This window comes from Hordeum vulgare, chromosome 5H, assembly GCF_904849725.1.
Source record: "Hordeum vulgare subsp. vulgare chromosome 5H, MorexV3_pseudomolecules_assembly, whole genome shotgun sequence".
NCBI lineage: Eukaryota > Viridiplantae > Streptophyta > Magnoliopsida > Poales > Poaceae > Hordeum > Hordeum vulgare.
In genome coordinates this window covers 527,312,283-527,384,371 of record NC_058522.1, presented here as the reverse complement: position 1 = coordinate 527,384,371, position 72,089 = coordinate 527,312,283, and the positions used below count along the sequence as shown (strand labels likewise).

The 72,089-nt window shown below is 45.7% G+C and overlaps 3 protein-coding genes across 4 annotated transcripts; 1 reads left to right on the top strand and 2 right to left on the bottom strand.

Moving 5' to 3' along the window:
* The first annotated feature begins 42,268 nt into the window (after window positions 1-42,268).
* On the top strand, window positions 42,269-52,566 carry LOC123452253 (protein STRICTOSIDINE SYNTHASE-LIKE 3-like). 2 transcript variants are annotated; one of them, XM_045128881.1, is made up of 4 exons: window positions 42,269-43,138; window positions 45,004-45,171; window positions 45,259-45,677; window positions 52,263-52,566. In XM_045128881.1, the coding sequence occupies exons 1-3, from the start codon at window positions 42,522-42,524 to the stop codon at window positions 45,671-45,673; spliced, it is 1,200 nt and encodes a 399-aa protein (XP_044984816.1). In that variant the 5' UTR covers window positions 42,269-42,521; the 3' UTR covers window positions 45,674-45,677; window positions 52,263-52,566. The 2 variants fall into 2 exon arrangements, with proteins under 2 accessions (XP_044984816.1, XP_044984815.1); XM_045128880.1 differs by lacking the exon at window positions 52,263-52,566 and having other exon boundaries at window positions 45,259-45,877.
* LOC123452254 lies at window positions 46,447-48,093 on the bottom strand. Its single transcript, XM_045128883.1, has one exon. The coding sequence runs from the start codon at window positions 47,530-47,532 to the stop codon at window positions 47,059-47,061; it is 474 nt and encodes a 157-aa protein (XP_044984818.1). The 5' UTR covers window positions 47,533-48,093; the 3' UTR covers window positions 46,447-47,058.
* On the bottom strand, window positions 48,982-56,865 carry LOC123452252 (kinesin-like protein KIN-12G). The gene is made up of 21 exons (XM_045128879.1): window positions 56,718-56,865; window positions 56,376-56,531; window positions 56,195-56,278; window positions 55,992-56,111; window positions 55,793-55,906; window positions 55,552-55,644; window positions 54,906-54,995; window positions 54,691-54,761; window positions 54,484-54,558; window positions 54,290-54,377; window positions 54,139-54,197; window positions 53,986-54,049; window positions 53,850-53,915; window positions 53,501-53,635; window positions 53,290-53,394; window positions 52,932-53,167; window positions 52,731-52,800; window positions 52,542-52,595; window positions 52,329-52,388; window positions 52,065-52,144; window positions 48,982-51,206 (listed from the first exon to the last, which is right to left on the bottom strand). The coding sequence occupies exons 1-21, from the start codon at window positions 56,808-56,810 to the stop codon at window positions 49,322-49,324; spliced, it is 3,798 nt and encodes a 1,265-aa protein (XP_044984814.1). The 5' UTR covers window positions 56,811-56,865; the 3' UTR covers window positions 48,982-49,321.
* Window positions 56,866-72,089: the final 15,224 nt, after the last annotated feature.

Below are 72,089 nucleotides of genomic sequence, written 5' to 3'. Positions count from 1 at the left end.
GATATTGATGATGTTGGTCTCAACATTTATGGGAGTACCAGAGATATAATGCTTGATTCTTTGCCCATTTACCATTCTAGGAAAATTACCTTCCGTGTTATTGATTTTGATGGCACCGGAACGATATACTTCCTCGACAACGTAGGGACCTTCCCATTTAGAGAGAAGCTTGCCTGCGAAGAATCTTAAACGAGAATTGTATAGCAGCACATAATCACCTACATTGAACTCTCATTTTTGTATTCTTTTATCGTGCCATCTCTTAACCTTTTCCTTGAACAACTTGGCATTCTCATATGCCTGGGCCCTCCATTCTTCTAATGAGCTGACATCAAACAACCGCTTCTCACCGACAAGTTTGAAATCGAAGTTGAGCTCTTTGATTGCCCAATAAGCTTTGTGTTCCAGCTCAAGAGGTAAATGACAGGCCTTACCGTAAACCATTTTATACGGCAACATGACCATGGGATTCTTATAAGCAGTCCTATAAGCCCACAGTGCATCGTCAAGTTTGCTAGACCAATTCTTTCGAGATTTATTGACGGTCTTTTGTAAGATCAATTTGATCTCCCTATTACTCAACTCCACTTGACCACTAGACTGAGGATGATAAGGAGATGCAACTCTATGGTTGACATTGTACTTAGCGAGCATCTTCCGGAAAACACCATGAATGAAGTGTGAACCGCCATCAGTCATCAGATATCTAGGGACTCCAAATCTTGGGAAAATGACTTCTTTAAGCATCTTAATAGAGGTGTGGTGATCAGCATTTCTAGTGGGGATAGCTTCTACCCACTTAGTGACGTAATCCACAGCAACTAAGATGTGAGTATACCCATTGGAACTCAGGAAAGGTCCCATATAATCAAAGCCCCGGACATCAAATGGTTCAATGACAAGTGAATAGTTCATAGGCATTTCCTGACGCTTACTGAAGTTCCCTATTCTTTGGCATTCGTCACAAGACAAGACAAACTTACGGGCATCCTTGAAGAGAGTGGGCCAATGGAAACCTGATTGCAATACCTTATGAGCAGCTTTGTCTCCAGCATGGTGTCCTCCGTAGGCTTCGGAATGACACTTCTGCAGGATCTGTCCCTGTTCATGTTTAGGCACACAACGTCTAATAACACCATCTACTCCTTCCTTATAAAGGTGAGGATCATCCCAAAAGTAGTGTCTCAAATCAAAGAAGAATTTCTTCTTTTGCTGGTAGGTGAAACTGGGTGGTATGTATTTGCCTACGATATAGTTTGCGTAATCAGCATACCACGGTGCACTATGTGAAGTGCGGATGACATTCAATTGCTCATCAGGAAAGTTGTCATCAATAGGTTGTGGGTCATCAAGGACATTCTCTAGCCTAGACAAGTTATCTGCTAAAGGGTTATCAGCACCCTTTCGGTCAACAACGTGCAAATCAAATTCCTGTAGGAGGAGAACCCATTTGATTAGCCTAGACTTAGCGTCCTTCTTCTCCATAAGGTACTTAATAGCAGCATGATCAGAGTGAATAGTGACTTTGGAGTCAACTATATAAGATCTGAACTTTTCACATCCAAACACGACTGCTAAAAACTCCTTCTCCGTAGTGGCATAGTTTCTTTGGGCACTGTCTAGAGTTTTACTAGCGTAGTGAATAACATTCAACTTCTTGTCAACTCTTTGTCCTAGAACAGCACCAATAGCATAATCACTAGCATCGCACATGATTTCAAAGGGCAAGTTCCAATCAGGTGGTTGAACAATAGGTGCGGTTATCAAGGCCTTCTTAAGTATTTCGAAAGCTTCCTCACAATCCTCATCGAAAACAAAAGGAACATCCTTCTGCAAGAGGTTGGTAAGAGGCCTGGAAATCTTAGAGAAGTCTTTAATGAACCTTCTATAGAAACCAGCATGACCTAGGAAACTTCGTATACCTCTGATATCTGTGGGGCAAGGCATTTTCTCAATTGCATCAACCTTAGCTTTATCAACTTCAATGCCTTTCTCACAGATTTTGTGTCCTAATATGATGCCTTCATTAACCATGAAGTGGCACTTCTCCCAGTTCAAGACAAGGTTGGTATCTTTGCATCTCTGTAAGACTCGATCAAGGTTGCTGAGGCAATCGTCAAAGGAAGAACCGTAAACGGAGAAATCATCCATGAAAACCTCAACAATCTTTTCACAAAAGTCAGAGAATATAGCCATCATACATCTTTGAAAGGTGGCAGGTGCATTGCACAAGACAAAAGGCATACGTCTATAAGCAAAGGTACCGAATGGGCAGGTGAAAGTGGTTTTCTCCTGATCAGATTGTGCAACAGGTATTTGCGAGAAACCGGACTAACCGTCTAGAAAGAAGAAGTGTGTGTGTTTAGATAGCCTTTCTAGCATTTGGTCGATAAACGGCAAAGGATAATGGTCTTTCCTGGTTGCCTTGTTCAGTTTCCGGAAGTCTATCACCATCCTATAGCCAGTAATAATCCTTTGTGGGATTAGTTCATTCTTATCATTAGGAACGACGGTGATACCTCCCTTCTTAGGTACGCAATGTACTGGACTTACCCGATCACTATGAGCAACACGATAAATGATTCCTGCTTCCAGAAGCTTTAATATTTCTTTTCTCACGACCTCTTTCATCCTCGGATTTAATCTCCGTTGATGATCAGCAACTGGCTTAGAATCAGGATCGGTTTTAATCTTGTGCTGACATAGAGTGGGACTAATACCCTTAAGATCATCAAGAGTATACCCAATAGCAGCACGGTGCTTCCTCAAAGTTTTTAAGAACTTCTTCTCTTCGTGATTTGAGAGGTGAGCACTAATAATAACAGGATACATCTCCTTCTCATCAAGATAGGCATACTTAAGAGTATCTGGTAACTGTTTTAGCTCGAACACAGGATCACCCTTAGGTGGGGGGGATCCCCAAGTAGTTCAACAGGAAGATTATTCTTGAGAATAGGATATTTATTCTAAAACAATTTTATCTATCTCATCTCTTTCATCCATATGCATATCATTTTCATGCTCAAGCAGATATTGCTCTAAAGGATCCGTAGGAGGTACGGCAATAGAGACAAGAGCAATGATTTCATCCCTACCAGACGACTCTTTTTCATGGGGTTGTCTTCCAAACTTGGAGAAGTTAAATTCATGAGACAGACCCTCGAAACTAACAGTGACAGTCTGTTGAATGCAATCAATGTGAGCATTGACAGTGTTGAGAAAGGGTCTACCAAATATGATGGGACAAAAGCTACCTTGTGTAGTAGCAAGGACGAGGAAATCAGTAGGATACTTCGCCTTACCACACAGGACTTCTACGTCTCTCATAATTCCCAAATGGCAGATAGTGTCTCTATTAGCTAGCGTAATAGTGACATCAATGGGTTCTAACTCAGCATGTGCAATCTCATCTTTGATTTCATCATATAGGGACCGGGGTATTGCACTAACACTAGCACCCATATCACATAAACCATGATAACAGTGATCTCCTATCTTGACAGAAACAACGGGCAGGCCAACTGCAGGTCCGTATTTGTCTTTCGCGTGAGGTTTAGCAATTCTAGCGGAATCCTCACAGAATTTGATAACATGCCCGTCTATGTCTTCGGCTAAGAGATATTTGATAATAGAAACACTAGATTCAACTCTAATTTCCTCAAGGGGTGCAAGTGGTCTAATGTAACCCCTACGTATCACAGTTGGAGCTTTAGAATAATCCTTTTTCCTAGCAGGTAAGGTGGTTTCTCAGCGTAGGCACAAGGAACAATAGGATCACTAAAGGCAATGACTTTCTCTTCAACTAGATTGGGTTGAACTATGTTGACTTCTAAAGGCGGATGATACTTAAACCACTTCTCTTTGGGAAGATCAACATGAGCAGCAAAAGATTCACATACAGAAGCTACTATCTCAGAGTCAAGTCCATACTTAGCGCTAAAATCACTAGAAGTGTTTGTCTCAACAAAAGATTTAACGCAATCAAACTGGAAATTCATACCTGACTCCTTACCTTATTCAAGCTCCCAATCTTCAGAGTTACGTTTGATTCTTTCCAATAAATTCCACTTGTGGTCAATATCCTTTTGTATAAAAGAACCGGTACAAGAAGTGTCAAGCATGGTACGATCTTCATGAGAAAGCCGAGCATAAAAGTTTTAAGTGATAATTTCTCTCGAGAGCTCATGATTGGGGCATGAATATAGCATTGATTTAAGCCTCCCCCAAGCTTGAGCTATGCTTTCCCTGTCACGAGGCCAAAAGTTACAAATATAATTCCGATCATGATGTACTAAATGCATAGGATAAAACTTTTGATGAAATTCCAATTTCAACCGATTGTAGTCCCATGATCCAGTATCATCACATAGCCTATACCATGTCAACGCATTATCCTTCAAAGATAAAGGAAAGACTTTCTTCTATACCTCATCCTCAGGCAAACCTGCAAGCTTAAATAAACCACAAACTTCATCTACATAGATTAGATGCAAGTCTGGATGTGAAGATCCATCTCCTGTAAAAGGATTAGCCAGCAGTTTCTCAAGCATACCCGAAGGAATTTCATAAAAGATATTTTTAGTAGGTACCTCAGGTTGAGGAACAACCCCTCATGCTTCCATTTGTGGTGAAGATACCCGAACAAATTCCTCAAAGGAACAGTTTCCATAGTGACAAGTGACAATAAACTTCACCACAGTATATAAATGTTTCCTTACCAAATTCCACTTACCAAAGGCGCTTCCCTCCCTGGCAACGGCGCCACAAAAGAGTCTTGATGACCCACAAGTGTAGGGGATCAATCGTAGTCCTTTTGATAAGTAAGAGTGTCGAACCCAATGAGGAGGAGAAGGCTCTGATAAACAGTTTTCAGCAAAGTAATAACTGCAAGCACTGAAAGTAGCGGTAACAAGTGATGGTGTAGTGAGGTGAAACGTAGCAAGCGAAAAGTAACAAGTGACAAGTAGTAGCAACGGTGCAGGAAAGTGGCCCAATCCCTTTTGTAGCAAGGGACAAGCCTGAACAAAGTCTTATAAGAGGAAAAACGCTCCCGAGGACACACGGGAATTTCTGTCATGCTAGTTTCATCATGTTCATATGATTCGCGTTCGTTACTTTGATAGTTTGATATGTGGGTGGACCGGCGCTTGGGTACTTCCCTTACTTGGACAAGCATCCCACTTATGATTAACCCCTCTCGCAAGCATCTGCAACTATGAAAGAAGAATTAAGACAACGTCTAACCATAGCATTAAACTAGTGGATCCAAATCAACCCCTTACGAAGCAACGCATAGACTGGGGTTTAAGCTTCTGTCACTCTAGCAACCCATCATGTACTTACTACTCCCCAATGCCTTCCTCTAGGCCCAAAGATGGTGAAGTGTTATGTAGTCGACGTTCACATAACACCACTAGAGGAAAAGACAACATACGGCATATCAAAATACTGAACGAATATCAAATTCACATGACTATTATCAGCATGACTTATCCCATGTCCTCAGGAACAAAAGTAACTACTCACAAAGCATAATCATAATCATGATCAAAGGTATAATGAATAGCATCAAGGATCTGAACATAAACTCTTCCACCAAGTAATCCAACTAGCATCAACTACAAAGAGTAATCAACACTACTAGCAACCTTACAAGTACCAATCGAAGTCGTGAGACGGAGATTGGTTACAAGAGATGAACTAGGATTTGGAGAGGAGATGGTGCTGATGAAGATGTTGATGGAGATGACTCCCCTCCGACGAGAGGAGTGTTGGTGATGACGATGGCGATGATTTCCCCCTCCAGGAGGGAAGTTTCCCCGGCAGGATCGTCCTGCCGGAGCTCTAGATTTGTTCTGCTCAAGTTCCGCCTCATGGCGGCGGCGAATCCACGAAAAACCTCCACCCTGATTTTTTCTCGGACAAAACCCTTCATATAGTATAAGAGGGGGGCCAGTGGGCCACCAGGGTGCCCACAAAGCCTGTTGCCGCGGCCATGGGGGTAGGCCGCGGCAACCAGGCTTGTGGGCCCCTGGCTGCTCCCCTCTGACACTTCTTTCGCCCAGTATTTTTTATATATTCCCAAAAAAATCCACGTTGATTTTCAGGGTATTTGGAGTTGCGTAGAATAGAGGACTCAGACTTGCTCCTTTTCTAGTCCAGAAGTTCAGCTGCCGGTATTCTCCCTCTTCAAATAAACCTTGCAAAATAAGAGAGAAAAGGCATAAGTATGGTACCACAAAGTATAATAACAGTCCATAAAGCGATAAATATCAACATGAAAGCATGATGCAAAATGGACGTATCAAGCGCTAAAATCACTAAAGGTATTTGTCTCAACAAAGGATTTAACGCAATCAAACGTGAAATTCATACCTGACTCCTTACCTTCTTCAAGCTCCCAATCTTCAGAGTTGCATTTAATTCTCTCCAATAAATTCCATTTGAAGTCAATATCTCTCTTCATAAAAGAGCCGGTACAAGAAGTGTCAAGCATGGTGTGATCATCATGAGAAAGCCGAGCATAGAAGTTCTGAATGATAATTTCTCTTGAAATCTCATGATTGGGGCATGAATATAGCATTGATTTAAGCCTCCCCCAAGCTTGAGCGATGCTTTCTCTGTTACGAGGCCAAAAATTGTAAATATAATTTCGATCACGATGTACTAAATGCATAGGATAAAACTTTTGATGAAAATCCAATTTCAACCAATTGTAGTCCCATGATCTAGTATCATCACATAGCCTATACCATGTCTACGCCTTATCCTTCAAAGATAAAGGAAAGACCTTCTTCTTGACCTCATCCTCGGGCACACCTGCAATCTTAAATAAACCACAAACTTCATCTACATAGGTTAGATGCAAGTCTAGATGTGATGTTCCATCTCGTATAAAAGGATTAGCCATCAGTTTCTCGAGCATACCCGAAGGAAATTCAAAGCAAATATTTTCAGTAGGTGCAGCAGGTTGAGGAGCAACTCTTTGTGCTTCCGTCCGAGGTGAAGATACCCCGAACAAGCCCCTCAAAGGATTAGTATCCATAGTGACAAGTGACAATAAATTTCAGCACACTATATGAATATCTCCTTACCAAGTTCCACTTACCAAAGGCGCTTCACTCCCCGGCAACGGCGCCAGAAAAGAGTCTTGATGACCCACAAGTATAGGGGATCAATCGTAGTCCTTTCGATAAGTAAGAGTGTCGAACCCAACGAGGAGTAGAAGGATCTGACAAGTGGTTTTCAGCAAGGTAAAATCTGCACTCACTGAAATTGTCGATAACAAGTGATTGTGTGGTGAGATGATTCGTAGCAAGCAACAACTAACAAATGTAGCAACGATGCAGCAAAGTGGCCCAATCCCTTTTGTAGCAAGGGACAAGCCTAGACAAAGTCTTATAGGAGGAAAAATGCTCCCGAGGACACACGGGAATTTCTGTCATGCTAGTTTCATCATGTTCATATGATTTGTGTTCGTTACTTTGATAGTTTGATATGTGGGTGGACCGGCGCTTGGGTACTGCCCTTACTTGGACAAGCATCCCACTTATGATTAACCCCTCTCGCAAGCATGCGCAACTACGAAAGAAGAATTAAGACAAAGTCTAACCATAGCATTAAACTAGTGGATCCAAATCAGCCCCTTACGAAGCAACACATAAACTAGGGTTTAAGCTTCTGTCACTCTAGCAACCCATCATCTACTTACTACTTCCCAATGCCTTCCTCTAGGCCCAAATAATGGTGAAGTTTTATGTAGTCGACATTCACATAACACCACTAGAGGAAAAACAACATACACCATATCAAATTACCGAACGAATACCAAATTCACATGACTACTATTAGCATGACTTACCCCATATCCTCAGGAACAAAAGTAACTACTCACAAAGCCTAATCATATTCATGACCAGAGAGGTAATGAGTAGCATCAAGGATATGAACATAAACTCTTCCACCAAATAATCCAACTAGCATCAACTACAAAGAGTAATCAACACTACTAGCAACCTTACAAGTACCAATCGGAGTCGCGAGACGAAGATTGGTTACAAGTGATGAACTAGGGTTGGGAGATGAGATGGTGCTGATGAAGATGTTGATGGTGACGAGTCCCCTGCGATGAGAGGAGTTTTGGTGATGACGATGGCGATGATTTCCCCCTCCGGGAGGGAAGTTTCCCCGGCAGGATCGTCCTGCCGGAGCTCTAGATTGGTTCCGCTCAAGTTCCGCCTCGTGGCGGCGGCGAAACCACGAAAAAGCTCCTCCTTGATTTTTTTCCTGGACGAAACCCTCCATATAGCAAAAGAGGGGAGCAAGTGGGCGAGTTGGCTGCCCACAAGCCCCCATGGCGCGGCCTAGGGGGTGGCCGCGCCGTGCAGGCTTGTGGGCACCCCCTCGTGCCCATCTGGCACTTCTTCGGCCCAGTATTTTTGATAAATCGGAAAAAAATCCTCGTTGATTTTTACGGCGTTTGGAGTTGCGCAGAATAGGTATCTCAACTTTGCTCCACTTTCAGGCGAGAATTCCAGTTGCCGGTATTCTCCCTCTTCATGTAAACCTTGCAAAATAAGAGAGAAAAGGCATAAGAATTGTACCGTGAAGTGAAATAACAACCAAAGAAGCGATAAATGTCAACATGAAAACATGATGCAAAATGGACGTATCACGGTCCAATGAGTGTGGAGGCGCGCGGCGGATATCGTTATTTTCTCACCTTCAATGATGATTTGAGTAGGTATGGATATATCTACTTGATGAAGCACAAGTCTGAAACGTTTGAAAAGTTCAAGCAATTTCAGAGTGAAGTTGAAAATCATCGTAACAAGAAGATCAAGTTCCTACGATCTGATCGAGGGGGCGAATATGTGAGTTTCGAGTTTGGTGCTCACTTAAGACAATGTGGAATTGTTTCAGAGTTAACACCGCCTGGAATACAACAGTGTAATGGTGTGTCCAAACGTGGTAATCGTACTTTGTTAGATATGGTGCGATCTATGATGTCTCTTACCGATTTGCCATTATCGTTTTGGGGTTATGCATTAAAGACATCTGCATTCACTTTAAATAAGGCACCATAAAAATCCGTTGAGATGACACCATATGAGCTACAGCATGGCAAGAGGCCAAAGTTGTCGTTTCTTAAAGTTTGGGGATGCGATGCTTATATCAAAAAGCTTCAGCCTGAAAAGCTGGAACCCACAATGGAAAAGTGCGTCTTCATAGGTTACCCAAAGGAGACATTTGGGTACACCTTCTATCTCAGATCCGAGGGCAAAGTGTTTGTTGCTAAGAATGGAGCTTTTCTTGAGAAGGATTTTCTCTCGAAAGAATTGAGTGGGAGGAAGATAGAACTTGATGAGGTTGTGGAACCTTTGCTCCCTCTAGATGGTGGCGCAGGGCAGAGGGAAATCTCTGTCAAGGCAACACCGGTTGAGGAGGAAGCTAATGATGATGATCATGAAGCTTCAGATCAAGTTACTATCGGAAATCACGGGTCAACAAGATCACGTACTGCTTCTGAGTGCTACGGGAATCCTATCTTATCTATCATGTTATTAGACAATAATAAGCCTGCGAATTATGAAGAAGCAATGGTGGGCCCGGATTCCAACAAATGGCTAGAGGCCATGAAGTCCGAGATAGGATCTATGTATGAAAACAAAATGTGGACTTTGGAAGTATTACCTGAAGGTCGTAAGGCTATTAAGAACAAATGGATCTTTAAGAAGAAGACGGACGCAGACGGTAATGTGACCGTTTATAAAGCTCGACTTGTGGCAAAGGGTTTTTCACAAGTTCAAGGAGTTGACTACGATGAGATATTCTCACCGGTAGCGATGCTTAAGTCCGTCTAAATCGTGTTAGGAATAGCTGCATTTTTCGATTATGAAATCTCGCAGATGGATGTCAAAACGGCGTTCCTTAATGGTTTTCTTAAGGAAGAGTTGTATATGATGCAACCCGAAGGTTTTGTCGATCCAAAGAATGCTAACAAAGTATGCAAGCAACAGCGATCCATTTATGGACTGGTGCAAGCATCTCGGAGTTGGAATAAGCACTTTGATGAGGTGATCAAGGCATTTGGGTTTATACAGGTTGTTGGAGAATCTTGTATTTACAAGAAAGTGAGTGGGAGCTCTGTAGCGTTTCTAATATTATATGTGGATGGCATATTGCCGATTGGAAACAATGTGGAGTTTTTAGAGAGCGTAAAGGATTACTTGAACAAATGTTTTTCAATGAAAGACCTAGGAGAAGCTGCTTACATATTAGGCATTAAGGTCTATAGGGATAGATCGAGGCGCCTAATAGGACTTCCACAAAGCACATACCTTGATAAAGTTTTGAAGAAGTTCAAAATGGAACAATCCAAGAAGGGGTTCTTGCCAGTGTTACAATGTCACGCCCAAGATGCGACCCTATCCTCAATTTGGCACGAAGGCCTCGTCAGGGATAGAAGCGCATCTCATCGTGTCGCAAGAATGGATATCGTTACAAGTACATGTACTGAAAAGAAGAGATATACATAAAGAGTTGGCTTACACTCGCCACAAGCTACATCAGAGTCACAACAGTACATTACATAAACATCAAGAGTAAGAGCAGGGTCCGTCTATGGACGACAACAAACGAGAAAATAAGAACGGCGTCCATCCTTGCTATCCCAGGCTGCCGGCCCGGAACCCATCCTAGATCGATGAAGAAGAAGAAGAAGAAGAAGCAACTCCAAATGAACAATCAATGCGCTCGCGTCAAGTAACCTTTACCTGTACCTGCAACTGGTGTTGTAGTAATCTGTGAGCCACAGGGGACTCAACAATCTCATTTCCAAAGGTATCAAGACTAGCAAAGCTTAATGGGTGAGGCATGGTTAAGTGGTGAGGTTGCAGCAGCGGGTAAGCATATATTTGGTGGCTAAAATTACGAGTAAAAGAAATAAGAGGGGGAAGATCTACGCATAACGGACGTGAACTACTCATGATCAAATGAATGATCCTGTACACCTACCTACGTCAGACATAACCCCACCGTGTCCTCGATCGGAGAAACAACTCATGAAAGAGACAGTCACGGTTACGCACACAGTTGGCATATTTTAATTAAGTTAACTTCAAGTTATCTAGAACCAGTGTTAAACAAATTTCCACGTTGCCACATAACCGCGGGCGCGGCTTTCCGAAAAGATTTAACCCTGCAGGGGTGCTCCAACTAGTCCATCACAAATTACCACAAGCCGCATAGAAATCCTCAATCACGAAGCTCACGATCTCGTCGGATTCCCTAGTGGAAAACCTCAACTCTGAGATCACCGAAAGCATCACCGGAATCCCGATGCACAAGATATTTCGTCAAAGGTAAAACTAATCCAGCAAGGCCACCCGACGTGTCGACGATCCCGATAGGAGCCGCGTATCTCGTTCTCAGGACACGGCGGATGGGTCACACTAGGAGAACCAAACCTCGGGTTGCCCTGCGGTGGCCCCATAGTCTGCCAGTTTGGACCAACACTCATGAGGAGCACTCGCCCGGGGGTTGATTAAATTTCCTCGGGTGTCGGCGGGTCCCTATGCATTATTATTAGGTTATTAGGCAAATGTAGTACCAAAGTTAGGCCTTGCCAGACCAGTCTTAATCTAAAACGAATTATCACGGGGGTCCCCATAACAACCCCGATCGTGTTAGGAGCGCTCAATTATGGAACATAACACCGGTAGCCGAAAACTAAGGGGGCAAAGGTGAAACAAAACACCATGCTAGAAAGGCCGAGCCTTCCACCTTTTACCAAGTATATAGGTACATTAAATTAAATAGCATTTAAATATGGTGATATAACAAGGAACCCATGCCTTCACATGGAAGCAACTGCACCTGCAACTAGCAACGCTAACACAGGGTTAAGCAAGCAGTAACATAGCCAATCAGTGGTTTACTAGGTTGAACAGGTTGAGGGTTTCATGGCATTGTTGAGAGGCTGGTATTTAACATGTGGTAGGCAACGAGACATAAATGATAGCATCGAAATAACTAGCATGGCAATGATAGTAATGGTATCTGGGCAAATGATCATCTTTCCTGAGATCCCGCTTGGAAGAAGAATGCCTCCGTGAAGCAGACGAACCGATGTAGTCGAACGGGTCCTCACAATCCGAAACGCTGTGGAACTCTATCGAGACGAAGCAAACCGGAAACACAAATCAACACACGATATACACCACACGATGCACAACACATATGATGCATGAGCAGCTGAAAACATGCAAGTCACGGCCTGACAATTCACACAATCAAACACTACACATTAAGTGAAGTTCAATATGCAACGAGTTGCATATTGACGAAACTCCACGTTCATTTATTTAGTTCTATCCCGATTAGATACACGGCAATATTAAATGTGATTAAACATGGCAAAAGGTCAAGCGCAATTAAACTACCTATTATTGGCATTTTAAATTAGGTCGGAAATAACATATAGCATCTCCGAGATGACCTCACATGATAATTTACAATTCTGTCCATATCTGAACTAACGCATTCAATTAGTTGTTAAACAGCAAAAAAAATAGGTTCACGTGATTCTACGCGTCATTTCAAGCAATTTAAGCATAGAGAACATCTCCAACGGAGCTACGGTTCAAAAGATACGGACACCGCAAGATATGATGGTATGAATGCAATATGTGTGCAACGACGGTCACGAGCACTTCAAAACATACAACCAGCAAGAGAAAATGAAACTACACGAGATTCTAAGCAAGTTTCATGTAGGACACGATCAAATCGGAGCTACGGTTCAACAACTACGAGCAATACAAGATATCACTACAATCTGCCAAAATCAGCCACATAGCTCTTTCTACACCCCACAACTATGTGCTACGCAACTCCGATAAACTCAAGCAAGGCATGACACGAAAGAGGACAAGAAGCACTACTACAAACAACTAACAGCAACTAGCATGGCATCATGGATCACTAGGGAAAGAAGTCACAAAATGGCATCTCACACACTATTTCAGACTTGGTGAAAATTACGCCTCATGAAAGTGCAGTTTTCGATCTGAAGCTATATTGACAGCAGCAAAAACAATAGCTACAGGACTCCAAATAGCATGAAAATTCACAGCATGCTAGAGAAACACAAGGGCTACAACTAACTCCATTGGACCAACCTCAAAAGAGCTACAGATCAAAAGATAGGAGCAAAACAAAACAGCAACAAAGTATAACAGATTCCAGACTTAGAAATATTTCAGCTCCTCAAAATCAGCACTATTTCTAGCAACTTGAGAGCAAGCAAACCACACCTAAACATGCATTTCTATTGCAACCAAAAATACCAGGTGCTAGTCTAAACACCCAAGAACAACTTCCTAGTTGACAACTCCGTCAAACGAAGCACGGATTAAATCCTACGAAATAAAAAAAAGGGCATCACAGCAAAATATCGCGCGAACTAACTTGCTCTAATGCTAAAACTAATTGCACAGAAAAATCCAATGGATTTTTCTACCCCGAAGACATATAAATATGTGGGGTTGCAACACGAAAATATTGCCACACGTAAATGCGAGAATAATATCCTAAGCACGGAAAATAATCTAGCGGCAAACCCTACACACAAAAATACAAATGACCGCTCTAAAATGCATGGAAAATTAGTTCCTAAAACATGGGCATTTATACTACGGCATACGGGCAATCCGGACACGCACGAGAAAATAACACGGGACCAAGACAATATAAACAGCACACATATCTAGGCATTCGGCACGCAAAACTACATCAAAAAAATATGCAAGTTGTAAATTCGTGATCTACGTGAAAAGTTACACAAGATACATATGCTACACGTCGCGATCCGACACACGAGTTGAAAACTACGAACGTTTTAATATCGTCATTTTTCTGGAATTTATTAATTCCGAAAAATTATCCTAATTATTCTAATGGGCCGAACACGTGGGTGCAGCTTAGCTAACATGTCGCCTAGGTGAAAGATTAGAGGGTCGGGGATCTCACCTTGGGCCAAAGGCCTGCTGGAGGGGGAGGCAGGCCGGCTTGGGGGCGGTTGGAGCGGGCCGACTGGAGTCGGTGGCCGACTGGGCCAGCGAGCGGGGCCGGGAGGCGGCCCACGGGGAGGCACTGGCGAGCGGGAGGGCCGACGTTTGGATCTGACCCCGTCGACCTCCTTCGCAGGAGCCCCCGGTGGCGGCGGCAGGGACCCGACGAAGGCTCCGGCTACGCGGCGGTCCACCAACGACGACGGGAGGCCGGAGGGCGGCGGCGCCTCGCGGATCTGGCCGCCGGCGGGGCTGCGACGAGGCAAAAACACGGCGGCGGGGCGAGGCGATGGCAGGCAGCGGCGCCCCTTGCAGCTCGGCCATGGCTGGCGGTACTGAGGCGGGCGAGGGCGGACGACGCGGGCAGGGAACTCCGGCAGGCGGTGCGGCGCTCCGGCGGGGCTGTGGCGGCAGGGTGACCTGCTCCGGCAGCGCCAACTTCGGCGGGGCGCTCTCGGCTGCTTGGTGCCGGGGGAGAGGCGCTGCGGCCTCGGGCAAGGAAGGCTCGGGCACGGGGCTGGCTCGCGGCGGTTGCCGATCCGGGCCCGGGAGGGCCGGGTCTGGGCCTCGGGCAGGCCGCAACAGCTGAGGGGAGAGAGGGCGCTGGAGTGGCTGCGGGAGAGAGGTGGGAGGCGGCTAGGGTTTGAGGGGTGGCATGGATTTCGAGGAGGAGAGAGGAGTGGCTGCCTATTTATAGACGTAGGGGCTAGGTTTATCCGAATCCGGCACCGTTTTCGCCCACGCGATCATAAACGAACGAACTCGAACGCGGGGTCGGCTAAATGACCGCGTAGAGAAGGAAACGGTGCGGCGCGGCAACGAGTTTTAAAACACCGACAAACATCCGACGGTAGACCAAATACGGTGCCGCTACGGTCGACCGTTCGGGTACCAGACGGTCTCCAATCGCGACGAAATTCGACAGGTGGCCTAGCTATAACTAATCACGACCGCGTGCCAAGTTTCACCCCGATCAGAGAAAGTTGAACGCACACTTTTGAAAACAGGGCTACGACGATGCCGCGGGCGCGTGCATGTGCGGTCGGGCTCAGAAATGACAACGATGAGAACCGGCAACTACTAACGGATGCAAGTTTCGAAAACTGGCGGCAACTGGATGCCGATGCAATGCTGATGATGCACATGATGCGATGATGATGCGACAAATGATAATACCCACACGACGAAAACGGAAAGAAAGGGGAATCTTCTGGAACGTCGGCATCGGGCTGTCACAACTCTCCTACACTACAATAGGATCTCGCCTCGAGATCCAAGAATGAAAGGGGGAGAGGATGAGAAAGAACAAGACGTAAAACTTTAGTCGCTTCTTTGACAAACGAGTGAAAGCAACGATCCTTGAAGGTTGCAAAGAAATGAGGAATGATATGAGAAAGAAGCAAGAATTCACGGAAAATTTTGGCATCACTTCGGTAGGAAAATGGGACAAAAAATTCGAAAAGATGGAAGAAGTAGACAATATTCATGACAAACAACTAAATAGAACAAGGGAACACCATGATCTTGATAGAACAACATAATAGACCCAAAAGAGCAATATCACAAAGCCTCCGGAACAAGAGAATATGAACTAGCTCGTACGGAAGAAGAGAACGAAGAAAAGAATGACAACTACTAACTCCAATGAACTTGGCAAGCATCCTTGCAAGAAGAATTGGACGGAGTTGTTGGAAAAACAACAGCGAAAAGAAGAAGATATAAGTGGGCTTATGGAAACCTTTTCAAACTAATGAAGTGACAACCATCCACTAACAGAAACAAGGATGATTGGGAGAAACAAGATAAGAAAAATTCTTACACCAAGAGGATACATTGAGAACTTGGAATAATGACAAGCACCATAATAGCAACAATCCATAGGAAAAGCTTTAGGTGAAATCCAAACCAAGATAGCTCAATGAAGAAATCATGGGTTGCAAATATCTCATGATCATAGAATTGGTGGGTTTAATTATCTCATTCTTGAAAGGAAAACTCTTCGAGGCTCCTACACTAACAAGAATGCTATAATACCAACTCAAAGGATAAGAAAGAACAATTGCACGTGGACATGCAAGAGAAAGGATACTTGAGGTTCTCCAACAAGAATCTTGAAGAACACTTGAGAATGAATTGAAACCTTGATGAACCACCATGGACCATCGTATAAAAATGAATGATGCAAAGATATGAAGGTAGAAAGAATAAGATTATGACCTTGCCAGGATTTAGATGAAGCTTCAGCAAGAGATACTTGAGAAAACATGGAACTCCGGAGAAGAAAAGATAAGAACACTTGAGAAAAAAAAAGGAATTGACATCATGAGCCACTCCGGAAGAAGAATTGAAATCACTATGAACAAGAATAAGAATTATGTTATGCTTATCCTTCATCAAGTTTAATTGATGACAAGCAACGGATTTAGCATATCACTTATTATACTAGAAATGAATCTTGAAGAGGCAGAGAGATAAGCACCACTAGAGGCATGATTGCAGGACGCACCGGTAAGAATTCACAACTGAATGGGAATTCCAAGAATGCGTGGAAACACCCGAGAATGAAGAGATCATGAGCCGCCTGAGAGAAAACTTGAACAAGGCACCGGATAATCGAGAGACGAACGAAGAGACAACAATTGCGAAGAATTGATGATGAAAGCTGAGAACGAACAATCTTCTGAAATGATGGCCTTCGGAGGATCGAGAATGAAAACAACTCAGAAGTGCACCGGATAGCAAGAAAGGGATTACTCATGATTGACAACAAATAAGATGATGGCACAAAGCTGAAATGACGAATCTAGTAGATAATGAACCAAGATTTGAAAGAAACACTCCTTCGAATCTTCAATGGAGAAAATGACGAGAAGAACCTCACCAAGAATAACTGAGACACTCCGGAATAAAGAAGAATGAAATGTTGAGCCAATATGAGAATTAATTCAAATAGATCTTGGAGAAGGGATATAACTGATGAAATTCATACTTACGTCATAGTTGAAAAGAATTAGGATCTCTGGAAAAGATTACAAGAGCCAGATAAGATCCTCGGAAAACCTGTGGGTTATGGGCCCACTCAAAGAAATCACCGTTGAAAAGATTACTAGAAAGAGAGATATTGCACCGGTATAAAGAAAAACTTGATGAGGTTGAGCACCTCGAAATAACTGAAGGATTGAAAATCAAAACTTCTGAAATATCTTTAACACTCCGGATAGAAAGAGAGAGGAATTAATAAACAAGATAGGCTGAAAGAATTTCCAATGTGGGGAAGAATTTAATGGTTGAAAAGGATATGATGACCATGGATAACTGAACTGAATTCACCGGTAAGGATGAAAAGAATGAACAAAGATGAACATGAAGCTCCTGAGAATCTTCACAATGAATCACCGGGTACAAAAGGAAGAAGAGATACCGGAAGCATCACTGAATAAGAAGGCACTTGGATGAAATCCGAACACTAAAGAAAAGGGCGGGAGGGCGGGAAAAAAACAAAGACAACTTGAGCTAGATTTGAAGAACTCCGGAAAGAATTTAGAGAATGATCTTGCAAAATAGGAGAGGATGGAATTCACTTGAAGAGAAGCACACTGGTTGAAAAGAATTAACATGACGACTCCGGTTGACAAGAATTGACATGACAATTGAACGAACAAAAGAATTTGCATTCTCACATAAAAACTATGAGAACACCTCTTAGGAAAGATCTAAATCACCACTTGACATCGAAGCAACACAAATTACCATATTCCAACCAAACAAAGGGTGAGGCTTAAGAAACAAGCCAGAACAAACTCATGAGAAAGATTTCGTTCGATATTTTCGTGGACAGGAATCCACTAGACGTCGAACCCCAAACTAACATCATGCATTTGTTGGAAGATTGTCCTATAAGCAACTACTTGAATTCCCACCTATGAATTCCCAAAATATCTTGTCATGCAATCTGGTACACGGATACAAGGAGTAATATCACACAACTCCTATACTAACCCGTCACCTGTATCACATCCGTCAACACACAACCAAAATCTCGGACCTTCATCTACAACAGACCCTCGTGATCACAACGATACAAAGTATGGCAGTACTCCCGAACAATCTGCACCAGTATTGGGGACATCGGGGTTATCTCGCCACTACTAGTATTGAAGCAATTACGAACATCCTTCGTCCTGAGATACTAAGAAATCTGAATGATAACGATGTGCTCAAGAATCCCCTGGAGCTCAACTCCCCTGAAACTCAAAGCAGATAGGAGGCACCAAGACAGAACTCCGTCACATCGGCATCATATAGATTCCCAAAAATATCCGCGTGATCCTAAAAAAATTTGAGTGAGAAGAGGAGTAGAGTAAATTATTACGTCAAGATTCCTCACCAGAGCATAGAAGAGAAGAAAAAAGAATCCTACTCTCCGATATATAACTAGACTCAAAGCAGTTTTTCACTATACTCGACTCGGCCAAGTTCGATCAATCAAGGGGCTCCTAGGTCGGTACTGCTCTGATACCAACTTGTTACGCCCAAGATGCGACCCTATCCTCAATTTGGCATGAAGGCCTCGTCAGGGATAGAAGCGCATCTCATCGTGTCGCAAGAATGGATATCGTTACAAGTACATGTACTGAAAAGAAGAGATATACATAAAGAGTTGGCTTACACTCGCCACAAGCTACATCAGAGTCACAACAGTACATTACATAAACATCAAGAGTAAGAGCAGGGTCCGACTACGGACGACAACAAACGAGAAAATAAGAACGACGTCCATCCTTGCTATCCCAGGCTGCCGGCCTGGAACCCATCCTAGATCGATGAAGAAGAAGAAGAAGAAGCAACTCCAAATGAACAATCAACGCGCTCGCATCAAGTAACATTTACCTCTACCTGCAACTGGTGTTGTAGTAATCTGTGAGCCACAGGGGACACAACAATCTCATTTCCAAAGGTATCAAGACTAGCAAAGCTTAATGGGTGAGGCATGGTTAAGTGGTGAGGTTGCAGCAGTAGGTAAGCATATATTTGGTGGCTAAAATTACGAGTAAAAGAAATAAGAGGGGGAAGATCTATGCATAACGGACGTGAACTACTCATGATCAAATGAATGATCTTGTACACCTACCTACGTCAGACATAACCCCACCTTGTCCTCGATCGGAGAAAGAACTCACGAAAGAGACAGTCATGGTTACGCACACAGTTGGCATATTTTAATTAAGTTAACTTCAAGTTATCTAGAACCAGTGTTAAACAAAGTTTCCACGTTGCCACATAACCGCGGGCACGGCTTTCCGAAAAGATTTAACCCATGCAGGGGTGCTCCAACTAGTCCATCACAAATTACCACAAGCCGCATAGAAATCCTCAATCACGAAGCTCGCGATCTCGTCGGATTCCCTAGTGGAAAACCTCAACTCTGGGATTACCCAAAGCATCACTGGAATCCCGATGCACAAGATATTTCGTCAAAGGTAAAACTAATCCAGCAAGGCCGCCCGACGTGTCGACGATCCCGATAGGAGCCGCGTATCTCGTTCTCAGGACACGGCGGATGGGTCACACTAGGAGAACCAAACCTCGGGTTGCCCTGCGGTGGCCCCATAGTCTGCCAGTTTGGACCAACACTCATGAGGAGCACTCGCCCGGGGGTTGATTAAATTTCCTCGGGTGTCGGCGGGTCCCTATGCATTATTATTAGGTTATTATGCAAATGTAGTACCAAAGTTGGGCCTTGCCAGACCAGTCTTAATCTAAAATGAATTATCAAGGGGGTCCCCGTAACAACCCCGATCGTGTTAGGAGCGCTCAATTATGGAACATAACACCGGTAGCCGAAAACTAAGGGGGCAAAGGTGAAACAAAACACCATGCTAAAAGGCCGAGCCTTCCACCTTTTACCAAGTATATAGGTGCATTAAATTAAATAGCATTTAAATATGGTGATATAACAAGGAACCCATGCCTTCACATGGAAGCAACTGCACCTGCAACTAGCAACGCTAACACAGGGTTAAGCAAGCAGTAACATAGCCAATCAGTGGTTTGCTAGGTTGAACAGGTTGAGGGTTTCATGGCATTGTTGAGAGACTGGTATTTAACATGTGGTAGGCAACGAGACATAAACGATAGCATCGAAATAACTAGCATGGCAATGATAGTAATGGTATCTGGGGAAATGATCATCTTGCCTGAGATCCCGCTTGGAAGAAGAATGCTTCCGTGAAGCACATGAACCGATGTAGTCGAACGGGTCCTCACAATCCGACACGCTGCGGAACTCTATCGAGACGAAGCAAACCGGAAACACAAATCAACACACGATATACACCACACGATGCACAACACATATGATGCATGAGCAGCTGAAAACATGCAAGTCACGGCATGACAATTCACACAATCAAACACTACACATTCATTTATTTAGTTCTATCCCTATTAGATACATGGCAATATTAAATCTCTCTCTAATAATAAAGCAAATTCGGTTTCTGGTCGTCCGTCTTAAAAATTACCCCTAAAGTTTGCATAAATTACCCACCATGCCACCGATAAGTAATAGAAAACGTTTCACAAAGCGAAAAATCTTGGACTGGGGCGGCCCATGTAAAAACCTCCTATATTACGCTCTCACGCTGGGAGAATATCCAGCACATCATATGGGCCGGCCCATGCACAGGCGCCTGCTTTTAGTTCCGTTTATTTATTTATTTTCAGTTCCGTTTTATTTTTTTATTTTAAATAATTTAGAACTTCAAATAATCTTTAAAATTTTAATAAACTGAAAATTATAAATCAACATATTTAAAAATTAAAATGTTTGTGACTTCAAAAACTGCTCAGAGTTTTGTAAAAAATGCTCGCATATACAATAAAATGTTTGCAATTTTATAAAATTGTTTGTACAATAAGAATAGTCCATGATCTCAAATACAATTCCATGTATTAAAAACTATGAAATGCATTTAACAAAATGCTTTCTAATTCAAAATATGTCCTAAAATTTTAAAAATAGCTAATGCCTGTTTTGATAGTTTCTTTTTTTATTTAAAATTTTCCGTTCCATTTTTGTTTATTTATAATTTAAATAATTTAGAATTAGAAAAACTTTTGCATATTAAAAAATAGGAATTTGGATTAAAATGCTGACGAATTTTTATTTTGAATTAAAAATAGGATTCAATAAAAGCGCAGGATTTTTATATTTTTTGTCAAATTCCAAAACAATGTCCATGAATTTAATAAATATATTACTGATTTATGAAAATGTTTGTTTATTCAGAAAAACTTCATGCATTTCAAAAAATGTTTGTGAATTTAAAATAAAATCCTCCAACATCAAAATTTATGTTCGTCTTTTCTTGAATTGGTGGCCAGTTCAAAAGAAAATATTCAAACCCGTTCGAAATATAAAAAATATTCACGATTTCTAGTAAATGTTTGTAAATTGTAAAAAATGTTCTCGATTTTAAAATCGTTCCCATATTTGTAAAATTGTTCACGAAAAATCTAATGTATGTAGTTAAACATTAATGCTTCTAAGTCTTTGTGACAATATACCTGTGTAAATTTTGAAGAATTAACTGTTAAATGGATCGGATTATTATTGTATGTTTTCTAAAAAAAAATCTTGAAATTCAGAATAAATCTTTGAGTTAACAAGATTTTTGACAACCATGATATTTATTTTTTGAAAATGTAAAGATTGCTTCAACTTGTGAATAAATTTAAAAGAAGAAACATTTTCTTGCGTTTGTGCACAAAATTTCTAAATCAAGCGATGAGATATGAACATAATATGGTCACCATCATTTAGATATTATGTTTTTTTTCTTCCGTAGCAACGCACAGGCCATTTTGCTAGTGTGATTAAACATGGCAAGAGGTGAAGCGCAATTAAACTACCTATCTAGGCATTTTAAATGAGGTCGAAAATGACATATAGCATCCTCCGAGACGACCTCACATGATAATTTACAATTCTGTCCATATCTGAACTAACGCATTCAATTAGTTGTTAAACAGCAAAAAAAAATAGGTTCACGTGATTCTACACGTCATTTCAAGCAATTTACGCATAGAGAACATCTCCAACGGAGCTACGGTTCAAAAGATACGAACACCGCAAGATATGATGGCATGAGTGCAATATGTGTGCAACGACGGTCACGAGCACTTCAAAACATACAACCAGCAAGAGAAAATGAAACTACACGAGATTCTAAGCAAGTTTCATGTAGTACACGATCAAATCGGAGCTACGGTTCAACAGCTACGAGCAATACAAGATATCACTACAATCTGCCAAAATCAGCCACATAGCACTTTCTACACCCCACAACTATGAGCTACGCAACTCCGATAAACTCAAGCAAGGCATGACACGAAAGAGGGCAAGAATCACTACTACAAACAACTAACAACAACTAGCATGGCATCATGGATCACTAGGGAATGAAGTCACAAAATGGCATCCCACACACTATTTCAGACTTAGTGAAAATTACACCTCATGAAAGTGCAGTTTTCGATCTGATGTTATATTGACAGCAGCAAAACCAATAGCTACAGGACTCCAAATGGCATGAAAATTCACAGCATGCTAGAGAAACACAAGGGCTACAACTAACTCCATTGGACCAACCTCAAAAGAGCTACAGATCAAAAGATAGGAGCAAAACAAAATAGCAATAAAATATAATAGATTCCAGACTTAGAAATATTTCAGCTCCTCAAAATCAGCACTATTTCTAGCAACTTGAGAGCAAGCAAACCACACCTAAACATGCATTTCTATTGCAACCAAAAATACCAGTGGCTAGTCTAAACACCCAAGAACAACTTCCTAGTTGACAACTCCGTCAAACGAAGCACGGATTAAATCCTACGAAATAAGCAAAAGGGCATCATGGCAAAATATCGCGCGAACTAACTTGCTCTAATGCTAAAACTAATTGCACAGAAAAATCCAATGGATTTTTCTACCCCGAAGACATATAAGATATGTGGGGTTGCAACACGAAAATATTGCCACACGTAAATGCGAGAATAATATCCTAAGCACGGAAAATAATCTAGCGGGAAACCCTACACACAAAAGTTCAAACGACCGCTCTAAAATACATGGAAAATTAGTTCCTAAAACATGGGCATTTATACTATGGCATACGGACAATCCGGACACGCACGAGAAAATAACACGGGACCAAGACAATATAAACAGCACACATATCTAGGCATTCGGCACGCAAAACTACATCAAACAAATATGCAAGTTGTAAATTTGTGATCTACGCGAAAAGTTACACAAGATACATATGCTACACGTCGCGATCCGACACACGAGTTGAAAACTACAGACGTTTTAATATCGTCATTTTTCTGGAATTTATTAATTCCGAAAAATTAACCTAATTATTCTAATGGGCCGAACAGGTGGGCGCAGCTTAGCTAACATGTCGCCTAGGTCAAAGATTAGAGGGTCGGGGATCTCACCTTGGGCCAAAGGCCTGCTGGAGGGGGAGGCAGGCCGGCTTGGGGGCGGTTGGAGCGGGTCGACTGGGCCAGTGAGCGGGGCAGGGAGGCGACCCTCAGGGAGGCACTGGCGAGCGGGGGGGTCGACGCATGGATCTGACCCCGACGACCTCCTTCGCACGAGCCCCCGGTGGCGGCGGCAGGGACCCGACGAAGGCTCCGGCTACGGGGCGGTCCACCAACGACGACGGGAGGCCAGAGGGCGGCAGCACCTCACGGATCTGGCCGTCGGCGGGGCTGCGACGAGGGAAAAACACGGCGGCGGGGCGAGGCGATGGCTGGCAGCGGCGCCCCTTGCAGCTCGGCCATGGCTGGCGGTACTGAGGCGGGCGAGGGCGGACGGCGCGGGCAGGGAACTCCGGCAGGCGGTGCGGCGCTCCGGCGGAGCTGTGGCGGCGGGGTGACCTGCTCCGGCAATGCCAACTCCGGCGGGGCGCGCTCGGCTGCTTTGGGCCGGGGGGAGGCGTTGCGGCCTCGGGCAAGGAAGGCTCGGGCACGGGGCTGGCTCGCGGCGGTTGCCGATCCGGGCCCGGGAGGGGCGGATCTGGGCCTCAGGCAGGCCGCGACGGCTGAGGGGAGAGAGGGCGCTCGAGTGGCTGCGGGAGAGAGGTGGGGGGCGGCTAGGGTTTGAGGGGTGGCGCGGATTTCGAGGAGGAGAGAGGAGTGGCTGCCTATTTATAGACGTAGGGGCTAGGTTTATCCGAATCCGGCCCCGTTTTCGCCCACGCGATCGTAAACGAACGAACTCGAACGCGGGGTCGGCTAAATGACCGCATAGAGTAGGCTAGCCGGGGAAGAGAGGGAAACGGTGTGGCGCCGCAACGAGTTTTAAAACACCGACAAACATCCGACGGTAGACCAAATACGGTGCCGCTACGATCGACCGTTCGGGTACCAGACGGTCTCCGATCGCGACAAAATTCGACAGGCGGCCTAGCTATAACTAATCACGACCGCGTGCCAAGTTTCACCCCGATCAGAGAAAGTTTAACGCACACTTTTGAAAACAGGGTTACGACGATGCCGCGGGAGCGTGCATGTGCGGTCGGGCTCAGAACGGACAACGACGAGAACCGGCAAGTACTAACGGATGCAAGTTTCGAAAACTGGCGGCAACGGGATGCCGATGCAATGCTGATGATGCACATGATGCGATGATGATGCGACAAATGAAAATACCCACACAACGAAAACGGAAAGAAAGGGGAATCTTCTGGAATGTCGGCATCGGGCTGTCTCATACAAGGTATAAAGTTGAGTAAGACTCAATGTCTAGTAACTGCAGAAGATAGAGAAAAGATGAGTACTGCCCCCTATGCTTCAGCCATAGGGTCTATCATGTATGCAATGTTGTGCACAAGACCGGACGTCAGTGTGGCCATAAGTATGGCAGGCAGATTTCAAAGTAATCCAGGAGTGGATCACTGGATGGCGGTCAAGAATATCCTGAAGTACCTGAAAAGGACTAAGGAAATGTTTCTCGTTTATGGAGGTGACGAAGAGCTCGTCGTAAAGGGTTACGTCGATGCAAGCTTTGACACTGATCCGGATGACTCTAAGTCTCAAACCGATACATATTTATTCTTAATGGGGGTGCGGTAAGCTGGTGCAGTTCCAAGCAAAGCGTCGTAGCAGATTCTATATGTGAAGCGGAGTACATGGCTGCCTCGGAGGCAGCTAAGGAGAGTGTCTGGATGAAGCAGTTCATGACGGATCTTGGAGTTGTGCCGAGCGCACTAAATCCAATAACTCTGTTCTATGACAACATTGGTGCCATTGCTCTAGCCAAGGAACCAAGGTTTCACAAGAAGACCAGACACATCAAATGACGCTTCAACCTCATCCACGACTATGTCATAGGAGAGGGCATAAATATTTGCAAAGTGGACACGGATCTGAATGTTGCAGATCCGCTGACTAAACCTCTTCCACGAGCGAAGCATGATCAACACCAGAACTGTATGGGTGTTAGATTAATTCCAATGTAAATCGCATAGCAATGTGAGACTAGATTACTGACTCTAGTGCAAGTGGGAGACTATTGGAAATATGCCCTAGAGGCAATGATAAAATAGTTATTATTATATTTCATGTTTCAAGACAATCGTTTATTATCCATGCTATAATTGTATTGAATGAAAGCATAGGTACATGTGTGGATATATAGACAAAACAATGTCCCTAGTAAGCCTCTAGTTGACTAGCAAATTGATCAAGGATGGTTAAGGTTTTCTGACCATATGCAAGTGTTGTCACTTGATGACACGATCACATCATTAGGAGAATGATGTGATGGACAAGACCCAAATTATAAACATAGCATGTGATCGTGTCATTTTGTTGCTATTGTTTTCTGCTTGTCAAGTATTCATTCCTATGACCATGAGATCATGTAACTCACTGACACCGGAGGAATACCTTGTGTGTATCAAACATCGCAACGTTACTGGGTGACTATAAAGGTGCTCTACATGTATCTCCGAAGGTGTCCGTTGAGTTAGCATGGATCAAGACTGGGATTTGTCACTCCGTGTGACCGAGAGGTATTCAGGGCCCACTCGGTAATACAACATCACATATAAGCCTTGCAAGCAATTGACTCAAGTGTTAGTCACGGGATCTTGTATTACGGAATGAGGAAATAGACTTGCCGGTAACGAGATTGAAATAGGTATAGGGATACCACGATCAAATCTCGGGCAAGTAACATACCGAATGATAAAGGGAATGATGTACGGGATTATATGAATCCTTGACACAGAGGTTCAACCGATAAGATCTTCGTAGAATAAGTAGGATCCAATATGGACATCCAGGTCCTGCTGTTGGATATTGATCGAAGAGTGTCTCGGGTCATGTTTGCATAGTTCTCGAACCCGCAGGGCCTGCACACTTAAGGTTCGGTGACGTTTCGGTGTAGTTGAGTTATAGGTGTTGGTGATCGAAGATTGTTCGGAGTCCAGGATGAGATCATGGACGTCACGAGGGTTTCCGGAATGGTCCAGAAACAAAGATTGATATATAGGATGGTTTCATTTGGTCTCCGAAAATATTTCGAGCATTGCCGGCAGTGTACCGAGAGTGGCGAATGGGTTCCAGGTTTTTACCAGGAGGGGCCCACCCACCCGGGAGTGAGCCTAATAGCCCAAGAGTGGCGCACCAGACCTTAGTGGGCTGGTGAGGCCAGCCCAAGTGGGCTATGTCGGCTAGGAAAAGAAAACCAAAGAAAAAAAAGAGGGAGGTGGGAAGGAAGAGGAGGACTCCTCCTTCCCCAAACCGAATTGGGGTTGGAGTCCACCTCCTCCTCCTCTCAGCCAGCACCTTTGGGGCTCTCTTGAGCCCCAAGGCTAGCTCCTCCCCTCGTCCTATATATACTAGAGGTTTTAGGGTTTTTGAGACACAACTTTGTCACGTGCAACCCTAAACCTCTACTTCGTAGTTCTTCCTCTAGATCGGTTTTCTGCGGAGCTCGAACGGAGCCCTGTAGGAATAGATTATCACCATCACCGGCGCGTCGTCACGCTGCCGGAGAACTCATCTACTTTCACGTCTCTCTTGCTGGATCAAGAAGGCGGAGATCGTCATCGAGTTGTACGTGTGCTGAACGCGGAGGTGCCGTCCGTTCGGTGCTAGATCGGTACGGATCATGGGACGACGGTGATTTGAATCATGAAGCTGTACCACTACATCAACCGCGTTTCTTAATGCTTCCTGCTTAGCGATCTACACGGGAATGTGGATCCGATCTCCCTCTCGTAGATGAACATCACCATGATAGGTCTTCGTGTGCGTAGGAAACTTTTTGTTTCCCATGCAATGTTCCCCAACAAAGCATAGCACTAGATCATATTGTTCGTGTGCTAAAGCTTTTCTAATGTCAAGTATCATTTCCTTAGACCATGAGATTGTGCAACTCTGGGATATCGTAGGAGTTCTTTCGGTGTATCAAACGTCACAACGTAACTGATTGATTATAAAGGCGCACTACAGGTATTTCCGAAAGTGTGTGTTGGGTTGGCACGAATCGAGACTGGGATTTGTTGCTCCGTGTGAGCTCAATGTGACTAAGGAATTAGTCGGTTATGCATCATCATATGAGCTCAATGTGACTAAGGAATCGAGACTGGGATTTGTCGGTTATGGATCATCATATGAGCTCAATGTGACTAAGGAATTAGCCACGGGATGATGTGTCACGGAACGAGTAAATAGACTTGCCAGTAACGAGATTGAACAAGGTATAGGGATACCGACAATCGAATCTCAGGCAAGTGTTATACCGGTAGACAAAGGGAATTGCATACGAGATTGATTGTATCCCCGACATCGTGGTTCATCCGATGAGATCATCGTGGAACATGTGGGAGCCAACATGGGTATCCAGATCCCGTTGTTGGTTATTCGCCGGAGAGGTGTCTCGGTCATGTCTGCATGGTTCCTGAACTCGTAGGGTCTACACACTTAAGGTTTGATGACGCTAGAGTTGTAATGGGAATAGTATGTGGTTACCGAAGGTTGTTCGGAGTCCCGGATGAGATACCGGACGTCACGAGGAGTTCCAGAATGGTCCGGAGGTAAAGGTTCATACATAGGAAGTGTAGAATTGATCACCGGAAATGTTTCAGGGATCGTCGGTATTGTACCGGGACCACCGGAAGGGTTCCGGTGGTCCATCGGGAGGGGCCACCTGCCCAGAAGGGCCATGTGGGCGAAAAGTGGATGGGAACCAACCCCTAGATGGGCTGGTGTGCCATTCATCTTGGCCCAAGGCGCATATGCCAGCAAACCCTAGGCGTGGTGGTTGTCTTGGGTCGCAAGCCACCCCTCCTCCTCTTGGGCCGCCGCCCCTCCATCTAGGTTCGCTTGCGTTTGTTGCTCTCCTCATCGACACCTTCACGGGGCCTCTATTTCTCATCATCCTTCAACGCATCATAGCAATGGGGCAAGGTAAATGGTCTCCTTTCTCGATCTTTCCTTTCTTTCTCTTCTTCTCCTCTCCTTGAAATAAGTTTTGTGCAATAGTGAGCTACAAACAAAAGAACAAGTTAGCACTTGAAGCACCAAAGAAGAAGCATGAACATGGAAGAATCATGAAAGAAATGGCACTTACACTATCTCAGTCATTAGTGCCACTTGGGTTAAGCGTGTCAACCGCCTTAAGTGTGGCCGCCCACTTTTGACATTTTTTGTTGATTGTCGACCACCAGGAGTGAAGAGATCTTTCCGTGCGGTCAATTCCACTTTTGTTGTATAAATCAAAGTTCTCCTTCATCCGGATCCAATATGCATCTCTACTTTGGTCCCCTTCAACCGTGGCATCCCTAGACACTTTCAACCATGTATTATGTAAGACGTCTTCATCCCTGGTGTAGTTGCCCGCTCTTCCTTTCGGTGCATCGACGATACCCTCACCATCTTCGTCCACCTCAAACTCATAATCATGTAAATGCACATCATTGATTTGAGACCAATGGGAATTGTTGGAGCCAACACCCATAGTAGTCATGTATGTCTCATTATTAAGACTACAAACTATATACAACAAACAAATATAAGCTATCCATATGTATCTATTAATGTAAACAAACGAAAAAAAGTGGGTGAAAACATACCTTGTGGGCATTCCATCGAACACGTTGTGTGCATTGGCCGCCGACGGTACAAACGAGCTCGTCGGCCCTTCGATCGCCGCCGCATCCGTTGCACGACGTGTAAGCTTCTTAATCGGCGGCCTAGTAGAGCCATCCACCGCCTTCTTCTTATTCTTCTTTTTCTTTCAGGACACCTTCTTGATGGTCTTCTTCACCGCCTGCGCATTTGGAAGCTTCGAGATGGGGGCACGTTCCGAGGTTGGTCGTGGCGCCATGAAAAGGCCGCGCGCGAGACCGGTGCTCGGAGGAGCTCCGGCGGAGACGAGCCCAAAGTTCACCGGGCTAGGGTTTGCGCAGGCGGCGACGACGGCGGAGGGATCATGGGTGTACGAGGGAGTGAGGGGCATGTCAGCGTGGCTCTCCATCGAGGCGTTTCGGTGGCGGCGGCGCGGGTTGGGCGAAGGCGCAGCGGCGCGGGGCTGGACCGGAATGGCAGCACGAGCGCTCGAGTGTCCAGCGCGCGGTAACGGACCCACGAAATATAGGACGCGCGATGCCGTTTCGCCCCGTAAGCTGAACCGTTTATGCAGCCCGCGTTTTTTATGCCTGTGCTCGAGCGTTCGGAGCAGCCGCGCGCAGCATAAGGACGCTTTTTCTAACGTGGCGCTTATACAGCGCGGAGATGTTTTTATTTCTTTTTTTTTAGTAAGACAGCAGGAGATCTGCTGCAATTCTATTAAGAAGGAAGGGGCCGACGGCCAAGGTACAAAGTTAAGCAAAGACCATCAAAATAGAAAGAAAAAGAAGACTAATGTTGCCCGCTTTGCAAGGCAACAAGGGGGGTGGCCGAAAAAATGTTTTCAGCCAGGATCAAAAACAATTGGACAGCCAACAAGCTTCCAAGCTGTAGCTGCATCTCTAATGCGTGTGAGAAATGCGTTTATTGGGAGCTCTTTCTTTTGGAAAATCCTACGGTTACGCTCGAGCCATAGCTCCCAACAGATCAGTATTGCAAGGGCTCGTGTCCCTTTCCTCCTTCGTGCGTCCAAATCAGTACTGCTTAGAGCTTGAAACCAGTCGCTTAGTGGTCGGTCAGCCGCCCAGGACGCAGGCTGCAAGGATGGTCGGTTTGTAGAGACAGCCATTTGCACCCAAATCTTTGTCGACCAAGAGCACTCAGAGAGGAGGTGTGTGGCTGTCTCCAGGCATCGCATGCATAGAGGGCAAAAATAGTTATTGTCCCATCCTCTCAGAAGTAACACGTCTGCAGTGAGGATCTTCCTTTGCATGGCCATCCATAAGAAAATCTTGCATTTGGGTGGTGCCGAAGTCCGCCAGATCGAGGAGTATAGACTGTAGTTGATCATACCCTCAAATTGGAAAAGGCAAGCAGATCTTGCACTGTATGCACCATTAGTTGTTAGCTTCCAAGTGATTGAGTCTCTGATCGTCGTGCTTAGCTGAGTTTGATTCAGCAAAGTGGAGAGGTTAATAAGCTCATCAATCATATCATTCTGCCAGTTGCGCTGGAGGTCATTGATCCAATTATCTCTCAAGAGCGCATCATAGACGGTTCTGCCTTTCCTTGTTGAGCCTGCAAACAAATTTGGTGCGATGTCTCTTGGTGCTATCCCCTGTAGCCAAGCATCCTTCCAGAAAAGAGCTGTTTTTCCATCGCCTACGGTTACGTTAGTGGCCCCAGCAAATATGGCGAAGTCTTTGTCATCACATGGTCCTCCTGTGCCAACAGTCGGGATGTTGGCATCGGTCCATCGTAGCCATATCCATCTTAATCTTAGTGCACGAGCAAACTTCTCCATGTCATGAAGTCCAAGACCTCCAAGTCGTTTTTGGTGACATATGATATCCCATCTAACTCTGCATTGTCCTCCAGTGCATTTTTCTTCGGCACACCAAAACCAAGCTCTGGTGAGCTGATCAAACCATTTTAGTAGCCATCTTGGAGGTTTATGCGATGAGAGCATGTAGACAAGCAGGGACTGTAGAACCGCTTTTGCCAGGATTAGCCAATCTCCCTTGGACATTAGTTTGCCTTTCCAACCCGCCATTCTGTTGTCAAATTTGGACATGATGTTGAGGTAGTGAATTTTCTGAAGTTTCTTGATAGAAAGCGCCATCCCAAGGTAGGTTGAGGGAAAAACTCCAATTGGTATCCCCAGTGGCAGCAACACTTGTTGGAGGTTAAGGCCATCACAACGAATTGGCAACGCAACACTCTTCGCAAAGTTTGTACGGAGGCCAGTTACCTCCTGGAAAGTCTGTAGGATCAATCCAACCATGATCATGTCCTCGTGAACCGGGTTTACAAAGAGTGCCAGGTTGTCAGCGTACAGTGATGTTCTCATTGTGGATGTCCATCCCCGAAGCGGTGAGAGGAGACCATGTTCAGTTGCCAAGTCGAAAATCCGGTGTAGGGGCTCCATAGCAATGATGAATAGGAAAGGCGATATTGGATCTCCTTGTCGAACTCCACATTTATGCCATATCCTTGTAGTGGGAACACCATTAACCATGACCATTGAAGAAGATGAGGATAAGATCATAGAGATCCAAGCACACCATCGTTGTCCAAATCCCATCGCATGCATATAGCTTAAGATGTAGGGCCAGGAAACAGTGTCAAAAGCCTTTGCCAGATCAAGTTTTAGCAGGACGGAAGGTAGCCGTGCCCGGTGATAGTGCTTTGCCAGGCTCTGTACATAGAGAAAATTCTCCTGGATGCTGCGTCCGCTCATGAATGCGCTCTGGCATTTTGAAATCAGAGAGGGTAGCCGAGGCACGAGCCTTTGTGCGAGCACTTTCGTAATTAATTTCATTATGCTGTGGATCAGGCTGATTGGTCTGTAATCCCCAATTTGTGTAGGGTATTTCTTCTTGGGTATCAGCACAATCAAAGCATCATTGACCTTATGAAATGATCTGGTGTTGAGGGAAAATAGTCGTTGGAAAACAACGAGTAGATCTTCCTTAATAATCTCCCAACATGCGCGATAGAACGCTCCTGGGAAGCCATCGGGGCCAGGTGCTTTATCCGTTGGCATGTCCCAGATAGCATCCCTTATCTCCTCAAGAGAGAAACCATGCTCAAGATCCTGTAGGTTTTTAGGAGTAATTTGCAGGAAGTCCCAGCAAAAGGATTTTAAAATTTGAGGCGGTGTTCCCAGAACTGCAGAGAAGTGCTCGCCAACCGCATTGAGAATGGTTGGTTGGTCGCTCAGAAGCGCTCCAAGGGGGTTTAAAAGTGAATGAATTGTGCTCTTCCTAGCATGCGAGTTTGCCTTGATGAATAGCATCTTTGAACTGGAGATATTGTCTCTTAACCAGGACACCTTCACACGTTGCCGCTATTTTATTCTGAGTAAAACTGCCAATCCAAGACATCGTGACTTAAGGATCAGCCTGGTTGCGCTTTCGTAAGCCGTGAGGGTGCGCTGATGCTGTGCACAGTCTAACCTGAGAATGAGCTCCTGTGCTGCTACCAATTGCAGCTGCAGGTTCCCAATCCTGGCTTTGCTCCATACCGACAGTGCCCTTGCAACGGATCTGAGCTTGGTGTTGAAGGAGGAGATTGGGTCTGTCTGCACATGTACACCGCTCCAGGCCGCCGCGACCACTTCCTGGAATCCTTGAATGTGTTGCCAATAATGCTCAAACTGAAAGCGCCTTTGTTTTCTTAGCATTCCCTCGTTGACAAGGAGAAGTGGGCAGTGGTCCGACATGGAGGAAGACTGAGGCAGCAGCTTGGTGTTTCTGAAATTAAGTTCCGAGTCCATGGTACAAAACGCGCGGTCTAACCTTACCAACGTTGGAGGGGATTGTTCGTTTGACCAAGTATATTTCCTGCCGATCAACCTAATTTCTTTCAGACTGGAGGCGTTCAGAGCCTGCCGAAATCTGAGCATCCATCTTCTATCTAAGTTGGGGTTGTTCTTATCGGCCGCCGAGGTGATGAGATTGAAATCTCCAAGTACAAGCCAGGGGGCGCGTACAGAACCAGCAATCTCCCGCAATTCGTTCAAAAAAAGAGTCCTTCTAGCATCGACGTGCAGTCCGTACACAGTGGTGATTGTCCATGGGCATCCATTAAGTGGTGCCATTGTTGTAGAGATGGAGAAATATCTAACTGCAATATCTGACACGGCATATTGTGATGTATCCCACAGCAGAATCAGGCCTCCCCTTGTTCCATCTGCAGCCAGCGAAATTGCTCCCTGTAGCTTCTGGCCTCCAATCTCCTATATGTCTTCATCGAAGAGTAGGCGTAGCTTTGATTCTTGCAAGCATAGGATGGAGCATCCGCATTGCTGAACCATTGACTTGACAACTAACCGCCTAGCCCGGTCATTTAGTCCTCGCACGTTCCAACAGAGAATAGCTAGTCTATCATCCATAAAGAACTGTTGTAACAAACAGCCTAACGCGAGGCAAACACAAGGATGATGAAACAATGGAAATAGTAAGATAATATTCAGGTGCCGCCGGCGCGTGAGTACAAATGGTCACACAAATAAGTGCTATCCGGACACATAAAAGGGGTTTATCAGGTGCCTCCGACACGTGAAAACAAGGAGCAGGCGCAATCCACGCGGCTCTAGATCCGACTACAAATTCAGTCTCAGACGTCACCGACGCGTGAAATAGACTAAGAGCAAACAACAAATAGGCTAAGAAGAAAGAAGCTGGCGTGTTGTGGCAAGTTAGGCAAATAGGATGATGTTCTGCCGCTGGCTGTGCTGCCCATCCAGCAGCAAGGGGCCCCTTCATCGAGTTGGCTGCACAATCCATAAGAGATTGGTAGCACAGGTAGTTGATCGGCTTCATCAGTTTGTTTCTGCGTTCAGCTCGTCGACGATGAGCTGAAGGTCTTCATCCGGGAGGTTAATGCATGGCGGAGCGTTAATCCCAGCTACCTCCGCAAGCTTGGATAGCAGTGGTTATGGCATTGGGTTCTTGAAGAAGCTCAGATACATCTTAAGGGTTTCTTCGTTAAACTCGCTGATATCTTTTATCAGACCAAGGCGTACGCAGAATCTTGCTTGTGACTTCCTGGAGGCCATGAAAGATGAACTGGCAGCGCGCGTGTCACGCCCAAGATGCGATCCTATCCTCAATTTGGCACGAGAGCCTCGTCAGGGATAGAAGCGCATCTCGTCGTGTCGCAAGAATGGATATCGTTACAAGTACATGTACTGAAAAGATGAGATATATAACGGGTTGGCTTACACTCGCCACAAGCTACATCAGAGTCACAACAGTACATTACATAATCATCAAGAGTAAGAGCAGGGTCCGACTACGGATGAAAACAAACGATAAAAGAAAGAACGACGTCCATCCTTGCTATCCCAGGCTGCCGGCCTGGAACCCATCCTAGATCGATGAAGAAGAAGAAGAAGAATAAGCAACTCCAATCGAACAATCAACGCGCTCGCGTCACGTAACCTTTACCTGTACCTGCAACTGGTGTTGTAGTAATCTGTGAGCCACAGGGGACTCAGCAATCTCATTTCCAAAGGTATCAAGACTAGCAAAGCTTAATGGGTGAGGCAAGGTTAAGTGGCGAGGTTGCGGCAGCGGCTAAGCATATATTTGGTGGCTAACTTACGAGTACCAGAAATAAGAGGGGGAAGATCTACGCATAACGGACGTGAACTACTGGTGATCAAATGAATGATCCCGAACACCTACCTACGTCAGTCATAACCCCACCGTGTCCTCGATCGGAGAAGGAACTCACGAAAGAGACAGTCACGGTTACGCACACAGTTGGCATGTTTTAATTAAGTTAACTTCAAGTTATCTAGAACCAGTGTTAAACAAAGCTTCCACGTTGCCACATAACCGCGGGCACGGCTTTCCGAAAGATTTAACCCTGCAGGGGTGCTCCAACTAGTCCATCACAAATTACCACAAGCCGCATAGAAATCCTCAATCACGAAGCTCGCGATCTCACCAGATTCCCTAGTGGAAAACCTCAACTCTGAGATTACCCAAAGCATCACCGGAATCCCGATGCACAAGATATCTCGTCAAAGGTAAAACTAATCCAGCAAGGCCGCCCGACGTGTCGACGATCCCGATAGGAGTCGCGTACCTCGTTCTCAGGACACGGCGGATGAGCTAGACGTCGGGATCGCTAAACCTCCGGGTGACCAGAGGGGCGCCGGACATCGCTCAGGTGGGGCCAACACTCATGAGGAGCACTGGCCCGGGGGTTGATTAAATTATCCTCGGGGTCCGGAAAGTCCCTATGCAATTTTATTAGGTGTTTAGGCAAATGTAGTACCAAAGTTGGGCCTTGCTAGACCAGCTTTAATCTAAAACGAATTATCAAGGGGGTCCCCATAACAACCCCGATCGTGTTAGGAGCGCTCAATTATGGAACATAACACCGGTAGCCGGTAACTAAAGGGGCAAAGGTGGAACAAAACACCAGGCTAGAAAGGCCGAGCCTTCCACCTTTTACCAAGTATATAGGTCCATTACATTAAATAGCATTAATATATGGTGATAAGACAAGGAACTCATGTTATCACATGGAAGCATCTGCACCTGCAACTAGCAACGCTAACACAGGGTTAAGCAAGCAGTAACATAGCCAATCAGTGGTTTGCTAGGTTGAACATGATGAAGGTTTCATGGCATTGGTGAGAGGCTGATATTTAACATGCGGTAGGCAACGAGACATAAATGATAGCAACGGTAAAACTAGCATGGCAATGATAGTAATGGTATCTGGGGAAATGATCATCTTGCCTGAGATCCCGCTTGGAAGAAGAATGCCTCCGTTAAGCAGACGAACCGACGTAGTCGAACGGGTCCTCACAATCCGACACGCTTGCGGAACTCTATCGAGACGGGGAAAACCAGAACAAGCATCAACACACGATATTCACCACACGATGCCCAACACATATGATGCATGAGGTACTGAATACATGCAAGTCACGGCATGACAAATCACACAATCACACCTACACATTAAGTGAAGTTCAATATGCACGAGTTGCATATTGACGAAACTCCACGTTAATTACTTAGTTCACTCCTGGTTATCTTCACGGCAATATTAATGTTGCCAAACATGCAAGAGGTGAAGCGGAAATTAAACTACCTATCTAGGCATTTTAAGTGAGGTCGGAAATGACATATAGCACCTCCGAGACGACCTCACAGGTTGATTTACAATTCTGTCCAGATCTGATCTAATGCATTTAATTAGTTGTTAAACAGCAAAACAAATAGGTTCACGTGTTTCTACGCGTCAAGGCAAGCAATCTACACGTAAAGAACATCTCCAACGGAGCTACGGAACAAAAGATACAAGCACCGCAAGATATGATGGCATGAATGCAAAATTATGTGCAACGGCGGCTACGAGCACTTCAAAACAAACAACCAGCAAGAGAAAATGAAACTACATAAGATTCTAAGCAAGTATCGTGTAGGACACGATCAAAACGGAGCTACGGTTTGAAAACTACAAGCTGCCAAATTCAGCCACATAGCACTTTCTACGCCTCACAACTTCGGCTACACAACTCCGATATGCGAAACAAGACATGGCATGAAAGAGGGCAAGACGCACTACTACAAAAAACTAACAACAACTAGCATGGCAGCAAGGAGCACTAGGAAAAGAAGACAGAAAACGGCATCTCGCGCACTATTTCAAACTTAGTGAAAATTACACCTCATGAAAGTGCAGTTTTCAGCCTGAAGGCATATTGACAGCAGCAAAAACCTAAGCTACAAGACTCCAAATGGCATGAACCTTCACAGCATGCTAAAGAAACATAAGGGGTACAAATAACACCATTGGACCAACCCCAAAAGATATACAGATCATAAGATGCAAGCAAGACAAGACAGCAACAAAATAATAACAGATTTCAGACTTAGAAATATTTCAGCTCCTCTAAAACAGCACTATTTCTAGCAACTTGAGAGCAAGCAAACAACACCTAAACATGCATTTCTATTGCAACCAAAAATGCCAGGGGCTAAACAAAACACCCAAGATCAACTCTCTAGTTGACAACTAATTCAAACGAGGCACGGAATAAATTCTACGAAGTAAACTAAAGGGCTTCACGACAAAATATCTCGCGAACTATCTTCCTCAAAAACTAAAACTAATTGCACAGAAAAATCCATGGGATTTTTCTACCCCGGAAACATATAAAATATGTAGGGTTTGCAATACAAAATAATGCCACACAATAACGCGGGAGAAATAAACCTAGACACGAAAAATAATCTAACGGGCAATCCCTACACGCAAAAATACACTTGACCGCTCTAAAATACATGGAAAATAGCTCCCTAGAGCATGGACATTTATTCTACGTCATACGAACAACCCGGACACGTGCGAAAAATAACTACGGATCGGAACCTATTGTAACAGCACGCAAAACAAAGCATTAGGCATCCTAAACGGCGTTAAACAAATATGCATGTTGGATAATCGTGTTCTACTCGCGAAGCTACCCCAAAACGATATATAACACGTCCCGAACCGGCTTACGGTTTAAAAGTTACGGGGGTTTAAATAATTAGCTAAATCCTGAAAAATTACTAAACCGAAAAGAAAAATAAAACTAAATATCTAACGGGCCGAAACCAAGGGCGTAATAAACTAACAACGCATGGCCGAGGAATAGGCTTGCGGGGGGTGCTCAGCTTGGGCCAACGGGCCAGTAGAGGAGGCTGCCCACGTGGGAGCCGGCCTGGCGCGGGCCTTCGGTGTTGCTGGTCCGAGGCGGGGCGAGTGGAGGAGGCCCAGGAGCGCGGGCGACTGGGCCGCTGGCTGGCGCGGCCGGCGCGCGCTCGAGGCCACGGGGCGGTCAACGCGAGGCAAGGCCTCGCCCTCCCGTGCTCTCCAGGAGCACGAGGACATGGCAGAGGCGGCGGCGCAGCATGGGGACTCCGACGAGGGGCTCGAGGATGGCCAGATCTGAGGAGGGGGTCGCCGGATCCGGTCTTGACGAGCCCGATCCCGGCGGCGGCGAGCCTGGAGTCGACAGGGGCGGCAAGATGCTGCAGGCGGCGGCCGGCGAGGCACAAGGCTCCGGCGAAGGAACTACAGGTGCGGCGAGGGAAGGTGGAACCGGCGGCATAGATTGGCTCTGCTCCGGTGAGCTACTGCTGCCCCACGACGGGAGGCTGGAGACGAGGCGGCTGCAGGGGCGGCGCGAGGCGGCGCGCTACGGCGCGGGGGTTGTTGCCTCGGGCAGGGAGAAGCGGCGGCGCAGCCCGGGCCGAGGGCGGGCCTGCTGCGGGCTTCGCGGGCCTGGCGACGCTGGCATAGGAGAGAGAGTGGGGCGGCGCGGCTAGGGTTAGGTTTAGGTGGGGCGCGGATCCCGAGGAGAGATGAGAGGGGGCTGTCTAATTAATGGCATGGGGGGTATTCATAGACAAATGGGGGGCTAGGTTTAACCGGAATTTCATTCCGGATCCAACCGCGGGGTCGGATTCGGACGATTCCAACGTGGGCGATGGGTACGCGGCCGTGGAGGGGATAACCGGAGACGAGAGGGAGAACGGGCGGCGCGGTAACGATTTTTAAAACACCGTTGACCGTCCGACGGTAGACCGAATACGGTGCCGCTACGGTGGACCGTTCGGGTACCAGACGGTCTCCGATCGCGACGAAATTCGACAGGCGGCCTAGCTATATTAAAATAAGACCGCACGTCAAATCTTAACCCGATCAGAGAAAGTTTTACGCACACTTTTAAAACAGGATTTGACGGTGCCGCGGGCGCGTGCGTGTGCGGTCGGACTCGGAACGAACAACGACGAGAACTGGCAACTAACAACGGACGCAAGTTTTGAAAACGGGCGGCAACGGCGACGCCGATGCAATGTTGATGATGCACATGATGCGATGATGATGCGACAAATAAAACTAATCACACGACGGAAACGGAAATAAAAGGGGAAATCTTCTGGGCGTCGGTCTCGGGCTGTCACAGCGCGCTTTGGCACTCTTGGTCATCTTAGTCATGGAGGCGAACAACTTCTTTCTGACATGTCCCGGTGTTGAGTCTGATTTCGCTGGTGCTCCCAACAGTGAGGGTGAGAGTAGATCAGCCACTCGCTCTATAAACCAGTGCTGCTTCTCTGAAGGCAGGGAGGCCACGCGAGAGATGATTGCATTGACAATCTCTCTGCCCTGGGCCACATTTTGTATTTGGTTTCTATCTGAGCCAAACCGCTCCAGCTGAACTCCAGGTCCAAAGTTAACCTCAGATGGCATGAAAGAAGTAGCTCCTTGCAGGTCAGAGAAATCGATTGCCGGTGTCCTGGCCACAAACGCTTCCCAGCTGTTGGGCGGCATAGCATTTGGGCCTCCGCTGTGGAAGAAGGCATGTTGTGCCGAGTTTGAATCAGCGAGGCGATCCCAGGAGACCGTCGCTGCGAAGTTTCTGTTAGTGACCCACTCGTTTCCAGGAAGATGAACAGCAGGGTTGAAACAAGCCGACGGTGGCCCAGGCAGCATGGATGTGGTATGTTCTTCATTGAGATGGTGCAGCAGTTGATTGTTGGCTGGAGGAGAGATTCCCAGACCCCCAAAAGAATAGAGCATGCTGCCGTGCAGCCCGGCATCTTCGGAGGATGACCTCATAGGTAAAGAAAACTGCTGAGATCTGTTGTGAGAGGCAGCAACCAGAACTTCTTCTAACGGCGACAGAGCTGCGGAGGTAGCAGTTGCACCCTTCCAACATTCTCCAAAGGAGATGCGCTCCAGGCTGAGTCTGACCGCCATTTCGGCCCGGCTTGAGGATGGGAGCTGGGCAGCAGCAGGGGAGCGAACCGGACTGCCTGCAGCTGCGGCAGCCTGGCCGCTGGAGCCATGACCCATAACCGTCGTGATGGAGTGGGAGTCTTCAGTGTCATGCCCAGAGCGACAAGAGGAAGGCCGACGGACAGAGCCAGCAGGGATTGCAGTGTAGGAGGAAGCAGATGCTGCCTGACGCGGAGCTGGTGGCGGGCTTGGGGAGGTGCACCATCTGCCATCCCTGTCCGAGGAGCGGCTAGGTGCCCGGTGGCGAGCCACCGCTCGCCCCTAGCGCTCCCCGTGACGTCCACCACGACGCGACGCTGGGTCGAACCGTGCAGTGTCGCGACATTGGGCTTGCCCAACGACAGACTGCCAGAGGGAGCGACGCTTTCCAGCGCGGCGACGACGCTGCCGGCCCTGCCCTTCATCATCAGCATCATCATCATCTCGACGTCGAGGGAGGCGCGAGGAGCTAGCATCGGAAGGGTGCCTAGGTGGCACAACACGCCCGTCCATGGTGCCGATCTGCACATTGTAGGTGTAGATGCGCGGGTACTCTGGCGTGGTGGAGGAATCGGAGGCGACATGGGAGTAGTCCTTGGCCAGGACTAGGTGGATGAGAACTCCAGTCATCGGTCCCTGCCGTCCCTCCTCGGCCGGCACACCATCCGGCAGCTGGTGTCTGTTGCGGCCGTCCCCGACACGCTTAACAATGGTGAGATCAGCCGCCTTGGGGATGGAGTCTGGGTTCTCCGTGCAGACCCATACGAAGAAGGCAGTGACATTCTGAAGGCGCTCGGTCTGCCTCTCCATTCGGTCGACGATGCAAGAGCCACCCAGAAGTTTCTTCACCACATCCAGTCGCCAAGCATGGAACTTAATCCCGGAAATGGCCAGTCGGCGGTAGAACCGGAGGCTGCGAATGGTGCCAGCCAGCGCCGGTTCCCACTGCTCGAGCTGCAGCCGGATGACATCAACACGAACGTAGCTACGCTCGAGGGCCAGATCACGCTGGAAGGGCTCCGCGAAACGGATCAGGTAATCTTCGGGGTGCGCCGAGGCCACTTGGATGGAGTCGCGTGGGATGTCGAGCGCCTTCTCGAGCGCCACGGCGACGAGGGCAGTGTTGAGGTCGACCCTGGCGTCAGGAGCAGTGGCCGTCAGTGTCGTGCGACGCAGATGATAGGCATCGGCCTCCATCTCTGGTGAGCTCACCACGATGCAGGATGAACGCTCCGGCCGACGGGAGGCAAGGCCAGGTGTGAACTCCATCAGACCGGGCCTCACAGGCAGAGCGGGCTAGGCGGCCGGGTTCACTTGCGGTGGGCAAGGGTGCTGGGGGAGACTACGGGTGGGAGGTGGCAGCTGGGAATGGAGGTTGGAGGTGCAGGAGCGCGCAAGATGGCGTGAACCTTTGGAACGGATGCACCGGATGGGGTCACGACAGGATGCCAGGCGATGGCGCTTTGAAAGGCACCGGAAGCAGCGGCCATTGAATCTGGCTTTGAAGGCTAGAGCGCGTCGTTGCAGAGCCACGGGGTCAGAAGGCGGAGCGCGTCGTTGCCGATGCAGATCTCCGGAAGAGGAAGCCTTCATCACCCTCTTCTCCTTCCTGGAACGCACCAGGTTCCAATCCATCGACGGATGGGCAGGGGCATCGTCGGCAATTAAGGACTGAGCGCTGGCGCGTGACGTGGATCCAGGAGCCACAATAACGGATTGCAGCTGCGGGCGAGGAGGCGCATCGGATGAGGACTGCGTCTCCCACCCCTCAGGCACCACAAGCAGGGAACGCAGTCTGGGCCGAGGAGGGGGGGCACAGGCAGCCGCAGAGGGCAGCGCTGTCGGAGGCTGGAAAGGGGAAGATACACCTGCAGACGGCGGGATCCGGCATTGAATCGACCCCGAAGATCTATCCGGCAGAGAGATCCCAGCTGCTGCAACGTCTCCTTGCGGGCAGGGTGAGACCGACGAGAGACAGGCTGGTGAGGAGACCAGCAGCTGCAGGAGCGAGGCGTGGCCGGCGGGAGAGCGGTGGTTTGGGCTGGGAGGAGAGATCCGGGCTCCGGCCACCGTGAGGGCAGCGGAGGGGGACGGGAGCCATCAGTCTCAGTTATTTCATTTCAATTATCACATGAGATGTAGATGTTTTTATTTCAAAGACCAAAATTCAGATATGGGGTGGCTTTCGTCATGTCGATTCTTCCCACAAGAAAAGCAGGGAGGAGTTGGTTGGGCGCTCGTGTTAGGAGTGAGTATTCACGGAGCAGCGCATGTGCGTTGCGAGGGTGCAGGGGAAGCTGAGGGGTAGTTGGCATGTGTGCTCCGAGGCGCCCCTCGCGTCGTCCCGCCCGCGCATCAAAATCTCAACGACACATACAGATCACTGCTACCCACTGTGTCTATCAGGGACGCTGCTAACCCCCACCGCAGGCGGAGGGACCGAGAGGCCCAACAAGCAGAGCAAGGATCTCAGAGAGAGAGAGAGAGAGAGAGAGAAGGGAGATGGCGTCGGCGGGCGTGGTGGCCGCGGCGGTGGTGGTGGCAGCGCTGGCGGCGTTCTGCGCGACGGACCCGCTGCGGCTGGGCTCCATGGTGGACTTCCCGGGCTTCGAGGCGCACCCGGTGGAGCTCCCGGACGCGGCGGAGATGCCCCCGCACGCGGACGCGGGCGAGCGGCTGCGCGGCGCGGAGATCCGGTTCCGCGGCGAGGTGCAAGGCCCCGAGAGCGTCGCCTTCGACCCGCGCGGCCGCGGGCCGTACACGGGCGTCGCCGACGGCCGGGTCCTCGTCTGGGACGGCGCGCGCTGGGCCTACTTCGCGCACGCCTCGCCGGCCTGGACCGCCGACCGCTGCGGCGGGCCCAAGGCGTCCCCCACGGAGTACCTCAGGGACGAGCACGTCTGCGGCCGCGCGCTCGGCATCCGGTTCGACAAGCGGACGGGGGACCTCTACATCGCCGACGCCTACTTCGGCCTCTCCAAGGTCGGGCCCGAGGGCGGGCTGGCCACGCCGCTCGCCACGGAGGCCGAGGGCGTGCGCTTCAACTTCACCAACGACCTCGACCTCGACGCCGACGGCAACGTCTACTTCACCGACAGCAGCGTCCTCTACCAGAGAAGGTCCGTCATGCCAGCCAGACCAGATTTCCTTCTCCTCTCCTCCTCTGCTTCGTCGGCTTTCATCTCGTCGTATTTCTTAAAGTTTCACACAATATACATTTGTGCTAGTGCTCCCTCCCTCGGGATTATGGGATTATAGGGGCCGGCGGGCCACTTGTTGGCTACTTTAGACCCTATATACGCTATCCACTGAACTGAAAAATATTAGGACCCTGTGATTGGAATGTTGGTTTGTGTTAGTTTAATTTGATTTGACAGGTTAAAGTGGTAGTAGTATATAACTGATGCAGCCGTACGCACCATGGCATCAACTGTTAACTTTTGAAGCTCTGTGTGCATAAATAGCATCTTTTTGAGAAATTTTGTTATCTTTATATTACTCCCTCCGAGTTCTTAAATACTCCCTCCGTCCTAAAATAAGTGTCTCAACTTTATACTAGCTCTAGTACAAAGTTGTACTAAGCTCAAGACAATTATTTTAGGACGGAGTGAGTATAAGTCTTTTTAGAGGTTTAATTAAAGGACTACATACAGATGTATATGGACACACTTTAGAGTATAGATTCACTCATTTTGCTCCGTATGTAGTCCCTTAGTGGAATCTGTCAAAAGACTTATAGGAGTATTTAGGAAGGGGGAGTATGTAGTCCCTTAGTGGAATCTGTCAAAAGACTTATAGGAGTATTTAGGAAGGGGGAGTACGTAATAAACATATACAGTATATTTGTACTGTATATCAATTGCCTCACTCTTTAGTAAACTTGAGTTTTTAGTAGACCTCAGGACCCCTACACACGGAACAACTGCTAACTGAAAACACTAGGGCCCTGTTTTTTGTTTTGATGGAAAACACTAGGACCCTGTAATTTGACACCTACACACGGAACAACTGCTAAGAAAGGGGTGACTGAAATAGCTGTAGACACCATGGTATCATCTGCTGGTTGTCGAAGGCCGACTACAAAAATAGCATACTCATATCTTTATGAGAAAGTTTGGCTACTTTTGGTGATAATTTGCATCTTGCTTAAAAGCGAGCGCACCATAATGCACGTAAGGGTGGGGGACTTTCTTGTATTTTAATACTCCTCAATTGAACTTTTCTATACTAACACATCAATAGCCAAATAGTAATATTCGTCAATCACTACTAAAAATAGATATATTCCTCAATTGAACTGTATACTAGCAATTGAAGGGTTTGTTTGCTGTAAAATGCTTACCTTTACGGTGTGTTTGCTTTGAGGATATACTTGCACGAGACGGGTTGATTCCGTCCGCAGTCCACCATTCCAGTGTTTAGTTGAGGATGGAACCGGAACCGGGTGATCCTTAGAAAAGGAATATTCCCTATATATGCTTCATCAAGCGATTCCACCAAATCTTAGGAATCACCTGGTTATTCTTCTCTTGTTGATAGAAGAAAAAAAAAGAAAACATCCCTGATAATTGTTAAAACCAAAAATACAATGGAAATGTTGCTGGATTTTATATAATATTTTGATAAAAGAAAAAGAAAAACCCCACAAGGTGAGTTGAGTCATATTCTTCTCATTTCATATCACCAACCAAACACAAGAATGGAACGAACCCATGACATTTTTTATCTTCAACCGAACACAATGGAACCAACCCATTCCTTCAGAACGAGACCATGACATGCCATGTCTTTTGGTTCTCAAACCAAACACACCCTAAGTAAACTCTGCTCCACATGAGGAACAGACCAAGCGTGTGAGCTGTTCTCGTTTTCTTTGTGATGATTGCCGGGTAGACTGACAGGCGTCGAGCCAGACTTCTTGATTATGTAGGTGCAGCAGTGTTGGAAATTGGAACTAATTACTAGTATGTCCATTCATTTGCAGGCATTTCATGCAGTTGGTTTTCTCTGGAGATGCCTCTGGGAGGCTCTTGAAATACAATCCACAAACAAAGGAAACAACAGTCCTTCACCGCAACCTCCAATTTCCCAATGGAGTGAGCTTAAGCAAGGACGGTTCATTCTTCGTCTTCTGTGAAGGATCTCGTGGAAGGTCTGTATACTATTCTCTCCATTTGGTTCAGACTGTCCTAAATGTACTTCAATTCAGACACTGATTATTTTGCCCTTATCGAAACAGGTTGAGCAGATACTGGCTGAAAGGTGAGAAGGCAGGAACCGTCGATCTCTTCGCCATCCTGCCTGGGTTCCCGGACAACGTGAGGACCAACGACAAGGGCGAATTCTGGGTAGCAATCCATTGCCGGCGCAGCGCATACGCCCGGCTCTTGAGTCACCGCGTGCAGCTGAGGAAGTTCTTGCTCAGCCTCCCGATCCCCGCCAAGTACCACTACCTGATGCAGATCGGCGGCAACCTGCACGCGCTGATCATCAAGTACAGCCCCGAGGGCGAGGTGCTCGACATCTTGGAGGACACTAAAGGGCAGGTGGTGAGAGCCGTAAGCGAGGTGGAGGAGAAAGATGGCAAGCTTTGGATAGGATCCGTTCTCATGCCCTTCATTGCCGTCTTTGACTATGCCAAGGAATCTGGGTAATAAGGTACGAAATCCACGAATGCCGTTAGAAACTCATTGCTTGGTCCAAATAAATTTAGTCTTGGAAGCAACCTAGAGTTGCTTGATGTTTCAGCCTTTTCGTAGTAGTATCTGTAACTCACTGACATTTTAGTTTGTCCCTGGGGTCACTAGCGAAGAATGCTTCGCTCTTTCAGAATTTATACTTGTTAAGTGCGTTCCTTATTTTCGTTTGTCTCATAAAGTATGTTTCAATTTCTGGCCAATTCAGAATATGCATCCCTGTTTATCTGAAAAAATATGCATCCCTCAAAAAAAAAAAAAAGTTCAGACTATGCTCTTAACATGTAGCTTAAGTGGTTACCCTCATGGCCTTTGTGCTAATCTGATAGAAATTCGAGCTGGGATGAACAGAAAGTAAGGGCCTCTTTGATTCGCAGGATTTTCAAAACGTAAATACATGAAAAATACAGGATTGGGGTGGCATGTCATCTCGAATCTTAGAGGATTAGAAAACTGTAGGAATTTGGGCAAGAGAGTTTGGCGCCACAGGAAAGGAAAATAAACTGTACGAAGAGGTTTGAGTGGATGGATTTTTTTTCTTCAAAAATCTAGAGTGCAGAGCCATCCTCACGGAATATTCCTAAGAATATCAATCCTACGACGAGTCAAACAGGCTATGAATGGGAAAATTCGCAAGGAACCGATGCCTCCAGAAAAATCCTTCTACGAGATTCCTTTGAATGAATACTCGAAATCAAAAGGAGCACTGAACAGTGTCAGAAGCAGATATATGCAAACAAAGCGAGCGTATCATGAGCTCCCATGATTCATAACTGCACTATAGCAGTCTAAAAAGTACGGGCGTATCACATTGGCAAATGGTAATCTTACCTTTGACGGCCATTAGGCCCATACAATCCCTTGAAAAGATTTGCCAGCTCTAATATATTAATATCACTGCTACTACTAGGTTGTTTGACCACGCCATGCAAATGCAATGCAAGCAATTCGAGCTCCACAGGTGGCAGCAGCAACAGCATACGCTGCTCGACGATGAGCAGTTGAGGAGGACCACATTTCCTCTCTCCAAATCCAAGCCAAGCAATTCCACTGGTCCATCCATCCATCCATCCTCAGGCAGCAGCGACACAACATAGCCAGCCAAGATCGCACGCACGCACGTGTGCGCGATCGCTTGCTGTACCAGGATGCTAACCTAAACCCAAACTAAACTAACACACGCACACCTGACGAGACGAGACGAGACGAGACGGGGCAAATCTTTCCACGCGCACGCAGTGACGCAGCACAACGCGACAGCGGGCACAGGGAAGGGAGCACACGCACTCGACGCGACGGAGAAGAAGAAGAGTACGCCGATCGACGTTGGCGGTCGACGTTGGCTAGCGGCGCGCGGAGGAGGCGCGAGAGCTGGAGCGGGAGGAGTTGGAGCGCCAGAAGCCGGCGCCGTAGAGGCGGGACCCCATGATCTCGCGCTCGAACTCGGACGCGGCCTCGGCCGCCGCCTCCTCGCGCTCCACCTCCGCCTGCGCCTCGTCCGCCTCCAGCGCGTCCGCGGCCGCGAACATGGCCTTGGTGCTGCCCGACTGCGACGCCGAGCCCCTGCCGCCGCGCCGCAGGCCCCGGCGCCGGCGCCGCCTCAGCCTGGCCCGGCGGACGAGGTCGGCCGGCAGGCGCACCGCCACGAGCAGCACCAGCTCCAGCACCGCCATGGGGCAGCAGCAGCACACCGCCGCGCAGTCCGCCGCCGCCTGCCCCGCCGCCTCGCCCCCGCACCCCGGCCGCGGCCCAACCTCCCGCTCCCTCTCTCGCCCCGCCTCCCCGCCTTCCCGGCCGGAGCCGCCGCCGTCCCGCATCTGCCGCTCCCCGCCCCCGACCCTCAACGCGCTATGCCGGTCCGGGAATCCACCGTGGGCGGCCGCGCGGTTGTCGGATCGGTTATGTAGAGGAGGGCGGTTGGTGCGGGGTGCGGGGCGCGATGCGGAGGCGGCGACGATGGCGTGGCGTGGCGTGTAGCGCCGGGGTCAGGAGAAAAAATCAAACCGCAGTTTTCTACTGCCCCACACGCGGCCTGCAGTTATGTTTCCCTGCTATTTATTCCCCACTGTTTTTTTTTTTTTTGAGGATGCTGTTTTTCTCTTTTGAAAGGTTAACCATACTTTTTTTTTTCTTGTTTTGAAAGGTTACACTTCACTTTTTTTTTTCGAACCAACCTTTGTGATTGAATAGTTAGAAGGATTAAGGTATCTCAGTCTATTACAATTTAAATCCTGATGCTCGCATTTATTTCAGGATTTTCAGCTATGCATATTTAATGGAAAGAAACGTTTTCGTCGACGATGAGACGTCTGCGATGATTTCGTAAATTTTAAAATGATATGTCAGTTCAGTTTTTTGAATGTGCTTATGAGGATAAAGTATACGTATGTACGTTCGTGAACATAAATATATGCGCACTTGCGTTTGTATTATGATAAAAAAAATTGAAAAGTAATTCCCTGCTGGTTATTATTGTGGCGGATTTGCTGCCAGAATGCCGGGACGCAACCGCGCGAAAAGGGGTGCGAGACCGCGACGGTCGATCGGCCGCGCCACACCTTTGCGACGCGATGCGATAAGACAGAGAGAGGTCGACGGGAACAGCCGCCGGTGTGTGGACTGTGGAGTGGAGTTCCGGGAGATTTTTCCGTCCGGCGGCGCTTTTCGGCTAGGCGCCCGTGTGGGTTTTGGCCGAGGAGGAGAGCATCAGAGAACACACCGCACACGCCACATGGGTGTGTGTGGATGTGACGAGGCAGGCAGCCTCGGTCGTTGGTAGGCGTCTTACGTGTGATTGATTTGATAGTAGTATAACTGTGGGATCCCTATTATTATCAGCTGCTCTTCCTTATAAAATGGTGATGACGAACGGAGAGAGAGATTATTTTAGGTTTTTTTTTTTTTTTTTGGATTCGTGGAGCGGCTGACCCATCAGTGGAGCCAAGAGGCAAAAGTAGATTTCAGGAAAACAATGACCAGATAGCCGAGCGGAGCAGTCCAACCAAAACAAGTGGAACAAAGAGGCAACGAAGCAACCCCGAAGAGACAAAAATAGCTCAACGAGCTTCCAGAAGCAATCCAAACGACCTGGCGGCAGCATGGAGTGCAAAATACACTTTCTTAACCGCCACGGCACAGCCAACTTAAAACAAATGTGTACTGTAATGAAAAACGAGTTTCTCGGCCTGCGACCTCCCGCGACGGGCTGAAACATCGGCATTCTTTTCTTCACATACACACGCAAACACGCCGACTGCGATAGATTGTACGATAGTACTATTTATTTGTTTTAAAAAGTCAAAGCCCTCTTGAAATCAACATTGCGACCGATCAATCATTGCCGTCCTGCATGGCGAAGTGCAGACCAGAAGAAAGTGGGTCTGAAGTTGCATAGAAGCTGGTAGAAGCTTGTATACCAGACCACAAGAAGAACGGGAGGACGCACAGAACAGTTATTCCAGTCCACTTCAGGACTTACATCCATCCAACCTACAGCACGCGAGAACCAACGGTGTGCTACAAAGAATTTGTACAAATGAAGGCGAAGACAGACCAGCCTGTCTGTCTGTCAATGGTGATAACTGATAATCGGTTTGCTTTTTCGGTTCACAAATCGGTCTGGTCGTCGACGAGCAACAGCTGCCTGGCCTCGGCGACATGGACCTCGATGGCGTCGAGGTCCCCCTTCACCTTGTCGGAGACGTGCGGCATGGACGCGTCCAAGCCTCTGGCAACCAGAAGCTCGCCGAGGTCCCGCATCGCCTGGCTCAGCTTCGACTTCATCTCGTCCAGGGACGTCGTCTGGTGCTGCAACGACGCCTCGCACGCCCTGACCTGCTCCTCCTCCAGCTTCACCTGAAAAACGCTGTCCTGGTAGTCCACCAGCAGGCTCGGCGCGTCCTTCTGCTGAACCTCCCAGGTTTCGGCCAAGGCGTGATCCCGGACGAACTTCTCGGTGTCGGCTTCCAGCAGGGAGAGGAGGCAGTCCTCCATCTCCGATTCAACGCGTGAGATCTCGCCCACGATGTCGTCGCAGTTCCTCATGCTCTTGATCTCCTTTTGAACAATGCTAAGCTGTGTCCGGGACTTCTTCAGTTCAGACACGACCTTCGTTCTCTCCTCCTCAGATTTCAGCAGCTCGGACGCCTTGCCGAAATTCATGGGCTTCTGCAACGGGGTCGTGGGACAGTCCAGGTTGTCGATGGCGAATAGAACCCTTTCGGTCTCCTTCCTTTGAGCCTCGAAAGAGCGGTATTTCTGTTTAAGGCCATCGATTCTGTTTCTCAGCTCAGTTTCAGACATGCGTGCCTCTGCACGTGCAGCAGAAATCTCAGTTTTGCGACTCCTCAGGCTACTAAGCTGTTCCATCTTTTTGTTCATTAATTCCACGTTGACGCCAAACTTGGACCCGGCAAGGGCTTCGGTTTTCAAATGCAGGTCCCAGCACAATGCCGCGGGCAAGAAAAACTTGCCTTCCAAAGCACTTTCTCTCTCGTGTGATTCTGACAGTGCAGACTTGAGGGCGTTGATGTCTTCCTGCTCTTTCTGAACATCTAGACAGCAGAGCTGAATGCTTGATGAAAGCTCTTCTGCCTTGGTGCTAGCCATTTCAAGTTGTTTGAAATATTGTACTGCATCCTGGGCAGTCACAAGCTTGTCTTGGACATGCTCCAGCTTGACACGGACGAGCTGCATCGCTTCTTTAAAAGCTGCAATTGGAGAGTCATGTGCATGTTTTCCTTGGAAATCTTCGGCATCCATTGCTTCATCCATTTCAGCATCTCTGAACTGAATATCTTCTATAGTTTCAGGATTGCTTTGCAAAGTATCCATTTCAGCATCTCTGAACTGAATGTCTTCTGGAGATTCAAGATTGCTTTGCCCAGAAAATCTCCTTTTAAATTCATCCCTTTCTTGCATAGCTTTCTCATACAAACTCATAAGTTTATCATTTTCTTCATGCATCTCTTCCAGTTGAAGCTGCAGTTCTGAAAATTCAGATCTCGAAGGGACATCCTTGTGGCTGCAGTTTTCATACACTATCACAGGCTCTTCTACAGCATCACTGGGTGGACCATATGCGACCTCTGGTTGGTCATCCAGCAGGCTATCATTCCCGCCATTAGAAGGATGGCTGCTTTGCTGCTCATTCGAATCTTCAGTTTGAGGAATGGAAGGATAATTTCCATGTTGTTTCACCTCAATGTTGACAATAGCCTGTTCATAGAGATCAACCAGTCTCTTGTTATCCTCGATCAGGGTCGTAAGATCTGTTCTCAATTTCTCATTCTCTTTGGTCAACCCAATTGCAGTTTCATGAGCTTCTGCTTCTCTTTGACTTGCAGTAGCTATTGCATCTACCAATGTCTTAAGTTCTGTCTGAGCATCAAGCAAGACGGACTGTTCCTGGTGCTGTGCAGCCTTAAATTCTTTGTTCTCATGGTTGCATTTCTTCGCTACCTCCAACTCTACAGTCAAATCATCAACACGCCTGCACAACATACAATGTCAGAACTGAACCACATAAATCTCTGGACAAGAAAAAGCAAAAAAAAAAAAAAAAACACAATTCCAATCACACAAAGAGTAGTATGCAGTGAAAACCATCAGTGAAGCATGCAAACCAAGATGATTTAGAAATGACTTGCCATACTGTTGGGATATCATATGCAAGTAAATCAAACAAAATGCAGCACAGATGAGTTTGTTGGGGTTGATCTACACCTATGCTAGCCATCACAAACCCAGGTGTTCAGAAGTGATGCCATCAGTCTTCTGAGAAGCGCACTGCAGCGCCTTTTCTTGAACTTGCACAAATGCATCATTAACTCCAACTACTAAATAATTGCTATCTCAAAAGACGATGGAAGAAACATATTATCCATTCGATATGCCTGGAAGGAACTAAGAAACTTTTCAGCGATAGAGAAATAGGCACCCAGATTCAGGTTGAGGGGAACTCAAACCTGGGTGACCTCCCACCACTATTTTAGGCTTCGTTCCTAAGCAGACAAAGCAACAACAACAAGAATACCAAGAACCAAACGGTAGGTCTTGAAATGTAGCGTGCAAAAGCAGCACAACGATTTCTTCAGTTACAGTGACTTAAACCACTAACAAAAAAAGTGTTTTTGACTTCTAGATATTATACGCCTGTAATCTCGATTGTGGGGCACCAAGGATTACATATGTGAAAGTTGTGTTAGGATATGGGGCCTGAAGTAGATACTGGAAATTTAAAGAACTAATTATGATTGCAAAAGCTGATGTCATTAATATGCTTTCTCATCATACCACACAACCATAGCATGCAATAACAGAATACACAAGATAAGAAATAGTGATATACCTCTCGAGTTTCTCTTTTGCTTGAAGACAGACGCTCAAATTTTTACGTAGTGACTCGATTTCTCTCTCATTTTGAATAGCCTGTATAACAAAATTACAAACTGATGTTACAGAAAATAATGAATCAGAATAGGATACTTATTAAGTCAGCTACCTCCTGCTTATCAGAGTTGATCAACAACTTATGATTAATTTACAGGTTGTTTTAAAAGATCTGTGAAGATATCATCAGACGATATGCCAAATATAGTTCTACCATACCAACCTGCACAAGAAGAAACTCGTTCTTCTCATCACCAGCTTCCTCCCCAAATAATGAGAGGTCCTGCAGTCATTACGGGATATCGTTTAAGCAAAATGGCAGGTAAAGAGATATAATGCCATACAAGTATTTGTAACAGCTAGCTAAAGAAAATTCAAAAGTTCTGCATATATTTTCACTAAACGGGAGTGAAGTCTACCAATTATATAAACATACCTTGTTAACAGGATCCTTCTGATTCATAAGTTTCCAGTCAAGTGCTTCTAGGAGCTAAAGGGAAACAAACTAAGTAAGTTCATGATGTCAAGAAAATTATAAGAGTAAAAAAAAGTTTATTTTAGTACAAAAAGTTTTATCAATTGAAAATTTCCCCTTCACAGGCCAACGTGTCATGAAAGTGGATACCTGATGTTCTAAAACATTTATCTGCTGATGCATTCTTTCCAGTTCTCCTTCATCAACAAATGACTGCAACCTACAAGTTCAGAAAAAACAAGCCATCAAGCTACTACCTATATTAGTGTAGGCAGTAGAACAAGCCATCAAGCTACCAACTATATTAGTGTAGGCAGTAGATAAATGAAGTGATTGGATACCGAAGATAACCTTCGAATCTCCTCCTTCAGTTGTAGGTTTTCCATAGCAAATCTTGTAATTTCTGGATTTCGTTCTAGTTGGTTCCGCAGAGCTTCTATTTCCTTCATGAGGTCTTCCTTCTCTTGCAAGAGATGTGCTTCAGCGGATAACTTCCCTGATGCAACTTGCTCCAATCTCTTGATTCGATCTTCACGAAAGCGAAGCCTCATCTTGAAACTTCTCACCTCTTCTGATCTTTGAGTCGCCTGGGGTGCAACAACAAATTGACATTAAGAAGAAAATACTATACTGCCATATATTTGCTTTTCTAATGACAAAGTGTTCTAGAGTATCTACAAAAATTAATGTAGTGAAGAGAAATGCATACCAGCTCTTCAGCAATCTGCTTTGCAGCAATTGCTGCCTTTAGCTTTGCTTCTTTTTCCTGCTCCCTCCTAAAAGCGGCGGCAAGTGTGATATCATAATCTCTCCTCTGAACACAACATGAGAAAGAGAAAGTAAGCATACGGTCAAAAATATAAGTTCAACAAACAGAACCAGTATATGGATAATGTTCGAGATAGACTGTATATGAATACCTGTGTAGCTCTCTTATCAAACATAAGTGGACTGAATGTGCCATTTGCTTGATCCCATTTGAATGCGCTAGGGGACTCGCAGATAAATCCACTGTTAGTAAATTCAGATTGTCCTTGCAGGCGACTAAGCTCTTTCTGTGGTAATAGCAAAGCATTAGATTGTGTACAACAAAACATATTAACACTCTGCAACAAAAAATATCAGGCACAGACCACTGTTAATTAACAACAAGTGTCAATGATAGCACAAAGGACCATAATTAGAAAAAACATGTTAACCTGGATCTTATTGCAATCCAGTGCACATAATATTTTTCATTAAACCAAAATTGAAATGCATCATCTATACCTTGAGATGTTGGATCTCTAAACGCATGCTGAGAACGTCACCAGAGGCATCCTCATTTATAATAGCCTACAAAAGCAACAATTAGTTACTGTTTTGCATATTAAAAACAAGTCAATTAGACATGTTCATGACATACATTATTCCGTATGTGCTTAGCCCGTTGCGCGAACTTTAATGTGCTCAGCGTCTCAGCTGCGCAGCTAGAAATACAAATTAAAATATCAGTAAGATGCATGTATAGCAAGCCTTTTTCAGAAAAGGAAAAAAGAAGTCGTGTTTAGAAGTCTACCAACTAGATGGGCTTATATTTGCAATTATAGTGGTCTTGGAGTTACCTCCAAGTGAGTCCTGGAAAGAGATGAAAATATATAAACAAAGTTAACATCAGAGATGTCAAAAACATAATGTGAGAAATCTACCACTTCAGTTGTGCATATTACCTGCAGGAGAAATGTCAATTTCGAATCTCGGTAGGGAACATGCTGTGACTTCTTGTTTGACACAGCAATAAGGCTGGTAATAACATGTCTGTAACAATCACATTGTGAAACAGTGAAATGATTAAAATCAATCAGGTCAAGCTATGAAGAGCGCTGTATCATATGACCTAAAGAATTGAAGCACAACAACTAACCCTAAGGTTGAGAGTGACTTGTTGATATTTGAAGCTTCCTTCAAGCGTTCACCTTCAGCACCTGAGCTCTTTTGCCTGCACATCACACATCATCCATGTTCAGTTGCAAGAATAGGAGACTTGAAAAGCATAACAAAAATATATGCGGTAGCTCTGAAATACAAGATCCTACGTAGCAAAACAAGCAAGGTTACATGTGGAACTTACCTCTCTGAGCCAGCAAGGTCAACAAGGTTAAGATGAGAAAATCTATGATGCTTGATACCTTGAGATTCCCACTGTAAAGTTGATAGTTCAGTTAGAAGATCAAGTGCATTAATACATATGCATACATTAAGTTAGGCACAAATATATGCTGCTCCAGCAGTATCTTTGAAAGTGAAGGCAAGAGTGTCTTGCTTCCTATTACACAAAAACTATACCTTGCTCTCTATAAGACATGTGAAAACACTATGAGAACGGCTACTCGCTCGGTTCATATTGGTAGATGCCACCTTTCTGTTTGCTGCCCCCTGGAGAGAAAATGCAGAATTTAGCTAGTGAAACTAACACGGATAATAAATTGATTAATAAAAGGAGGGGAAAACTTGCTGCAAACCCTAGAGATAAAGGGAAACTAGTGTAATATGCCATGCGGAAATGATGAATCTGATCAGCTTAACTGCAATCCAGGTTCTAAATATTAGTAAACGATAAACATCCAGTCACTCCATCTAGTCAGTAAAGTAGAATACACAAAGTGCTTTTCCTATTTAAAATTCATATTTACGTATTTCAAAAGAAAACTACATTACGTAATTTTCAAGCGCATGCTTTTGAAAAGTGGGTGGCTGTAATTGTCAGTGATGGTTGCTCAAAGGGTCAAAAGAGAAGTCAAAGAGACAAGGAATTGGAGATTGAAACAGCATGTTTATATTTATACACTTAGTTTATATATGTTTATTTGACTATTTTTCTGAAGAATATTGAGCAAAATTGATGTAGGCATGCTATATTAATCATTCTGCAATCATTGACTCAAGTACTCGGCCAAAATCAGGCCTAATATGCTGTTTTGGGGACACTGACCTCGATAAGTTGTTGCAGTGCTTCTCGGGCATTAGAAACCTCATGTTCAGTCAGATTCTCGACATGCATACCCCTTTTCACATCCTCCCGTAACTGTAAAAGAAAGGCACAGCTATGAAGTCATGGTCCAAACTCCAAAGAAGTTATTAGATGCAAACTCTGTAAATATTTCCCAACAGTGTCTGGACAAAGATGCAACCACCAAATAGCTATACGCGGACACCAGATTTCAGTGAATTACCTGTAAGTTTGTTGCATTTGGATTGAGTAAATCCAGGATCTGCTCATTATATATCTCCAAGAATGAGCATTTGCAAGTAAAACTGAGCTTTTCATCTCTTCTTATTTCCTTTTCCTGCAAACAAAGGTTTACCTTAGAAACAGTGCACCATCTACGGCACAAAATTAGACATCGGAATCAACATATCATCAAAGCTTGCCTTCTGGATTCTCAAGAACAGATGTTCAAACACTCGAGGCGTCATACCACAGTTCTCATTGTTCCTCCGTGTGCCATTTTCTATATCCCCAAGCATCGTGTGGGTCTTGCCACTACCGGTCTACGAAACCAGATACTTTTTGTAAGCACAATGAAAAAGAGTAAGCAAGCAAGCTGCAACAGCAGGTGGATACTGTCGCTCACCTGCCCATAGGCAAACATGCAGCTGTTATAGCCAGCCATGCAGTTCTCCACCATGGGCACCCCAGCAACCTTGAAAAGACTCTCCTATACAGCGCAAGCACAAGAGCATTTACTCATCTGCAGAATAATAAGTAAAGGAACAGACGAAAAGGAACACGGCACCGGGAAACAAAGAGTATACCTGCGTGATGTGCTCATCGGCAACTAGATCAAAGGTGAACCGGGACTCTGGGTGGCAGGTCCAGGTGATGCTCTGGCAGCTGTCCTGCCTGACGCACCTCTTCTCCCCCTGCACCGATATCTCGCTGCTGCTGAGCGGCCGGACACGAATCACGACCTGCGGGCAGGACGGAGCGGTTAGCGCGTACCGGACGTGACAAGCCAGGTGCTCGACAGAATGCTCCACCGGCGCAGCACGCGGGGGAAACTAGATCGAGACGCCGCCGCGAGGGGAGAATCGGGGAGGCGGAGGCGCGGGAGCTCCCGGCGAGGTACGGCGAGGGAGGGCGAGACGAATCGCTACCTGCACGTTGTTCTCCTTCCAGAAGGAGGGGTCCTCCTGCAGCTCGAACCGCGCGGGGGCGGAGCTGTCGTCGTCGCCGCCGTCCAACAGCATCGCGGCGGACGCTGCGGGTACCGCTGCGGCTGCGATGGGCGCGGGGATGGACTCGCGGCGGGCGGGATCTGGGCAGAGCAGCGGCGCTGCGGGCCGGCGGCGGTGGGTGGGGGTGGGGGTGCGGATGGGAGAGGACGAGATTGGGGTTTTTGAAATGGAGAGCGGAGAGGAGGAGTCTGGAGACGTTGGGCGATTTCAAATTTGGGATCTGGACAGGGAGAGGAGGCGGCCACACATAATAGAAGTAAATTGCTGCGGGTGGGCCCTGTCCAGCTCGCCAATTCACCCCAAGTGTGCCAATTAGAGCAACAGCCAACAGCCGCGTACTAGATTCGCATACATTTCAAACACTTTATAAACTAATCAGACGAATTTCATACGAGCATGGTTAATAATACAGCCAGCTGTTGGCTATATGATGTTGACGCATCATCTATAGCCAAGCTTATAGCCCACAAGTACAATAGGTAGATGTAAATAAGTGCTACTTTGTTGATACAAGGCCCATCATTCTCTTTCACAAAGTGTCTAGGAGCACGTGTTACAGCTGGCTGTTAGTTTGTAGCCCGCTTCTCTTCTCTCTCCTCTTCTCTCTCTTCCAACTCATCACAAATATATTATTTTAAGTCTTACAGCCCGCCTACGTCATCCTATTGTACTTGCTCTACCAACAAGACTATTTTTTTATTAAATTTAAAACATTTAGAAAGAAACTTGTTTTGACCCGATCCTAAAGCTATCCTACGGCGGCGGCCGGCGGCCAATCCCCTGTTGTTCTTCATCTATTATTTTTATGGACACCGACGATAAGACCAATAAAGTAAAGTTGCAGTTTTCGGCGAGAAAGAGTAAAACATAGGAGACAGACTGGTCCACATGGGACACGAGGCCTTGCCGCCTCCCGTGCCCTACTCATCCTTGGAGGAGTTTGTGCCTTGTTCATCGTCGGTGGATGTGAGATCCACGATGGAGATGGTGGCGTCGACGCTGTCGTCGTTGAACCAGCCCGCCCGATAGTTCGTCGGCGTGGCGTAGGAGACACAACTTGCGTTGTTCTCGCCCGCGATTGCCTGCAACTGCGCCTCCGCATCGGCCGCTTCCTGGCGAGCGGTGCCTTGAGCATGGAGGGCGCTGTAGATCGCACGTTGCTCTGCAACGAAGTTGGGCTTAGTCGAGGCCATGAACGCAATGGACTCCTCGCTCACGCGCTCGTCGTCGATTTGTTCATCCGCCAGCCGGTATTGCTCGAGGAGGAACATGGTGTACCGTCGTTCCTCCTACGTTTGCTTGGACGCGAACCTAGGCATCGGCGCAGGTTGCACCTCCGCCATGGCAGGCATTGCAGTGCGCCTGCACATGCTCCATGGTGAAGCCGACGTGCATAGGCGCGGGTGTTGGGGCGGTGTCGTCGTAGCCCGTCTCCATTGTGGGGTTGTCCTCGTCATCGGAGACCTCGAGCGAGCTGGGCAGCAAGTCGGCCTCGATCCGTCTGGCACGACGGCTTTGCTAGGCAGCGACAAGGGCGGCCACCTCGTGCTTCATCTCTATGGAAAGGCTCTCCCACAAAGTTTCGTCGCCCGCATTCATGACGGACATGGTGCAAGGGAGGAGGATAGGGAGCCGCTTGTGTTGTGGCTTGGAGTTGGTCGGGTGTGGCCATCTTTAAATAGCAGATTCCGGTGAGGCCATGCGTCCGGGTGTGTCATTGTGTGACGTTGGAGTGGTTTTCTCGGCCGACAAGCCTGCATAATGGCGGCATACAGACAAACAGGGCATTGAACGAGCGTGGTAGATATATGTTCCATCCCATCCAGTGACGCATCGCTGGCATTGAACAGGCATACACGGGGGATGCGTCGCGGACGGCCCCATCGATCAGCATGTGCTTCAATGGCGGAGCAAGTGAGAAAGTTGTGTCTGCTCTGGGTCAGCTTCAATGTGAAGCGGCGCGTTGTACAACGACATGTATGCAGGCAGCTGACATCAGGTGGGAACACACATGGGCGAGGGAGGAAGGGGGTTTTGGTGGGCCAAGGTGGTTAGAAGCGGGCGTCCCTTCTCTCGCACCATTTCCATCTCCAGTCCAACACAAACATCTCGTCCATGGCGCACCCCCGGTCTTCTATTTTGGCGTCGCCGAGGAGGAGGAGGAGGAGGATCCTCTGCCCCACTTCTGGGCAGAGATGGACAAGGCACTAGAGTAGGTTGCGCACATGAAGGTGGAAGTTGTGCAGATGGATGCACCCAACGCATGTGCATGTGCCCGCGTCCGATCTTACTGCAGACGAACTTCTTTAGTGGTTTGAGGCCGCCCAAGTTGCATTGCATCAGACATGGACGTGGCGGCGTTCATGGCATCAGCGGGCATGATAGTTGTGGGTGTGGCCGCAAATAGGCGGTGAACATGGCCACGACCAGAACTAGGCGGTTACCATGGACGTGGCCACAACAGCATGGTGACCATGGTCGTTGTTAGAACTACGCGGAAATTGTGGTTGCAGCCACAACTATGTTATTGCAATATGGCTCTATTAGTTTGTTTTAGTGGTTTGTACTATTAGTGTTGTATCATATGGTGCCACGGTGCGACAATTTTGGGACGAATTCAACTATGTTGGACTTTATCTTAGCGATGCTTTTAAAATTATGTGACTGAAAGGCTACTAAGTTTGTGTGTGTTGCAATGTCTTGAATTCAAGCAAATTTCAGTGAAAGCGAAATCGATGTTGTGTACCAGTGAAACTTCCCACTTATAAAGGCATATGCGTTGTCGGAATTTTCAATTCATGTGTCATTAGTTATTTTAATTTGCAAGAGTGCTGCACTATGATCATGTTGAGAAGACATGACATGCGTATCATATTGTACCACATAGTTAAAACCATTTCAGGGTGGAAGGAAATAATTAGTGCTTTACTTACATGCAGTACTTCACAACCTTATCATCCACATATAGTTGAGTGATACTCCGCATACACTACTTAACATATACTACTTAACAACCAGGATTACAGGGAATCATTGGCCTGGACTGCATCACAACATGTGATGGTGAACATGAAAAGCCCTTCAGTGCCTTTGTACATCATCAACATACCATTGACTCCCTTCCTCAAATGTGGACGAGTTGCCATCACATCCTCCCGTTTAGTAATGTGAATGGTTCCAATTATGAGGGATATTATGTACCTTGCAGTGAACCTCTTGTTGTGACCAATACCTAGTGTGGCTGGACCATGTGTGGGCATCAATTCAGGAACAACTGAAGGCAGCAACATATGTTAAAAGAGGAACTAAACAATCATGACACTATATGGAACAATAGTTCATTGAGAGCATGTTAAATATAAAAGACTTTGTACCATAATTTTGTGAATGATACAATTTATCACACACAAGGTATGCACCACTCGCACACATATTCCCGTCTGGCCTCTGATACATCTCCAACGTATCTATAATTTTTGATGGTTTCATGCTATTATCTTGTCAAACTTTGGATGTTTTGTATGCCTTTTATATCTTTTCTGGGACTAACTTATTAACTCAGTGCCAAGTGTCATCTCCTGTTTTTTCTGTGTTTTTGACCCTTTTCAGAGGAGGATTTTAAACGGTGTCCAAATGGAATAAAACTTCCGAAAAGTTTTTTTCCGGAACAGAAGATACGCGCCAGACTTGAGAACCAAGGCAGGGGCCAGCAGGGGACTCTGTTGGGGAACGTCGCATGGGAAACAAAAATTTCCTACGCGCACGAAGACCTATCATGGTGATGTCCATCTATGAGAGGAGATTTGGATCTACGTACCCTTGTAGATCGCACAGCAGGAAGCGTTAAGAAACGCGGTTGATGTAGTGGAACGTCTTCACATCCCTCGAACCGCCCCACGAACCGTCCCGCGATCCGTCCCGTTTTTCGTCCCATGGAACCGTCTCGCGATCCGTTGCACGAACCGTCTTGCGATCCGTCTCATGATCCGTTCCAATCTAGTGCTGAACGGACGGCACCTCCGCGTTCAGCACACGTATAGCTCGATGACGATCTCCACCTTCTTGATCCAGCAAGAGGGGGCGGAGAGGTAGAAGAGTTCTCCGGCAGCGTGACGGCGCGCCGGTGGTGGTGTGATCTACTCCGGCAGGGCTTCGCCTAAGCTCCGCAGAAATACGATCTAGAGGAAAAACTGCGTGGAGTAGACATCAAGCAGCACGTGGCAAAGTTGTATCTCAAAAACCCTCAATACCTCTAGTATATATATAGGAGGGAGGGAGGGGAGGAGGCAGCCTCAAACCCTCAAGGTTTGGCCGAAATTGGAGGTGGAGGAGTCCTACTCCAATCCTACTTGGAGTAGGATTCCACCTTCCCACTTGGAAACTCTTTCTACCTTGTGTTTTTTCCTTCTCAAACCTTATGGGCCTTAGTGGGAACTTAATACAGCCCACTAGGGGTTGGTTTATCTCTTCCCATAGCTCATGAGACCCCTTGGGCGTGACACCCCTCCCGATGGTCCCTGGCACCCCTCCCGGCACTCCCGGTACACTACCGATGAGTCCGAAACTTTTCCGGTGACCAAAACAGGACTTCCTATATATCAATCTTTACCTACGGACCATTCCGGAGCTCCTCGTGACGTCCTGGATCTCATCTGGTACTCCGAACAACTTTCGATTACCAACACCTATAACTCAACTATACCGAAACGTCACCGAACCTTAAGTGTGCAGACCCTGCGGGTTCGAGAACTATGTAGACATGACCCGAGACACTCCTCGGTCAATATCCAATAGCGGGACCTGGATACCCATATTGTATCCTACATATTCTCCGAAGATCTTATCGGTTGAACCTCAGCGTCAAGGATTCATATAATCCCGTATGTCATTCCCTTTGTCCTTCGGTATGTTACTTGCCCGAGATTTGATCGTCGGTATCCGCATACCTATTTCAATCTCGTTATCGACAAGTCTCTTTACTCGTTTCTTAATACAAGATCCCGTGACTTACACTTAGTCATATTGCTTGCAAGGCTTGTGTGTGATGTTGCATTACCGAGTGGGCCCCGAGATACCTCTCCGTCACACAGAGTGACAAATCCCAGTATTGATCCATACTAACTCAACGGACACCTTCGGAGATACCTGTAGAGCACCTTTATAGTCACCCAGTTACGTTGCGACGTTTGATGCACACAAGGTATTCCTCCGGTGCGAGTGAGTTATATGATCTCATGGTCATAGGAACAAATACTTGACACGCAGAAAACAATAGCAATAAAACGACACGATCAATATGCTACGTTCATAGTTTGGGTCTTGTCCATCACATGATTCTCCTAATGATGTGATCCCGTTATCAAGTGACAACACTTGCCTATGGTCAGGAAACCTTTGACCATCTTTGATCAACGAACTAGTCAACTAGAGGCTCACTAGGGACAGTGTGTTGTCTATGTATCCACACATGATTTGTGTTTCCAACCAATACAATTATAGCATGGATAATAAACGATTATTATGAACAAGGAAATATAATAATAACTAATTTATTATTGCCTCTAGGGCATGTTTCCAACAGTTTCCCACTTGCACTAGAATCAATAATCTAGTTCACATCACCATGTGATTTCAACGAATCCAACACCCATATAGTTCTGGGGTCTGATCTCGTCTTGCTCGTGAGAGAGGTTTTAGTCAACGGTTTTGAAACTTTCAGATCTGTGTGTGCTTCACAAATCTTTATGTCATCTAATAGATGCTGCTACTACGTGCTATTCGGAAACACTCCAAATATCTACTCTACTATACGAAGCCGTTTTACTACTCATAGTTATTCGGATTAGTGTCAAAGCTTGAATCAACGTAACCCTTTACGACGAACTCTTTAACCACCTCCATAATCGAGAAAAATTCCTTAGTCCACTAGTTACTAAGGATAACTTTGACCGATGTTCAGTGATTCAATCCTGGATCACTCTCTGTACCTCTTAACAGACTTATGGCAAGGCACACATCAGGTGCGGTACACAACATGGCATAATGTAGAGTCCATGGCTAAGGCATAGGGGACGACCTTCGTCCTTTCTCTTTCTTCTGCCATGGTCGGGCTTTTGAGTCTTACTCATATTCACACCTTACAACACAGCCAAGAACTCCTTCTTTGCTGATCTCTTTTGAACTCCTTCGAAAACTTGTCAAGGCATGCATTTCATTTGAAAGTTCTGTTTAGCATTTTAATATATATCCATAGATCTTGATGCTCAATGTTCAAGTAGCTCTATCCAGGTCTTCCTTTGAAAAAACCCTTTCAAACAACCTTTATGCTTTACAGAAATTCTATATTACTTCCGATCAACAATATGTCAGCCACATATACTTTATCAGAAATACTATAGTGCTCCCACTCACTTCTTTGGAAATACAAGTTTCTCATAAACCTTGCACAAACCCAAAAGCTTTGATCATCTCATCAAAGAGTATATTCCAACTCCAGATGCTTGCACCAGTCCATTGAAGGATCGTTGGAGCTTGTATACTTGTTAGTATCCTTAGGATCAAAAAAAAACCTTCTCATTGTATCACATACAATCTTTCCTCAAGGAAGCCGTCAAGGAAACAATGTTTTATCTTCCTATGTCCAATATTTCACAAATAATGCAACAACTACTAACATAATTCCAACAGACTTTTAGCATCGCTACGAGTGAGAAAGTCACATCATAGTCACCTCTTTGATCTTGTCAAAAATATCTTTGCGACAAGTCGAGCTTTTCTTAATAGTGACTTATCACCATTATCGTCTGTCTTCCTTTTTAAAGATCCATCTTTACTTAATAGTCCTACGACCATCAAGTAGTTCTTCCAAAGTCTACACTTTGTTTTATACATGGATCCTCTCTCGGATTTCATGGCCTCCAGCCATTTGTCGGAATCCGGGCCCACCATTGCTTCTCCATAACTCGTAGGTTCATTGTTGTTCAACAACATGACCTCCAAGACAGGGTTATCGTACCACTCTGTAGTAGTACGCGACCTTTATCGACCTACGAGGTTTGTAGTAACTTGATTCGAAGCTCTAATGATCACCATCATCAGCTTCCACTTCAATTGGTGTAGGCGCCACAGGAACATCTTCCTGCGCCCTACTACACACTGGTTGAAGTGACGGTTCACTAACCTCATCAAGTTCCACGACCCTCCCACTCAATTCTTTTGAGAGAAACCTTTCCTCGAGAAAGGACTCGTTTCTAGAAACAAACACTTTGCTTCCGGATCTGAGATAGGAGAAGTATCCAACTGTTTTGGATATCCTATGAAGATGCATTTATCCGCTTTGGGTTTGAGCTTATCAGACTGAAACTTTTTCACATAAGCATCGCAGCCCCAAACTTTCAAGAAACGACAACTTAGGCTTCTCCAAACCATAGTCTATACTGTGTCATCTCAATGGAAATACGCGGTGCCCTATTTAAAGTGAATGCGGTTGTCTCTAATGTATAACCCATAAATGATAGTGGTAATTCGATAAGAGACATCATAGTATGCACCATATCAAATAGGGTGTGGCTATGACGTTCAGACACATCATCACACTGGTGTTCCAGGTGGCATGAACTCCGAAACAATTTTCACTTTGTCTTAACTGCGTACCAAAAACTCGTAACTCACATATTCATCTCTATGATCATGTCGTAGACAGTTTATCCTCTTGTCACGACGATCTTCACTATGAAATTTCTTTGAACTTTTCAATATTTCAGACTTGTGATTCGTCAAGTAAATAGTCCTGTATCTACTCAAATCGTCAGTGAAGTAAGAACATAACGATATCCACTGCGTGCCTTAACACTCATTGGACTGTAAACATCAAAAATGCATTACTCCCAACAAGTTACTCTCTTGTTTCATGTGGCATGTTTTGCATATCTCAAGTGATTCAAAATCAAGTGAGTCCAAACGATCCATCTCCATGGAGTTTCTTCATGCATTTATACCAATAGGTATGGTTTGCATGTATCAAATGTTTCAAAAATGAGTGAGTACAAAGATCCATCAGCATGGAGCTTCTTCATGCATTTTATACCAACATGACTCAAGTGGCAGTGCCACAACTAAGTGGTACTATCATTATTACTTTGTATATTTTGGCACCAATATTATGAACATGTGTAACACTACGATCGAGATTCAATAAACCATTGAGGGTAATTATTCAAGTAAATAGAATAACTATTATTCTATTTAAATGAATAATGTATTGCAATAAACACGATCCAATCATGTTCATGCTCAACGCAAACACCAAATAACAATTATTTAGGTTTTACCACTGATGTTTGCTGTGTATCCCCGGCAACGGCGCCAGAAATGCTTCTGATGTTCGTTATGCTACTGCACAGAAGACCTTCCAGTGGCGCCAGGAATGGGCACGTTGACGACACCAGGAATCCTTCTGCGTTGGTGTTCGCTCGAAGCGGAGAGGATGATGTAGCATAGCGGAGGTAAGTATTTCCCTCACTTTGAGAACCAAGGTATCAATCCGGCGGAGGAGTATCTCAAGATCCTGCATAAACACAAAAGCTTGCACCCAACGCTATGAAGGGGTTGTCAATCCCTTATAGATTGTTTGCCAAGTGAGAACTCAAAGCAACAAATTAACAAAGCAAAGTAAAAGCGGAGTTGTAAACGATGGATGTGAATAGACCCGGGGGCTGTAGTGTTTACTAGTGGCTTCTCTCATGAAAGCAAGTAGACGGTGGGTGAACAAATTACTGTCGAGCAATTGATAGAACTGTGCAGAGTCGTGACGATATCTATGCAATGATTATTTCTATAGGCATCACGTCCGAAAGAAGTAGACTGATACTTTCTGCATCTACTGCTATTACTCCACACGTCGACCGCTATCCAGCATGCATCTAGTGTATTAAGTCCATAAGAACAGAGTAACGCCTTAAGCAAGATGACATGATGTAGAGGGATAATCTCAAACCAATGATAAAAACCCCATCTTTTTACCCTTGATGGCAACTACTTGATGTGTGCCTTGCTGCCCCTACTGTCACTTGGAAAGGTCACCACATGGCAGAACCCAAAACCAAGCACTTCTCCCATTGCAAGAATCATAGATCTAGTTGGTCAAACAAAACCCAAGACTCGGAGAGACTTACAAGGATATCAAATCATGCATATAAGAAATCAACAAAGACTCAAATATATATCATAGATAATCTGATCACAAGTCCACAATTCATCGGATCTCAACAAACACACCGCCAAAGAAGATTACATCGGATAGATCTCCATGAAGATCATGGAGAACTTTGTATTGAAGATCCAAGAGAGAGAAGAAGCCATCTAGCTACTAACTACGAACACGTAGGTCTGAAGTGAACTACTCATGAGTCATTGGAGGGGCAATGATGACGATGAAGAAGCCCTCCAACTCCAAAGTCCCCTATGGTAGGGCGCCGGGAAGGGTCTCCAGATGAGATCTCGCGGAAATGGAAGCTTGCGGCGGCGGAAAAGTATTTTCGAGGCTCCCCTGATTTTTTGCGGAATATTTGGGAATTTATAGGCCAAAGACCTAGGTCAGGGGGCGGCCAGGGAGGCCACAAGCCTGCCCACCGCCGCCTCCCCTGGTGGCGGAGTGGGGGCTTGTGGGCTCCCTGGAGCCCACCTGGCTTGGCCCAAAAGCCCCCTGGACTTCTTCCGTTCGGGAAAAAATCATTTCGGGGTTTTTCTTCTGTTTGGACTCCGTTCCAAAATCAGATCTGAAAAGAGTCAAAAACACACACAAAAAACACGAACTGGCACTTGGCACTGAATTAATAAGTTAGTCCGAAAAAGATATAAAAAGGTACATAAAACATACAAAGAAGGCAAGATAACAGCATGAAATCATCCAAAATTATAGATACGTTTGAGACGTATCAAGCATCCCCAAGCTTAACTCCTGCTCGTCCTCGAGTAGGGAAGTGATAAGAATGAATTTTTGATGCTTTCATGCTACCTAGCATAGGTGTCCTTTGTAATTCCTCTTATGTGACGTGAATGTTCAGATCCATTAGATTCAAAACAATAGTTTGCTATTGACGTGGAAACAATAATGATTTAAGCAAACTAGCAAAGTAATCATGAACTTTCAAAATAACAAGGCCAAAAGAAAGTTATCCCTACAAAAGCATATAGTCTGGCTATGCTCTATCATCATTGCACAACAAATTTAAATCATGCACAACCCCGGTATTGGCCAAGTAATTGTTTCACACCTTTACTTTCTCAAACATTTTCAAGTCTCACGCAATACATGAGCGTGAGCCATGGTTATAGCACTATAGATGGTGTGGAATGTGGTGGACGCTGCAAGACAAAAAAGGAGAAGATAGTCACATTAACTAGGCATATCAATGAGCTGTGGAGATGCTCATCAATAGATATCAATGTGAATTAGTAAGGATTGCCATACAAATGATGCACTAGAGCTACGAGTATGTGAAAGCTCTTAAAGAAAACTAGTGGGTGTGCGTCCAACTTGCTTGCTCACAAAGACCTAAGGCAATTTTGAGGAAGCCTATCATTGGAATATACAAGCCAAGTTATATAATGAAAATTTCCCACTAGCTATATGGTGGTGACAAAACGGGAGACTCTCAATCATGAAGATCATGGTGCTTAATATGCACAAGTGTGGAAAAAGTGGTAGCATTGTCCCTTCTCTGTTTTTCACTCATTTTTTTATTTTCTTTATTTTTGTGGTCTCTTTGGCCTCTTTTTTTTATGGGCTTCTTTGGCCTCTTTTATTTCCTCACATGGGACAATGCTCCAATAATGATGATCATGACACTTTCAACTCAAAACTTAGAGCAACTATGACTCTATATGGAATGCCTTCGGTAGTGTACCGTGGCAATGATCTAGCATGTCATAGACATCAATGGAAACATCATGCTAGCTATCTTACGATCGTGCAAAGGCAATGTAGACGTGGTGGCACATGTCATGATGGTAGTTGCATGGCAATATATCTCGGAATGACTTTGAAAAAGCCATAGTAGGTAGGTATGGTGGCTGTTTTGAGGGAGGCTAATGGTGGGTTTTGTGCACCGGCGAAAGTTGCGCGGCACTAAGAAGATAGTGATGGAAGGTGAAAGTGCATCTAAACCATGGACTCAACATTAGTCATGAAGAACTCATATACTTGTTGCAAAAGTTTTATTAGTAATCGAAACAAAGCATTCAACGCATACTCCTAGGGGAAGGGTTGCTAGGTATAAACCATCGCGCGATCGTGACCGCCACGCAAAGGATGACAATCAATATACTAATCATGCTTAGATTTCATCATATAGCGGTTCACCATACGTGCATGCTACGGGAATCACTAACTTAAACACAAGTATTTTTAGATCCACAACACCTTACTAGTATGACTTCAATATTACCATAACCACAACTCAAAACTAATTGAGATGAATCAAACTTCTCTAACTATTCAATGCACATGAAGGTGGAAGTTTTCGTATCCCTTTGGATAACTACCCCTTTTGAGACTATTTTCAAAGCATAGATCAACTACCAAGCCACGCACCACTGTGCTCTAAAATATATAAGTGAAGCACACAGAGCAAAAGTATCTAGCTCAAAAGATATAAGTGAAACACATGTGAGCTGAATTGCCTACCAAAAGATATAAGTGAAGCTCGACAAAATCACGGTGTGTGCATGTCTCTCTCTCTCTAGGTGTGCAGCAAGGATGATTGTGACAGAACAAAAATAAAAGACTCCTACAATACCAGACGCTCCAAGCAAAAACACATAACATGTGGTGAATAAAAATATAGCCCCAAGTAACGTTACCGATGGATTGAAGACGAGAGAGGGGATGCCTTCCCGGGGCATCCCCAAGCTTAGGATTTTACGGCATACTTGAATCTCTTGGGGTACCTTGGGCATCCCCAAGCTTGAGCTCTTGCCACTCTTTATCTTTTTGTCCATAAGAACTTCACCCAAAACTTGAAAACTTCACAACACGAAACTTAAACAGAAACTCGTGATAACATTAGTACAAGAAAGCAAACCACCACTTCCTTAGGTACTGTAGCAAACTTAAATTCTACTTGTGCTGATGTTGGGTTACTGTACTTTCAATCTTCCATGGCTAATACCCCCGATACTATTCATAGTTGCATCAAAATAAGCAACCGACACAACAAAAACAGAATCTGTTAACAGCAGACCGGTCTGTAGCAATCTGTATGTTGCGTATACCTCTGTTACTTCAAAACTTCTGAAGAATTACGACAGTCTGAAGAATTTGCGTAGCAATCAGCAGCAAAAATAATCAACTCAAAAGCTCTTACAGAAAAAAATGAAAATTCTTTTCGTGAGCAGAAAGTTTCTGTGTTTTCCAGCATGACCAAACGATCATCCTCAAGACTAATCATAACGGTTTTGCTTGGCACAAAGGCAAAAAGAAACATGAAAAACACAATCGTAACATAATTATGAAAGTGTGGAAAACACAAAACAGAAAGAAAAAGGATAGATTCGTTGGGTTGCCTCCCAACAAGCGCTTTTGTTTAACTCCCTTAGCTAGGCGAAAGTGATGGAATCACGTATAGTCATCTTTGGTACTCAAACCATAGGTAGCCCTCATCATAGATTCATAAGGCAATCTTATTTTCTTTCTAGGAAAGTGCTCCGTGCCCTTCTTTAAAGGAAATTGAAATCTAATATTCCCTTCCTTCATATCGATGATAGCACCAATAGTCCTTAGGAAAGGTCTACCAAGAATAATGGGACATGAAGGATTGCAATCTATGTCAAGTACAATGAAATCCACGGGTACATAGTTCTTATTTGCAACAATAAGAACATCATCGATCCTCCCCATGGGCTTCTTGACAGTAGAATCCACAAGATGCAAATTAAGAGAACACTCTTCAATCTCATGAAAACCAAGAATATCACATAAAGACTTTGGAATCGCGGAAACACTAGCACCCAAATCACACAAAGCATTGCACTCATAGTTTTTGATCTTGATTTTGATAGTAGGTTCCCACTCATCATGAAGTTTTCTAGGTATAGAGACTTCTAGTTCGAGCTTCTCTTCAAGAGATTTCATCATAGCATCTACGATTTGCGCGTTAAAGGCTTTGCTTTGGCTATTAGCATGTGGAGAGTTTGCAATGGATTGCATCAAAGAAATGCATTCAAACAAGGAGCAATTATCATAATTGAATTCCTTGAAATCCAAAAGTGGGAGTTTCATTACTACCCAAAATTTTGACTTCTTCTACTTCACTCTCCACACCTTTATCATCAAGATAGGTGGACTCCGAATCATCGGTGCGTTTTTCAACCAAAGTGGATTCATATACAGCCCCTCCATAAGTAGGTTTGAGACGCGAAAACAAAGATTCAAGAAGAGACACACCAAGCACTTTAAGATCTTCGTGATTTGCATCACTAGAACGCACCCTTTTAAACCATTCATGTCTAGCGCGAATTTGGGCGGTTCTTTCTTTGCTCTCATTCATGGAGATACACATAGCTTTCAAAGTTTCATCCAAGTTGATCTTGGGAGGAGCGCATCTAACTTTCAAAGCATCAATATCACAAGACATCCTATCAACGCTCTTAGCCAAATCGTCTATTTTGAGTAGTTTTTCCTCTATGGACGCATTGAAAATCTTTTGAGAGTTGATGAACTCTTTGATATTACTCTCAAGATCAGAGGGGTAATTTGTTGTGATTTCCATAAGTGTTGCCGTAGGAATTGCCATAATTGTTAGAGGAGTTACTAGGAAAAGGCCTAGGAACATAGTTTCCTCTAAAAGCATTGTTGTTGCCAAAATTGTTCCTACCAACAAAATTCACGTCCAAACTAGTGTTGCTACTCTCAATCAAAGAAGATAGTGGCATGTCATTAGGATCTACTGTATCGTTTCTACTAGCAACCAAATTCATCAACTCGTCCATCTTAGCACTAGGCGAGTTAATCTCTTCTATAGCGTGCACCTTTTTGCTAGCACGCGACCTTTCAGTGTGCCACTGAGAGTAGTTGGTCATGATATTGTCTAGGAGTTTTGTAGCGTCTCCTAACGTGATTTCCATGAAAGTTCCACCTGAGGTGGAGTCCAAGATATTGCCAGAAGCGAAATTCAAGCCAGCGTAAAAGATTTGTATAATCATCCACAAACTCAAGCCATGAGCAGGACAATTTCTAATCATAAGCTTCATCCTCTCCCAAGATTATGCAACGTGTTCATGATCAAGTTGCTTGAAATTCATGATATCGTTACGTAAGGAGATGATCTTAGCCGGCGGAAAATACTTGGATATGTAAGCATCTTTGCACCTATCCCAAGAATCGATACTATTTTTAGGCAAAGAAGAAAACCAAGTTTTTGCGCGATCTCGCAACGAGAAAGGAAAAAGTTTCAACTTAATCACGTAATTGTCCACATCTCTTTTCTTTTGCATATCGCAAAGATCAATGAAGGTATTGAGATGGGATGCGGCATCTTCACTAGGAAGGCCAGAGAATTGCTCTTTCATAACAAGATTCAGCAAAGCTGCGTTGATTTCATACGATTTCGCACTAGTGGCGGGAGCAATCGGAGTACTAATAAAATCATTATTATTAGTGCTCGAGAAGTCGGAAAGTTTGGTGTTTTCAGACATGATGTCTTCAACAAACAAACAAGCACACAAGCAAGCAAGAAACCGGCAAAGGAAAACGGCAAGGGCAAGAGAAAACGGCGAAGGAGAAAGGCGAATGAAAACGACAAATGTGAAGTGGGGGAGAGGAAAACGAGAGGCAACTGGCAACAAAAGTAAATGCAAGAGAAGAGTTTGTGAGACCTACTTGGATAGATCTTGATTTCTCCTCCCCGGCAACGGCGCCAGAAATACTTCTGATGTTTGCTGTGTATCCCGGCAACGGCGCCAGAAATGCTTCTGATGTCCGTTATGCTACTGCACAAAAGACCTTCCAGTGGCGCCAGAAACGGGCACGTTGACGACACCAGGAATCCTTCTGCGTTGGTGTTCCCTCGAAGCGGAGAGGATGATGTAGCACACGGAGGTAAGTATTTCCCTCAGTTTGAGAACCAAGGTATCAATCTGGCGGAGGAGTATCTCAAGATCCTGCACAAACTCAAAAGCTTGCACCCAACGCTATGAAGGGGTTGTCAATCCCTTATAGATTGTTTGCCAAGTGAGAACTGAAAGCTACAAAGTAACAAAGCAAAGTAAAAGCGGAGTTGTAAACGATGGATG

Excerpts from the sequence above, each read along its gene's own strand:
- LOC123452253 (XM_045128881.1), top strand. The coding sequence starts at position 42,522 with ATGGCGTCGGCGGGCGTGGTGGCCGCGGCGGTGGTGGTGGCAGCGCTG. Across the intron at positions 43,139-45,003 it reads AGCGTCCTCTACCAGAGAAG|GCATTTCATGCAGTTGGTTT; the intron begins GTCCGTCATGCC and ends ATTCATTTGCAG. Across the intron at positions 45,172-45,258 it reads TGTGAAGGATCTCGTGGAAG|GTTGAGCAGATACTGGCTGA; the intron begins GTCTGTATACTA and ends TTATCGAAACAG.
- LOC123452254 (XM_045128883.1), bottom strand. The coding sequence starts at position 47,532 with ATGCGGGACGGCGGCGGCTCCGGCCGGGAAGGCGGGGAGGCGGGGCGA.
- LOC123452252 (XM_045128879.1), bottom strand. The coding sequence starts at position 56,810 with ATGCTGTTGGACGGCGGCGACGACGACAGCTCCGCCCCCGCGCGGTTC. Across the intron at positions 56,532-56,717 it reads GGAAGGAGAACAACGTGCAG|GTCGTGATTCGTGTCCGGCC; the intron begins GTAGCGATTCGT and ends TCCTGCCCGCAG. Across the intron at positions 53,636-53,849 it reads TAGAGATCCAACATCTCAAG|AAAGAGCTTAGTCGCCTGCA; the intron begins GTATAGATGATG and ends CTATTACCACAG.